This window comes from Mauremys reevesii, linkage group 12, assembly GCF_016161935.1.
Source record: "Mauremys reevesii isolate NIE-2019 linkage group 12, ASM1616193v1, whole genome shotgun sequence".
NCBI lineage: Eukaryota > Metazoa > Chordata > Testudines > Geoemydidae > Mauremys > Mauremys reevesii.
In genome coordinates this window covers 47,738,466-47,806,221 of record NC_052634.1, presented here as the reverse complement: position 1 = coordinate 47,806,221, position 67,756 = coordinate 47,738,466, and the positions used below count along the sequence as shown (strand labels likewise).

At 54.5% G+C, this 67,756-nt stretch overlaps 1 protein-coding gene and 9 non-coding genes across 10 annotated transcripts; 2 read left to right on the top strand and 8 right to left on the bottom strand.

Moving 5' to 3' along the window:
- Positions 1–6,210: 6,210 nt before the first annotated feature.
- TRNAA-UGC lies at positions 6,211–6,281 on the bottom strand. The gene has a single exon. It is a non-coding gene; the product is annotated as a tRNA-Ala (tRNA).
- Positions 6,282–7,553: 1,272 nt separating this feature from the next.
- Positions 7,554–7,625, bottom strand: TRNAE-UUC. The gene has a single exon. It is a non-coding gene; the product is annotated as a tRNA-Glu (tRNA).
- A 9,947-nt stretch (positions 7,626–17,572) lies between these two features.
- Positions 17,573–17,646, bottom strand: TRNAI-AAU. Its single transcript has one exon. It is a non-coding gene; the product is annotated as a tRNA-Ile (tRNA).
- A 112-nt stretch (positions 17,647–17,758) lies between these two features.
- Positions 17,759–17,831, top strand: TRNAA-CGC. The gene has a single exon. It is a non-coding gene; the product is annotated as a tRNA-Ala (tRNA).
- Positions 17,832–33,308: 15,477 nt separating this feature from the next.
- TRNAK-UUU lies at positions 33,309–33,381 on the bottom strand. Its single transcript has one exon. It is a non-coding gene; the product is annotated as a tRNA-Lys (tRNA).
- A 2,673-nt stretch (positions 33,382–36,054) lies between these two features.
- On the bottom strand, positions 36,055–36,127 carry TRNAK-CUU. The gene has a single exon. It is a non-coding gene; the product is annotated as a tRNA-Lys (tRNA).
- A 32-nt stretch (positions 36,128–36,159) lies between these two features.
- Positions 36,160–36,471, bottom strand: LOC120375736 (histone H4-like). The gene has a single exon (XM_039496603.1). It carries the CDS (start codon positions 36,469–36,471, stop codon positions 36,160–36,162), a length of 312 nt encoding a protein of 103 aa, XP_039352537.1.
- Positions 36,472–37,676: 1,205 nt separating this feature from the next.
- TRNAQ-CUG lies at positions 37,677–37,748 on the bottom strand. Its single transcript has one exon. It is a non-coding gene; the product is annotated as a tRNA-Gln (tRNA).
- A 3,766-nt stretch (positions 37,749–41,514) lies between these two features.
- Positions 41,515–41,596, top strand: TRNAS-AGA. Its single transcript has one exon. It is a non-coding gene; the product is annotated as a tRNA-Ser (tRNA).
- Positions 41,597–66,349: 24,753 nt separating this feature from the next.
- On the bottom strand, positions 66,350–66,418 carry TRNAA-GGC. Its single transcript has one exon. It is a non-coding gene; the product is annotated as a tRNA-Ala (tRNA).
- Between the last annotated feature and the right edge of the window lie 1,338 nt (positions 66,419–67,756).

The window sequence follows — 67,756 nt, the reverse complement described above, 5'->3', positions numbered from 1 at the left end:
CCCCCACTGCACTCTCTGGTCAGGTGTCCTAGCGCCGGAAGCCTCCTGTTTAGATCCTAAAATAGCATTTTTGCATTGGGGGGGCTGAAATTTTGGACTGGACATTGTAGCTCCCCCGTTATTTTATTGAACTGCTTCAAAACAGCAAGTCAAGAAAGTCTCCTAAGGGCCAGGCTCTCTGCCATGGAAACAGCTGCCCCTGCTCCCCAGGAGTCTGTGCGTTCCACCCAACAAAGTACAAACCTCTGCACTGAAGGGGGGGTCAGACAGTGACGGTAACACAAATCTTCTGACTATTAACCCAAAGTCCCTTCCTTTCTTTAACCCAGGACGTGCCAGTCAACTGTTAGCCATGGTGTTTATCTTCATCTTAAAATACCTCTCAGGACATTTAACAGAGGACGTGAAACCCTCTCCCCCGAATGGCTCCCTGTTGAGGCGTTGTACCGTACCTGCCCCTGGAGACTGTCTGGTTTTATATCCTTAGAGCTTTTTCTCTTCAAACCCCTTATTCTAATCTCTGGGCCACCTCCGCATTTCAGAGTTTAGAATTTACTCTCATCACCCTGGTATGGCACTTTCCATGTGAATTAGACAAAGTGAGTGGGGGAAGCTCCATGGCTAATGAAAACCGATGCTCTGGGTGAGGCCTGAACTCATAACCCCAGCAGTGCGCCTCCCTCACTAGCCAGGTGTGCCCCTGTAGGTGCTTCATAGACAAACTTGGGAAGTAGGGTAGTTACCTGTGTCTGTGATTAACCACTTTGGTGACCTAATTGAGAGGCTGATGGTCCAAACCCAGGTGAAGATAGAGGTAGGTTTTTTTTTTTAGTGATGAGACTCCAGTACATTTTAACAGGCAGTAAAACGCCTCAATTCTGGTCTAGCCTCATTGGGCAAGCATAAGTGGTGTTTTTGCCAGATGCATTGGTGGTACAGTGGTGAGCGTAGCTGCTTTTCAAGCAGTTGACCTGGCTTCAATTCACAGCGAATGCAGGAATGTGATGTTTCCTCTGCTGGGAATTGGTTTAATTTCAGTCACATTGTATCAGTTTATCAATGAAACGAGAGAATCAATGTGCTGCAGGTCATTAAACACCCAGTGGAGGAAGAAAGGGGCAGGACTATACAATGAGCAGATGGAGTCATCCTGGTATTACAATGTTTGGTTTATTTTTTATTTTTTTCCCTTTACTTCTCTCTCCCTTTTAGACTCAGAGCCCTTAAGGTCAGAAGGGACCAATGTGATCATCTAGTCCAACCTGCTGCACCTTGCAGGCCAAAAGACCCCACCCACCAACTCCTGTAATAGACCCAGGAGGGGAGGCAGCTCTGTGCACTGCCCCTACCCCAGGCAGCACATGGGGCCCTCTGCTCCCCTCCCCCCATGGGTGTGCAGAGATGTGCCAGCAGCACTAAGGTGGCTCCCTGCCCACTCTGCCTCCGTCCCTCCGTGCCACTCCCAGAAATGTCCGGCATGTCCCAGCATCCCCTGGGGCGGGGGGAGTGTCTCCATGCGCTGCCCCTGCCCCGAGTACCAACTCCGCAGCACCCATTGGCCAGGAACTTCAGCCAATGGGAGCTCTGGGGGCAGCACCTGCAGCAGTGGCACACGGAGACCCCCTGGCCCCGCCCACCTAGGAGCTGCTGCCAGAGGGTTGTGTGTACCGGTCACTTTGGGAGCTGCAGTGCCCGGGGGAAGCGCCACCCTCCTGCACCCCAACCCCCTCCCCCAGCACAGAGCCCGCACCCCGCACCCAAACTTCCTCCCAGAGCTTTGCTTGTCTTCCTTTCACCCAGAACCATCCTTCTCCTGGGCTGCAAGTAGCCATCCCTGGGAAGCCAAGAGGCAGGCACAGGATTCTACCTCCCAGCAGCCAACCGCACCTCCCCAGGCTTTGCAGAATGACTGGTGGTGCTCTACTAACCCCACTTAGCCGTACTGAGGCACTTAGCGTCTGCCCTGTCTTCCTCAGCTCGACTTTCCTCTTTTGCCCCATTCCCGCCTCACTTCCTCCTTTGGCAAGTCACACAGAAGAGCCGGCCGCCATAGGCCAATCTCCAAGGGCAGAGGAGACCAAGCCACAATGCTTCAAAAGGTGCCTGGCCCAGATCCTCTAGCTTTCCCCTGCTGATGCTAAGGCTTTTTCTCAGCTCATTTCACTACCCTCTGCCATGCAGGGGTTGGGGTTATCGCAGGTGTTACCCGAAATTGGGCCAGCTAGTCAGCGTAGGAAGCACTAATGACCCACCAGAGTTTGGCAGAAAGCAGCACGTTTATTATATTGATAGCTAAGCTCAAACGAAGGGGGGCAGGGTGACACACTCACGCTCCCAGGACAGGCACAGCACTGGAGATGTCAGGATTCTGCAAGGTAAGTGTCCCACAGCGCCGTGATGGATGGTGCGACGAAGGTAAGTCTTCCTGAGGCACAATGAAATACAACGCAGAGAACCACTGGCCAGGCGGTCTGGGCGAAGGGCATTCACTGGAGGTACACGCTTGTGAGTGCTCTCCTGAGCACATGGCCCCTTCCCCTTTTAAGGGCCTGCACCTCATGGCCTGCGACTAGAGATGACTTGGCTGCATCTGGTTGGTCACACTCCACCTTGGGCAGTGTCCATGCTCTGGATGTGTGATCGCTGCCTAATTAGCGTCCCAGACACCTTGTCTACCTGGGAGCTCTTCTGCTCTTCAACCAGCCCATTCATCCCAGGAGCATTCCAGGGGGGCGGGGGAAGGGAAAAGCCACTTCACAGGCATTCAGAGAGGGACAGGAGACAAAAGTGGGAGCAGGGGAAGTATAACAGACCTTTTGAGCATACAAATCACTGCTGCTCCTACAACCGCAGGGAATAGGCCAGTAGGAGCTGGGAAAATTAAGCCAGCATATTTCTGCCTGGTTTTGAACCAGGGAGCTTTTACGTGTTAGGCAAATGTGATAACCACTACACTACAGAAACTCTATCCTAGTACATTGCTCCTCCCTTCATAAGACCATAAGAATGGCCATATTGGGTCAGACCAAAGGTCCATCCAACCCCGCATCCTATCTGCCAACAGTGGCCAATGCCAGGTGCCCCAGAGGGACTGAACCTAACAGGTAATGAGCAAGTGATTTCTCTCCTGACATCCATCTCCACCCTCTAACAAACAGAGGTTAGGGATCCCATTCCTTACCCATCCTGGCTAATAGCCATTCATGGACTTAACCTCCATTCATTTATCTGCAAAAAGAACAAGGAGTACTTGTGGCACCTTAGAAACTAACAAATTTATTTGAGCATAAGCTTTCCTGGGCTAAAACCAACTTCATTGGATGCATGCAGCGGAAAATACAGCAGGAAGATATAGATTATCTATCTATCTATATACATACATACACACACAGAAGATGAAAAATTGGGTGTTGCCATACACACTATAATGAGAGTGATCAGTTAAGGTGAGCTATTATCAGCAGGAGAAAGAACCCTTTTGTAGTGGCTTTCATGGCCTTTGAGAAAGCAAGACAGAGCCTTGGAAGACCCAGCAGGGTTTGTGGCACAGGAATTGTTCTCAGATTCCACTGAGACTTCAACTCAGATTGCAGGATTCAAAGTCCTGAGTGCTGGCCCTTACACCATGGGATCAGCAGAGCACCTGTTGATTACTGTAGACTTCCAGCAGGGAGGACTCTGTGGGCAGGTGCGGCTCTAGGCATTTTGCCGCCCCAAGCACAGCAGGCAGGTTGCCTTTGGTGGCTTGCCTGTGGGAGGTCCGCCGAAGTCACAGGACCAGCCGACCCTTCGCAGGCATGCCGCCGAAGGCAGCCTTCCTGCCGCCCTCGCGGTGACCGGCAGAGCACCCCCCGCGGCTTGCTGTCCCAAGCATGTGCTTGGTGTGCTGGGGCCTGGAGCCGCCCCTGTCTGTGGGGACAATTTTTTCTGGCAGGGAGGACTCAGTGGGAAGATGCCTCTCTGGCCAGCCCTGCATTTACTCAAAAAGTCAGCGCACGGCACTTTGCTGCAGCCCCAGAGGCCTTTCTTCCTCCAGACTGTGAGGCCAGTGGACAGGTGAGGCAGTAGCACCTTCAGTCCCAGGCAGTAAAGGGCCCTTCCTAGGAAAGGCCATGTCCTGAAAAGGAAAAACTAAAGTCAAGGAGAGTCCTTCTAAAACTCTTTGGGGATGTCACAGGTGGAAAGTGTTTCTTTGTCTAACCAGGAACTTGAACTCTGGACCCTCAGATTAAAAGTCTGATGTTCTGCCAACTGAGCTAGTCAGGCTCACATTGAAAAAGAGGAAATTTCGTGCAGAAGAGAAACTAATCATGAAAATGAGGGCAGGAAACTATACAGAAAATCTGCTACTCTCGCTCTCTTAGCAGTCCTAGCCCCAGCCTGCTCCTCCATCTGGTGGCTTGAGGCCGTATTCTTTTTTTCATTAAACATCAAATCCAGGAGAAAACACAGTTATACAAAGCAAAACAAAATCACAAAAAGAAATGTCATTGGAAATACAAAAATAAAAAGGGAAAATGCAATTCCCATCACTTTATCATGTCTGGGCCATTCCTGTATCGAGAGCACCCGCGAAGGTCCCTGTGTGCTTACGAGAAACCTGGAGGAACTCATACCACAGCCTGAACATGAAACTCAACTGCTCCCAGGTGCCGCAGTAAAACCCTTTCCCTGCTGTGACGTTGCACTCCATAGGATTTTATGAATATATGCTAATGAGTGTGAATATAAAGTGACTGGACTATGCTTCATGCAAAAGGTCTCTTGTAAGGTATCATTACAAAGCTTATAATCTACGGTGTGTGTTCATCCTATTTGTATGTGTCATAGGTTTCCCCCCCACTTGGAACTGTTGGGCTCCAATGTGGGGACCCGCATCTATTCCCCCACCCTAAGATCCTAGGGTAGGTCTCCTTGTCACTGCCACCACCTCGGTCAATTTACGTGGGCCGGGACACCCCTGATTTCCCTGGGGAAACACAGATCAACTCACAGAGGGAGAAGCCTCTCCTTCCCCCCCCTCCCTTCTCTGCCCGGAGATAAGCCTGTCTCACCACCAAGAGAGTGTCTCTTAGCTCCCCCCCCCCGTATCCACAGTAGAAGGGACTTAATCAAATCTTTATAGAAGAATTTATTAAAAGAAAAACAAGAAAATACAGAATCTCTATGAGCCCAAGCTGGACACTCATAGGGTATAACCTTGCTAAGTTCTGGAGAGAATCCTCTCTCCTTCTCAGTACAACAGTACAGGCAGAATTAAGAATAATCAATAACAAACACACAGAATTGCAAACATAGGATTATTAGATGAGGACACAAAGTACCTTTCTAATACTCACTATCCTGACTAGAAGAAATTAGTTCAGAAAGGTGGAAACTGGTAGAAGACTTGATTAAAGCATCTGGACTCTTGTAATTCCAAACAGCTAAGAACAACACACACACAAACAGAGGGAAAAAGTTCCCTCCTAGGAATTTCAAATTCTCTTCCCTGATTGGTCCTCAGGTCAGGTGCCCACCAGGTACTATGTTTTAACCCTTTACTAACTATTCATGACAGTATGAACCGATCATTCTTGGATCTGAAACTAGAAATATGAACTATAACTCTGAGGTCCTGTTGTAATGATGCAAAGTATGGGCCATTTACAGTGGTTTGGACTCTTGATGGCTCCCATTAACCAAGACAATTGACTGGCGATGGCTCTGTCCTGCACCATCCCTGAGTTAGGCCAGGAAGAATGAAGGCTTGGGGTCTCACGGGACATGTGACCATGTCACCTGGTACAGGAATCCATCTTAAACCTGGGGCTTTTCCCCAGGAGAGAGACAAAAAATTCCTGCCTTGTACCAAAGCTGTATAAGGGGGTGGAACTGAACAAACATGGCTGCAGTCATGAGACATCCCCTAGCTACCACCTGAGCTGGAACAAGGACTATACCAGGAGAAAAGATTGTGCCCAGACTAGAAATAAGTCTAGTCTTTGCCTCTCAGTCTGTGCAGATGGGACCTTTCCCTCCAGTGCTGGAGAATTCTCCCTTCTCATCTACCCTTGTCCCAAGCAGCACAGCAGGTGGGAATCTTAAATGTGCAGAGGAGACTTAGGAGCAGAAACCCCCCAGACCTTCCATGCAATTGGCACTAGCCCCTCACTGAGCAGGATTGAAACTCCTGCAGGGCATGAGCAAAGCAGCAGGGTGAAAAGAACTTGGAGATGCTAGGATTGAACCAAGGACCTCATACATGCAAAGCATGTGCTCTACCACTGAGCTACATCCCCAGATGGGCCATTTGTGCTATAGGTTACACTCAGAGCCCTCCTGTTTCCAGAGCACCTAGTGGCCTAAAAGCAGCATGAGGGACACATTCCCTGCTCTGAGGCCAAATCTGCTGTCCTGGAGGCTGCTGCTTCTTAGGGTCACTTTGCAGCAGGGCCAGATTCGATGTGTGGGGCAGAGAGAGTGGGTGCCCTGGACTCAGGGGGCAGAGATACACTCAGCCCTCTCCCCTGCATTGGGTGGGGGGTGCTGCCACCCCCTGCTGGAAGGTAATGTGTCGGGGGGGGGTGGGCACTGTGAGTCGCTCAACACCTGCCCCTGGTGGCAGAAGTGCTGTGGGGAGCTCCAGGTGTTTCTAGGATCTGCTCTTTCTACCTGCCTGTGAAGTCCAGCTTTCCCTAGCACATTCACTGCGGTGCAATGGGGTCACTGTTTCCATGGCTGAGCAGCAAAGAATCACTCCCAGTTTCCCTTCTATCTGCGGCAGGATTAGCCTGTGTCAGTGGTTAATGAGGTGGCTCTTCTTGTAAATTGTTATTCATTCCCCACCTTGACAATTCACACAGTCCCTTTCCCATGCAGATTCCCAGCACCTCAGTGATCCTGGTAGCAGGAGTTGGGGCCTGAGACTTTCAGGGTCCTTTTTCCCCTCCACCTGGAGTGAACTCAGCTTTTCCCCCATCCCAGCCAATCGATGAAATAACAACAGGGGCATAAAGAAAGAGGGGAGGGAACATCTCACGGCCAGGGCTGGATGTGCCCAGGGCCCCCTGCTTGTCCATTGTTTCCATGGAATTTGGCCCCCTGCTTTGCACAAGGGACAGAGAAAGATCTTGCTGTTCCTGTGTCTGTGCAAGGAAAATTGTGCTTCCCTAGGAAAGAGAGGTGGGAAATGGCCCCATGGTGGGACAATATCCTCAGGATTAAGACCTAAGGATTTAGGCTGAGAACTGATAGAACTGCACTTATCTGGGATTTAACAAATTATCTTCCATGGAGCAGGGCCAGATCCAGTGTTTTTGCCGCCCCCAGTGGAAAAAAAAATAAAAAAGCTGCAGCTCTACCTCTGCTGCAGTTGGCCTCAAGTCCTTCCCTCTGAGAGGGATGAATTGCTGCTGAAGCCTCCCCTTTTCATTGACCGCCCCACTGTGCTGGGGCCTGGAGCCAGCCCTGCCATGGAGACACTGGGAAGATGGGAGAATCAGGAAAAAAAAGTGGATTTATTTACATTGCAAGTGAAGAATAACAGAAGCAGTTTTGGTTTAAAGTCACTTTTCCCTGACTGGGAATTGAACCCAGGCCATGGCAGTGAAAATGCCAAATCCTAACCACTAGACCACCAGAGAGGTGATGATGGTGTTTTTCTTCTCACTTATGTTACACTTTCTTAGGCTACTTTCTAGCCAATCTCTGAAGCTGCTCCATTGTCCATTCCCTGAGGGGCTAAGAGCAGAGAACCCCTGTGCTCAGGGTCACAACCTCAGCCCAACCCAAGCCACTGAAAAAAACTCAAATGATGCTTCAGCTTCCTCCAGCAGGATCACAGAGCAACACAAAGAAAACCCAGCAGGAACAATCCTCCTCTGCCTTCATTTACCCCATTGCAACCCTCTCAGCAGCCCACTCTTGCGGGAAGGACACTGAGCTGATAGGAGCCCTGACATAGAGCCCAAGGGAGGGGTGTTGCTCCCCCTGGGTGTGAGCTGATCACATTCTGACTCCGTGTAACGGGGCTCTGAGCTTTGCCATCTTGTGAGTTCTGTGTCCTCAATAAGCAACCACAGTGCTGACCCCTCCAGATCCTTCTGCTGGGAGCATGGGGATTACACAACAGCTGCCAGCCCTTTTCCCGTCTCCTTGTCCTCCTCGGCTTCCCCAGACCTTCCCCACAAATGGTTCTATCAGGCGCTGGAGGGATCTAAGGACCTGCAGGTTTCCCGAACCCACCTCTTAAGGAAAACAGTGATTCCCTTCCCTGACACTCCTGGGCCTGGGCTTCTTTTGAGTTTTTCCCGAGGGGGCCTGATTCCCTGTTAAAATGTGTGTGTGGCACCAGCTTGTCTGCCCTGTCTCTGGGAGCTGAGAAACTTTTTCAGACTCTCCCCCACTAGAGGAGTCCAACAGCACCTCCCCTTGGTGGGAGAATCCTAAATTCCACCCTTTCACCCTGGTTACTCTGACCAGCTGATGGCGACATCATGCTAAATCAACCCCAGCTCTCTGGTCTAAAAAGCAGCATTTAACCAGCCTTGTGACAGCTCCGGTTTGCTCACTGGAGACATAACGAACCAGGAAAGAAGGCAAATGTCAGACAGGGAACCTCAGCTCACAAATAAACACACTCAGGCTCCTTCTACACTGCGACTATTTGAATCTCCACCATATCATTGCAATAGCAGGGGTCAGGATTTCTCTGGGGCACTGAAATGTTTCAGGGGATTGGTGTGTGAGCTCAGCCTTGCATTCCATCCCTGATGTTTCATGGACTAACAACAGCAGCAGAAAGAAAGAGCTGAGCCAATATCTCACTGTCAGAGGTGAAGGTGGCCATGTCCCCTCTGTCTGACCATCGCCATTGCAGGAGAGAAGGTTTCAATACAATTGAATGCCCTGGCTCAGACAAGAGACACAGGGAGGTTTTGCTGTTCATGGATCTGTGCAAAGGAAATTGTGTCTCTGTGTGAAATTTAAGCGGGAAATGAAACGTCCACATGGTGGCCCAATGCCCTAAGGAATGTGGGTGATGGACTCTGGCTGAGAAATGATTTAACAGGAATTTGTATCAATGTATTGCCCTGATTAAAATCTATGGCTGTAAGGTGCCACTGTTGTTAGTACTTGAACCTGCGTGGAGACACCCAGTAGGTGTCAAGTCCATTACCTTAACGAGGGTAGTTGAATATTTTGTCAAGATCCAAATTTCTTGGTCAAGGTCTAGTCAATGTCTAGATGCCAGAGAAAATAATACACTGATGATAATAAGAAGAATATAGAAAGATTTTGCAGTCACTATAGGCATAATTATGATGATTGTTTTGTGTTTCACTCTTTATATCTGACACCATCACTGCCTTTCCCTTTAGTCTTGTAGTTTACCAAGGGTAAAACTAAACATCTCTTCAGATATAAGGGAGTGTTTGTGTTCATTCCTGTGAGCTACACAGGGGCTTGATGTAGCTGCTTTCAATCCTCCAGCTCCGCCGGGATAAGTAGCATTTCAGGCTGCCACTGAACAGAAGAAGGGAGATCATTTTTTGATAGATTATGCCTCCTCTTAAAGGTGTTTGTCTGGCTGGCAGTCCTGGTTCCCAGGTCTCTCCTGAGGGAAGAAAGTTTCTGTGCAAAATACTAAAACTTTTAAGAAGAGAGGAGGGAAAGGCCATGGCCACATGATGGGGCCAGTATGTACCACAATATGGTTCTTTTATGTGGGATGGCTCTGAACACTGACTGATCTCCACTCCCTTGTGTTTGAAGAGATGTTTAGTTGTGCACTTAGGAGGCTGAAGCAATTTTATGGATGGTGACACTACGATTGAAGGGTTATTTCATGTTGTAGAAATTGTTAAAAACTCTTAGCTTAAACTGGAACTGCCTGTTATTAAAGGCTGGTTTCCCCATGTCAGTTCCATAAGCTCTGCTAGAAACACCCTGGATTCTCTCCTGCCTCGGTGGGAACTGGAGGGAATCGTCCCCTGCTGCCCTTGGCTCCAGGCTGGTTTTTCTGGGGAGGGGGCGTGGAATTGATTTGTTTGCTGTTGAGAAGGGAGCCAGGCCAGTTCTCAGGGAACGAGAACTCCCAGCATCTTCCCAGCCCAGCCCAGGCTGCTGCCCTGTCCCAGCCTCTGTTCCCCTGGGGGCCCTGTGTGTTTGACTCTAGAGCAGGCCGGGAGCAGCAGCTGAGGCAGAGGACAGCCTGGGCCGGGCAGATGCTAGGAGCAGAGCACCAGAGGCCTCTACTGGCTCCCTCCTCAGCAGGAAACAATCAGTCCCCACCCGCACCCCGGGACAGCAGGCTGGAGCCAAGGGCAGTGCCCAGTGGGGGTTTCTCTTTTTCCTCTTCCTGGGGTGAGCAGGGACCTGGGGGTGTTTCTAGCAGGGCAGTTGGAAGAACTGAATTGGGGAACCAGCTTTTAATAACAGGCAGCTCAAGTTCAGACTAATTTTGTTACAATTTTCTTTATAATGTAAAATAATTCAAAAGTAAACAGGCAGGAATGATTGTAACTCTTTTCTCCTGGACATAGAAAGAAATGGCTTTTTGGCTTTTCATGATACGGGAGTCAGGTTCATTCACTGTTTAGAAACAATGTGCTCAGAAGCCTGTTGTGTTTCATTTCTTAGGTTCTGCTGCCATCGTGTGGCTATTTCCTTCCCTTCCTTTCTGTCCAAAGGGCAGAGCCCAGTCCCTCCAGGGAGAGAAGGACATCTTTCTAAGTGGCCCCTGCAAAGATTGAACTCACAATCGTGGGTTTAGGAGAGTAATGCTCAAACCACTGAACTATGCATCCCCCACCACTGAGCTATGTATCCCCTTTCTTTGCTATATGTCCATCTTTCTTCTTTCCTTCCTCAACAGCCCCCTTCCTTGGGGAGCCCTTTCCTGGGGTCTGGGTGGGGAACAGCCGTTTCTGAGGATTAATTTCACACCATATTTGGTGTTGATATATAGATTTTACAGACAGATTAGATCATTAGGTACCTCTGCTCTGACCTGATTCAGAACAGAGTCCAGAGAATTTTATCCAGTGACTCCTACAACCACCCCAAGATCTTCTGGCTGAATGAGGAGGGTTCATTCAGAAAGTCATCGTGTTTGGATGTAAAGGTGTGAAATGATGGGGAAATTGGCCCCTCTTTCAAGTTTAAATGTTGTAACTTCTACATCTAGACCGGGGTGGCCAACCTGAGCCTGAGAAGGAGCCAGAATTTCCCAATGTAACTGCCAAACGTGCACCTTTGTATGCAACTACTGAGTCAGTTGTGACCCTTCCCATCATTATCATTATCCCTTCGAAATGATGATGGTGATGGACACTCTGTATTGTGCCTGAGTCTTGTACAGCTATGAAAGTCTGATAGATGCCAATATTTTCCCATCTTTTTAACCTGCACTAATACCAGGCCAGGCCAGGGCTGGGAAGAGAGAGAGAGCAGCAGGTTTCCCCTATTGTGGCCATCTCGCTTTTTCTTGACTAGCTTCACCTCTGCACCAACCTGCACTTTTCCTATGTGAGCCTGGCTAGCTCAGTTGGCAGAGCATCAGACTTTTAATCCAAGGGTCCAGGGTTCAAGTCCCTGGTCAGGTGATAAACTTCTCACTATGATTGTAAAAATCTGACTTTCTGGAGTCTTCTTTGGTGTTACTCTTTCTACTCAGGATTTTCCTTTCCTAAGAAGGGCCTTTGTGTGGGGGGGATTGAAGGAGCAACTCATTGACATCCCCTCTGTCCTTGCAGCCTGGAGGAATAAAGGCCTCTGGGCATAGAGCATGTTCCTCCCCTGCACACACAAACACACAGAATATCCCTAAGGAATTAGAATCACCTGCTGCCTTCCCCTGTCCTGCTGGATCCCCAAATGAAGATGCTCTTCAGCCCAAACCCATGTCCCCTCTACTCCCAGTGCCCCTCAGACCCAACCCTCAGTCCCTCCTATGCTCACTGCTCCTCACTCCCAACTGGAGCCTTCTCCTCAATCCCAACCCACAGCCCCCTCCTATTCCCAGTGCCCCTCAATCCCAACCCACAGGCCCCTCCTCCTCACACTGCTCCTCAATCCCAACCCACAGCTCCCTCCTTCCCTCCAGCAGCAGGTGCTTCAGACCCCCTCAGGAAGATTTTCTTGCAAGGTTTCATGTATAAGTCTGCATGTGGATTTTACAGTATGTTGGAAATAGGTTGGGTTGCTTGCCGAAATGATCACTTGTGGCTGGTGTTGGATTCCCAGTCTCCTTGTTATTGGGGCAGGAGAAACAAAGGGTTGTTATCCTTGATGTGTGAATCAAGGACTCAACCCTGGGTGCAAACTAAATGAGCTGCCCACAGATTCTGGCAGCCACAATGAGCATTTGGTGCAAGAGCTCAGACCTGTCCCTGTCCCAGAGAGAGGGGGTCATCCGCGAGGGGCTTGGACCACTGACCTATCAGCTCTTAACTCCCAAACTTTCAGTAACTCTATTATCAGTGCCTGTGAGTGTAATTTAAACCATAAGAAAAACCACACTGGGCTAGATCAAAGGTCCATCTAGCTCTGTATTTGTCTTCTGACAGTAGCCAATACCAGGTGCTGTAAAAGCATCTTAACAAGGCACCACTGGGAGTTGAACCCAGCATCTCCTGTTTACAAAACAGGTACTTTAACCAGCTAAACCAGGGTGCCTGCCTGTGGCTAAAGTAGAGTGTCTGCTCACACCTGACTCCCTGCATCCCCACCTGGGCCCCACAAAGCAGAGGAGCAGGTGTGTGTGTGTGTGTGAGAGAGAGAGAGAGAGAATCTTTGGCCAGGTCTGCACTACAAAGTTATTTCAGCAGAATTATATTGCTCAGGTGTGTGAAAAACACACTATGCTCCCTCGGTTGGCACTGCAATGCCACATCTGGTGACAAAACTGCCCTGTTTTGGTGACCAAATAAAACCACGTCGATGAGCTTTTTGCAGCAAACTTAAAGTGACAGAGTGTCAGTGTAGACGCTGCTTTTCATTATATCACCATAACTGGCCTCCTCCAGTATCCCACTATGCCCTCTGTGAACTCGCCTGCCCTGCATTCCTGCTACAGAGCCATGGGCCCCTCCCCTTTCATCGCTCTGGGAAGTTCTGACAGCTGAGCCTGCTGCTCTGCTCCGGCAGCCAGGAGCAAATCACTGCCGTGGATGCTGCTCTCTCCCGCCCTGCGAACACAGAGCAGGGTGGCGGGAACTTCCTTACATGGGGGGGCACCGGCATCCAAACTATGACACCCCCATGACACCCCTTCCCTCGAGGAGGCTCTTACCTTCTAAACAGGGACTTCTGTTTTCTAGTAAAATCACTAAAAGGGAAGGAGAAAACTCGAAAGAGGTTCCTCCTGGCGCTCACGTACCTGAACCCGAATACTCTCTCAGTCCTCAAAGAGAGACCTGGAGAAGGAGACTTGCTGAAGCAAAGCCACAGGGGTCTCTGAGGTTTCCCTGGCCCCTCGCCCCTGTCCTGCCTGGCTGATGTCAGCATCTCTCTGTGAGGTCACCACCTCCCCACCACCTTTGACCAATAGTCTGAGGTCCTGCAAAAGGCCTTTGTGATGTCACTGCCTGTCACGGACTCACAGATCCTGCCCACTCTTGGCCCCGTGCGGTCCATGGGGGGTGCCCCTTTCAGTGCGACAGCCCTTCGCGGGGGTCCACTCTCTCTCGGGGTCAGGCCCCTCCACCTGGAGCCGCACCTCTCTGAGCCTTAGCACGTCTGTCTCTCGCCGTGGGCCCCCTCAGGGAGTCCACGCGCTCTGGACCCCCTGGGCCTCCTCATCCCCGAAGGGGTTGATGCAACCCTGTTCGCTAGCCCGGAGCGACTCTCAGCCAGCATAAAACAGGAGGGTTTATTGAGAGTTGAACACAGCACAGGAAACTCTCAGGGCCTCAGGCCTGGCCTCCCTCAGCACAGCACATCCCAGCCCCCTGCAGCCAGATGGGCTCTGCCTGCTTCCCCTCGCCAGCCCCAGCCCCCCTGCTCCCCAGCTGGGCCTCCGATATCCCCGGCCCCAGGCCCCACCTCTGTCCATTGTCTTTTCTCCAGGTAAACAGGGTTGCCTGGGCCTCCTCCCCTCTCCGCCCTCCTCTGGCCGGAACAGGTTGGTCACGGGGTCCTCTCCCCGCAGCCCATTGTCCTCCCACTGGCCAGAACTGGCTGTGACTCCTGAGCTGGGTCACCAGGTCACCAGTCGCTGGGGTCTCCATCCTCCAGGCCATCAGCCGGGGTCCCAAGTCCCTCTCCGGTCCTCTGTAACAACAAACTCCCTTTCCCCTCACCTCGTTAAACCAGTAACACCCGGGGACACTGAGTCCCACTCCCTGTGCATGCAAACCACTGGAAAACACAGAAAACCCTAAGAAAATCCCCCACTTCGTCACAGAGCCCAGCACCTCTCCTCCTCTGGGCACCTAGAGCAGAGGCGGCTGGTGCTGACGGCTCCAAGGGAAGGCTTAAAAGCCACAGAGCAGCCGAGGGCAGGGCAAGAGGAGGGCAGGACCATGCCTATGTGTGGCCTTCAGACAGGCACAAAAACACCCAGCCAGGCTGCTCCCTGCCAGGCCAAACACCCACTGAAGGCCACCCGCAGACCAGCATGTGGGGAGGCTGCTGATGCTCTGTGGCCATTATCGAAGACGGTAGGAAAGCAGGGCCAGCCCCCCTGGTGGGGCCTCTTACTGTTCCCACTCTCCATGCTCACTTTGGCAGTGGGACAGGAGATTTTTCCCCAGCTGGCGAGAAGCAGAGAAACACCCAGGCTTCATGTAGCAAACCCCCTCAAGCACAGGGACAGGTGCACATTTGGAAGAGGGAAACTGCTCCACACTCTAGCCCGGGCAGCCGCCCATTTTCTTTGGCAAGTGAGGAAGGGCAAAGGCGAGACTGGAAGCACCTGGGGCTCATGCCCCAGCCTTTGTGATACCCAACCCCCAACTCCTTCCCGGGGCTCTAGCTGAAGCCAGAGCAGCTAAGAAGAGGTTCCAGCCCTGAAGGGAGCAGGACTTTCAGCCCAAAGGTAGAACTGCACAAGCACAACCACGAAGGGACTTGAACTCTCAATCACCTGATCCGAAGTCAGACGCCTTATCCATTAGGCCACATGGTCACACAGAAAAAGGCCCTCCAGGCACTTCTTTGGAAAAGGCGACACTGACGCATCCGATGAAGTGGGGATTCACCCACGAAAGCTCATGCTCCAATACGTCTGTTAGTCTATAAGGTGCCACACGACTCTTTGCTGCTTTTGCAGACACTGTGTTTCTCAGGTCAGCTACTGAGGGGGGCCGAGACTCTCTGGGCACAAGAAGTCGAGTTCCCAGTGAGATGTGAGACTTAATTCTCTGGAGCCAGGTGCAGGGCTTTGGCAGGGTGTCATAAAATTCACCCAAGCCCCAGCTGCTTAGATCTAGGAAGCCTCCCTCTCCCATCCCCCCTGTGGCGGGTGGGTTGGTGGGTGCTGGGGGAGGGGGCATTGCCTTCCCATGTGGCTTCCTGCCTCCCCTGTGCAGCCTGCAGCGCCTCACTGGGGGTAGGGGATGGGGCTTTCCCGTCCCCCGCGTGGGGCAGGAGTGGGGGGGGGGCTGCAGGGTGGTGGCTGGGGGGGGGACAGGGAGAGCAAGTTGTCACAAAATACACCCAAGCCCCAGCTGCTCAGGTAGGCCTATGAACCCCCTCCCCCATCTCCCCTGTGGTGGGGAGGGGCACTGCCTTCACATGTGGCTTCCTGCCTCCCTGACCCCTGCTGCAGCCTGCTGCCCCTCACCACAGCCTCACTGGGGGACGGTGGGAGGGGATGGGGCTGCCCCCCCTTCCCCAGCGTTGGGGCAGGAGTGGGGGCTGGGGCTGGGGCTGGGGCAGGGGGGGAATCATAGGGTCAAACACTCACGGAAGCCCCAGCAGCTGCTAAGGTGAGTGATGTCCGTCTCCTGGCCAGAAGTCCCCTTCGCGTCTCCTCCAGGTAGGGGCAGGGGAGGGGAGGGCTGCCAAGCACGGCACGGCCCCCTCCACTCCCCTCCCGCTCCTGAGGTGCTACAGCACCAGCAGCTTGCACTGCTGTTATGCTGTAGCCCTTAGGCGCGGCAGCAGCAGCAGCAAGGGAGAGACGCGCTGCGCACTCTTTACGTTCAGGCAGGGAAGCTCCAGGGCGGGGAGTGGGGGGAAGCTCCAGCCCTGGCGGCGGCGGCGGTGGGGGGGGGGAAATGAGAGGCGGGGGGGCGCTCCAAGCAGGGGAGAAACCTAGCTCCAAATATTGGTGGAGCAGAACCCCTGACTGTGCATATTCCTGGGGCTTTAGCCCCAGGAGCCCATATAAGTTGGTGCCCATGGCCTCCACGAGTGCCACACTCTGACCAGCTGAACCAGGCAAGCCACGGGAAGCTTCTCAAGGTCTTCCCCTGGTGTGGGCTTGGATGCGAAAAGCACCTGGCCGTTAATCAGCTGTTGCAAGAAGTGTGCAGAGAAAGAGTAGCGATGGGGCTGTAGCTTTCCACAGCATCTCAATTTGGGCAGCTTTCCAGTCCCCTTTTCTGTGTAATGTCCCTCCCACGGGTTTCACTTGCGGAGCTGTACGACTCTGGCAGGGTGGCCATTTAGAAATCTTTTCCTTGCTTTTCTTTTTCGCCTGGCCCCAGTGTTAGGACCGTTTGGGTGTTTCAGTGTGTGTGTTTTCCCATTTGGAGGCATTTGGAAGTTTGGAAGGGGAGCCGAAAGAGGCGTCTTTTTCACAAGCAAGTTGGCTTTCTGCACAGGTAGGGCCCTTGGCCGTAAAGCTTAGCTCCGTCAGTGCGTCTGCATGGGGTTCCTCCAGTGCCTCAAGAGCCCGTGCTAAACTCTCGATGTGGGCGTTTGGCTTGTGCCAGTCAGAGTGCCGTGACTGCATCTTCCCAGGGCCAGCTCCCGTGAGGCGCGCATAACTTCGGAAGAAAGGGGTAGAAGAGGAAGCAAGTGAAGCTGACTTTGAGTGGTGGTGCCCCTGGGCGGAGTGGTCCTCCTGCTCCTTCCTGTCGGAGGTGTGGGCTCGAGTGTGGGCTTGGGGGGTCTGGCTGTGGGCGGTGGGAGGATGGTGTCCAGGGAAGTCCCAAAGGTCACCCTGTGCCGGCGGAGTGTGAAGCCTCTCCCCTAGGTTGGGGTGCCGAGGATTAAGCCTTCCTCTGTGGCTTGGGCTGGGGAGCATGATCCGGCATCGGGTCCATTTGGGTGGAGCTGGCGGCCGGCAAGAATTCGGGCCATCAGGTCAACCCTCTGTGGAAATAGGGGTGAGTCGGCAGGCCTGCGATTTTGGCTTCGCGGGCGGGCAGCTCAAGCCTGGCCTCCTATGAGCCTGGAAGGCAGCCGGCCGGGCTCACCCGTCTCCTCCCCGGGGCCCAAGTTCCTTTCAGGCAGCAGGTGGAGCGAGGAGCCCAGGGAGGGGAGACCAAGGAGGTGTCCGGAGCCTCCTCCTGCCCGGCGCCTGCACCAGCACCCAGCAGGGCTCTTGCCCGCTCCCAGCCCACCTGGTTTTGGCCTCTGCCACCCCTAGCAGTCAGCCAAAAGACCAGAAGCCACCGTCTCCCTCCTGCACCCCGAGTGGCCAGCATGGGGCTTGAACCCATGACCTTTGCGTTATTAGCACCACACTTTAACCACCTGAGCTAGCCAGCCTACGGGGTGCCCTTTCTTGCCTGACCCTTTTGGAAGGAGTCACCGGCTGGCGCGGGGAACGATGTGGCCTCCGTTATCGAATGAATGGATCAAGACAGCACTTGCCAAAACAGGGGAATTAGCTCAAGTGGTAGAGCGCTCGCTTCGCATGCGAGAGGCAGCGGGATCAATGCCCGCATTCTCCAGCGGCAAGGCAGCCACGGGACCTTCTCTTGCCCTTCTTTTAGAAGCCATGGACAGTCAGCCGGCTCAGCTCCTCCAGTGGCCTCCATCCCTCTCCCCGCTTGGCCTCCCAAAAAGCCAGCCCTTGCGGAGCACAAAGCTCTTCCACCCCGGCCCTTCTCCCCCTTGCGCTGACTGGGAGGCTGGCGACAGCTGGGGGAAGTTAGCTCAAATGGAAGAGCATGGGAGAAGTAGTCAGACCCAGACACACATTCTCCAGCCTGCGCTGCTCTGCTGTGCTGGGCTCTAGTGGGGGACCTGCACCTTTCTTTCTGAGCTCTCACTGGAGCACAATCCCTTTCCTCCTCCCTCCCTGCTAGTCTACGCCAAGCTCATTGGCCGGGAGGGAGAGCCACTCAAATACAGAATTACTCACATCCCAGGGGTCCATGAAGAGAATGAGGAGATGGGTGGGGTGGCACGCGATACCAGCTCAGCTGAGACCGTGAGACCTCGCAGCCTCCTGATCTCAGGCAGCATGGCAGCCGTGGAGCAGAGCAGAGCACGCAGACAGCTTGGAGACAGCCAAAGCGGGGAAGGGCTGCGTTGGTCTGGAAGAGGGAGTCGGTGGCTGTCTATCCTGGTGGAGGCAGGGTCGTTTTGCTGTATGCTGGGCCAGGGGCCAGGGAGCCTGCTAGAGTTGCTGAGCTGGGCCTGCTCCTGGCTTTGCTTGGGTTAGAGGAAAGTGGTGAAGATAAGAACGGCCCTCCTGGGTGAGACCGATGATCCATCTAGGCCACTATCACGTCTTCTGACAGTAACCGATGCCAGGCGCTTCAGAGGCAATGGCCAGAGCAGGCAATCGTCGAGTGATCTATCCCTGCGTTGTCTTCTGAAGTTTGGTGCTTGTTTCAGGGGCTAACACTCAGCCCAGACACACTCCAGGTAGGGAGCGTTGGTGTTTGTGCCGAGGAGCGTGGCTGGGACTCGGACCCCCTTCCCCAGCTCTGGGTAGCGCCCCCCTTCCCATTTCAGGCTGTGTTCTGCTTTAGGCCACAGAGCCCTTGCCTTTTTTTGCCCGGTGCCTGAGAGTCAGGCCAGCTGTGGGGATTTAGCTCAAGCGGCAGAGCGCTCGCGTTGCATGCAAGAGGTAGTGGGGGACGCTGCCCGCATTATCCGAGCCTGTCGACTAAGGGCTCCTGATGAGCGTGGTGGAAGGGAGAGCCGGCCATCTGACTTTTGGCCTTGCTGCCCGTAGCGGTCAGGCCGAAAAATCAAAAGCCATCCTCCCCAGGCCCACAGCCACCCAGGGGCTCCTCTGCACCAGGGCCGGCTTTAGGAAGTGCAGGGCTTGTACTCACCGGGTGGTGCTCCGAGTCTTCGGCGGCAGGTCCTTCACTCACTCCAGGTCTTTGGTGGCACTGAAGGACCCGCCACCGAAGTGCCGCCGAAGACCCAGAGCGCCGCCAGGTGAGTAAAAATTAAAAAGGCGCCTCTAGCCAGGGAAGGGATTCTCACTGGACGTGGGGCCCTCTAAGGCGCGGGGCCTGATTCAGAGGAATTGGTGGAATAGGCCTAAAGCCGGCCCTGCTCTGCACCATCTTGCCTGAGCGAGTGGAAGTGGAGCCTGGAACTGAGCTGAGACACTGAGGGTTATTTGCTCTGCGCGCTTCACACGGAGGTAAAAACACGGGGCACAGATCTTTGAGCACAACCCTTGTCCTGAGGAATGGAGGGGGCTGCACAAAGAGAGACCGGCTCTCCCTGGCGGGGCTGCAGCGGCTCTTCACAAGGTCAGTCCCACTGGCAATTCGTACCAGAGTTTTGAAAGCCTCCTTTTCTGGCCTGGTTCCCCTCTCTTTAGGGAGACTGGCGGCCCCAAACTTCCCAGAAACCATCATAGCGAGGCCAACCTGAGCACAGACACCTGCTCAGCACCCCAGGGTGCAGCCCTGAACTCCGGCAATCAGCTACGCTCAGCTGCCCACCCAACAAGCGTTACACGCAGGAGCCTTCGTGCCCCGCGTGTTCAGGTCCCTCCCAGCGCCAGCTTTAAACTCCGCGGCTCAGTTCTAAGCTTTGGCCACACGGGGGCAGCCCGGAGCTCAGCCAATGCCTCCCGTTGCTGGTTGCGTTTCCCGCTCCTCGTGGCAGGTTCACACCCCGCAGGCAGATCTCTGAATCGGAGCCGAACCGTTCCCCAAATCCAGCGCTTTAGCAGCAGCTTTGCTAGGAAAGCGCTGACGTCCCCAAGTAACGTAAGAGCCAGAGCGCTGTGTGCGGGATCTTCTATCGGGCCCCTCACCGTGGTGTCTGTCAGGCACAAGGGGAAACCAGGGAAATGTTTTCATGGCGTTTAAGGGCAGAAGGGGCCATTAGCTCAGCTAGTCTGACCCCGAATAACACAGAATTACACCATGACACATATTGATCCCACAGACCTTAGATAGATCAAAGCGTTTCAGCCCTCGGGAAGGAGGCTAAACTGGGTGCCAGAGGCAGCGAACAAGGGGCCCCCAAGGCAATGGCAGGGAGCTGACGAGGTGAAATATGCCCCGATGATCCCAGCAGGCGACCCACCCCCATGCTGCAGACGTGGGAGTCCCTGTTCCTCCTGCCCTTAAGAATCTCTGGTGGTAAGTGGGTACCCCCAGTTCCCCAGATAAGAGTCCTCCATGTGATTTCCCTGGCTTCACCTCCAGATAAGAACATTGTGTGGAGGGGGTGGGAGGAAGGTTGTCTGGCAGATATGTAAAGGGGACTGTGTCTCCATGTCTGGCCCAGGCTCCTGGGAGGAAGTGATCTCAGTGTGTCTGGCTATCTCCATTCCTCCCACCCATAAGAATCCCTGGTGTGGGGGTGCACCCTAGACCATTAAGGATCTCGGGTTGGTGGTGTCTCTCTCCCCCTAGTCAGGACCTCTGGGACGTGCCTGTATAAAAAGAGACTTTGACTCACCCAGGATGGGCTGCCATCATGGAACAGACCAGGTCCTTCTGTGGAGGGTTTGCGTTCCTCCAAGGACGTGATCTCAGTGTGTGTGGGTGTCCCTGTCCCTTCAACCCTTAACAATCCCTGGTGCGTGGGTGTGCTGGGCCCCATTACAATCCCCTCTGTCTTACCCCCCATGAGGGATCCGGTGGATGTGGGTGTTCTCCACGCTACTGGGGGTGTCTGGTGCCCCTGTCCCTCCTGGTTAATAGTGGAGTGTGTGGGTGTCCCCCCGCCCATTAAGGATCCGTGTTGTGCGGATGCCCCCGTTCTTCTCATTAAGAATGGTGCAACGGAGCATATGGGTGTGTCCCCCACCCCATGAACTAGCTCCCATGTATGGTTCCCCTGCTCCCATCCAGGCTCTGTGGGTGTCACTGTTCTGCTTTTCAAGACCCGTGTTGCAGGGTGCGTCCCTCCCCCCAAGTCAGAATCCCCAGCGTGTGGGTGCTCCCATCCCCCCCTGCAGTCTCTGTGGTGTGGGTGTCTCTGTTCCCCTTTTCAAGATCCGTGTGCAGGGGGGCGTCCCTCCCCCCAAGTCAGATTCCCCAGCATGTGGGTGCTCCCATCCCCCCTCCAGGCTCTGCGGGGGGGGGGGGGGCGTTCTTAAAAGAGACTGTGTCTCACTGTCTTGCCCAGGCTACGCTGCAGGGGCTACTCACAGGGACAATCCCACTACTGATCGGCACAGGAGTTTTGACCTGCTCTGTTTCCGACCTGGGCCGGTTCACCCCTCCTTAGGCAACCTGGGGACCCCAAGCTTCCCCGGGATCACCATATTGATGCCAAACTTAGTGCAGACACCTGATCGGCACAGCCCCCTGCAGCCCAGAACTCCTGAGCTCAAGCGATCCGCCAGCCTCAGCCTCCCCAGGTGCTGGGATCAAAGGCACTAGCCAGGGAGCCCAGCTTATTTTGCTGTCTGGCAGCTGGAGCTTTAAACTCTGCTTGTGAGCTCTGTGCCTTGGTCAGATGGGGACAGCCTGGAACTGGGAAATGCTCCTGGTTCTCCCACCCCCGTCTCATGTCGAGCTGCAGGCGCCGCTGTCCTGCCAGGTAAGATCCCGGATGTTTCGGTGCCCCCCATCCCCCATCCAGGAGCCCAGGTGTCCGGGTACCTCTGCCCCCCATGCAGAATCCTGGATGTGTGGGTGTCCATCCCTCTGCAGAGGATCCCGGAGTGTGGATGCCCTTGTCCCTCTCTAGAAGATCCTGGGTGTGTGGGTGCCACTCTCCCCCCCAGTAGATCTCTGGTGGGTGGGTCCCCAGGGTGTGAGTGCTCCCATCCCCCGATACAGGCTGAGGGAGGAGGGGGGTATAACTGGCTCTCCCTGTCCTGCCCAGGCGGTGCTACAGCAGCTGTTCACAGGGGCAGCAACCCCACTGTCACCCTGCAGCTTTAACCTGCTCCAGGGGTGACCTGCTTCACCCTCCTGTGGGAGCCTGGGGACCCCGAACTTCCCAGAATCACCTGATTGATGCCGAGCTTAGCACAGACACCGGCTCAGCATGGCAGGGAGCTGCCCTGAGCCCTGACAATCAGCTTCCCTCCGCCTCCTGCTGCACAGCGAGGGTCCCACGCGAGAGGCTTCGTGCCCCACGTGTCCAGCCAGGTCCCTCCCAGCTCCAGCTTTCAACTGTGCTTGTGAGCTCCCATCTCCGGCCACACGGGGGCAGCACTAACGGCCTCATCTAAATTTGACCCTTCAGACCGCAGATTATAACCCAGCGGGCAGATTATAGCCCAGGAAGCCAAATCCTTCCCCAAACTGACAGCTGAAGCAGAAGATCCCCTTGGAAAGATCAGGAATTTTGCCTTTAAAAACAAGGAAAATGTGCATTGGTCTCTTCTGTCTACAGCGAGAGATTGAAGAAACTCAATTGATTTCATTGACTGGAGGTTAAGAGGGGATTTAGTCACTGATTTTAAATACACAGTTTTAAAAATTCCCAGAGGGGGGAATATCTGATTTGAAAGGGTTCTTTAATTCACCAGACAAAGGTTGAACATGACCCCCTTGGTTTGCAGTCAATGTCACAAAACGCCAACTGGAAATTACCATTTTTTAACCGTGAGGCTAATTATCTAGTGGAACAAGTTCTGCGCAGGAATTGGTTAAATCCCCATCACTGCCCTGTGTAAATCAAGACTGCAGCTCTTGCTGCAAGACACCTGGTGTGTGAGTGTCCCTGTTCCCCCTTCAGAACCTCTGGTACATGGTGCTTCCCTCCTCCCAGTTCAAGATCCCCATCATGTGAGTGCTCCCATCCAGGATCTCTGGTGGGTGTCTCTGTCCCCCACCCCATGAACTAGCTCCCATGTCTGGTTTCCCCTGCCTGCCCCCATCCAGGATCTGTGGGTGTCTCTGTTCCCCTTTTCAAGATCCGTGTTGCTTGGGTGCGTCCCTCACCCCAAGTCAGAATCCCCAGCGTGTGGGTGCTCCCGTCCCCCCCTCCAGGCTCTGCGGGGGGTGTCTGTATAAAAAGAGACCGTGTCTCACTGTCTTGCCCAGGCTATGCTACGGGGGCTATTCACAGGTGTGATCCCACTACTGATCAGCACAGGAGTTTTGACCTGCTCTGTTTCCGATCTGGGCCGGTTCACCCTTTCTTAGGCAACCCGGGGACCCCAAGCTTCCCCGGGATCACCATATTGATGCTGAACTTAGTGTGGACACCCGATCGGCACAGCCCCCTGCAGCCCAGAACTCCTGAGCTCAAGCGATCCACCAGCCTCAGCCTCCCCAGGCGCTGGGATCACAGGCACCAGCCACAGGGTCCGGCTTGTGTTAGAGCCTGGCAGCTCGAGCTTTAAACTCTGCTTGTGAGCTCTGTGCCTTGGCCAGACGGGGACAGCCTGGAACTGGGAAATGCTCCTGCTTCCCCCGCCCCCCGTCTCATATCGAGCTGCTGGCGCCGCTGTCGTCCCAGGAAAGATCCCGGATGTTTCGGTGCCCCCATCCCCCGTCCAGGTGTCCGGGTACCTCTGCCCCCCATACAGAATCCTGGGTGTGGGGGTGTCCGTCCCTCTGCAGAGGATCCCGGAGTGTGGATGCCCTTGTCCCCCGCTACAAGATCCTCAGTGTGTGGGTGCCACTCTCCCCCCCTAGAAGATCTCGGGTGCGTGGGTGGGTGCCCCTGTTCGCCCTTACAGCATCCCTGGTGCACGGTGGCCTCCCTCCGTCCCAACTCAGGGGCCCCAGGGTGTGAGCGCTCCCATCCCCCGATACAGGCTGGGGCGGGGGAGGGGTATAACTGGCTCTCCCTGTCCTGCCCAGGCGGTGCTACAGCAGCTGTTCACAGGGGCAGCAACCCCACTGTCACCCTGCAGCTTTAACCTGCTCCTGGGGTGACCCATGCGGGTCGGGAGTGAGGGGCACCAGCAGAGCTGAGAGTCTGGAGGTCAGGACTGGGATAGCAGGGGCTGCGGGTCGGGAGTGAGGGGCACCGTCAGAGCTGGTTGACGCCTAAGGGGCTGCGGGTCGGGAGTGAGGGGCACCAGCAGCACAGTAACTGGGGAGCTCAGCGAGGAATCGAGGGGGCTGCGGGTCGGGAGTGAGGGGCACCGTCAGAGCTGGAGGGAGCGCAGGGGGCTGCGGGTCAGGAGTGAGGGGCACCAGCAGAGCTGAGAGTCTGGAGGTCAGGACTGGGATAGCAGGGGCTGCGGGTCGGGAGTGAGGGGCACCGTCAGAGCTGGTTGACGCCTAAGGGGCTGCGGGTCGGGAGTGAGGGGCACCAGCAGCGCAGTAACTGGGGAGCTCAGCGGGGAATCGAGGGGGCTGCGGGTCGGGAGTGAGGGGCACCAGCAGAGCTGTGAGGCTGGAGGTCAGGACTGGGATAGTAGGGGCTGCGGGTCGGGAGTGAGGGGCACTGGCAGCGCAGTAACTGGGGAGCTCAGCGGGAAATCCAGGGGGCTGCGGGTCGGGAGTGAGGGGCACCAGCAGAGCTCTTGGTGTGGAGATCAGGATTGGGATAGGAGGGCTGCGGGTCGGGAGTGAGGGGCAGCAGCAGAACTGTGAGTCTGGAGGTCAGGACTGGGATAGCAGGGGCTGCGGGTCAGGAGTGAGGGGCACCACTAGAGCTGAAGGAAGCCCAGGGGTCTGTGGGTCAGGAGTGAGGGGCACCGGCAGCACAGTGACTGGGGAGCTCTGCGGGAAGCCCAGTCGCTGCAAGTCGGGAGTGAGGGGCACCAGCAGAGCTGTGGATCTGGAGATCAGGATTGGGATAGGAGGGGCTGCAGGTCGGGAGTGAGGGGCAGCAGCAGAGCAGGAGGGAGACCAGGGGGCTGCGGGTCGGGAGTGAGGGGCACCGTCAGAGCTGGTGGACGCCTAAGGCTCCGGGTCGGGAGTAGGGGCAGCAGCAGAACTGTGAGTCTGGAGTCAGGACTGGGATAGCAGGGGCTGCGGGTCGGGAATGAGGGGCACCGGCAGAGCTGGAGGGAGACTAGGGGGCTGCGGGTCGGGAGTGAGGGGCACCAGCAGAGCTGTGAGGGTGGAGGTCAGGTCTGGGATAGTAGGGGCTGCGGGTCGGGAGTGAGGGGCACCGGCAAAGCTGTGGGTCTGGAGGTCAGGACTAGGATAGCAGGGGCTGCGGGTCGGGAGTGAGGGGCACCGTCAGTGCTGGGGGGAACCAAGGGGCTGCGGGTCAGGAGTGAGGGGCACCAGCAGAGCTGTGGGGCTGGAGGTCAGCACTGGGATACCATCCAGCCTGATGGTAAGTGATGCCCAGCTGAGCCCATGGCCAGTACGTCCTGCTCCACCCACAGCCAGGCTGGGAGTCAGGACTCCTGGTTCTTCTCCCCAGCTGTGGGAGGGCAGTGCAGGCTAGTGGTTAGAGTGGGGGTTGGGAGCCAGGGTATCCGGGTCCCACCGCTGGCTCTGGGAAGGGAGTGGGGGCCAGTCTTGTGCACCCCCTGGCTTGAAGTGGTTTCCATCCTGTGCAGGGTTTACAGGTTTGTTCACTGGCTCTCAGCACCTCCCACTATACAAATTGTCCCAGTGCCGCTGGGTCTAGTGGTTAGAGCCGGGGAGGCCGGGAGCCAGGCAGGGGCGGTGGGTATAAGGGGCCCGGGGAGGCACCTGGCCCGTGCTCCACCCAGAGGCCCTGCTCCCACTCGTCCTCTCCCCCGCAAGGCCCCATCCTCACTTCGCCCTTTCCCAAGCTCCATCCGGCCACATGGGGCCGTGGGGGGAGAGGCCGGGGGTGCAAACGGCAGAGAGGCAGGCGGGGGGGGGCGGGGGGGGGGGGCGAAGCGGCACAGGGGGCTGGGCCGCCGGGGAAGTGCCGTGTGTGGGGGGCTGGGGGGGTCAGGGGCGTGGAACAAAGGGGTCCTGAGGGGGGCGTGTGGGCGGGGCTGAAGGGGCGTGTGGGCGGGGCTGAAGGGGGAGTGTGGGCGGGGCTTTGGCAGGAGGAGGCTGAGTGGCAGCAGGCCTTGGGGCAGGGCCACAGTCCGGGCCCGCCCAGCCTCCCCAAGTGGAGGAGTCCCAAGCTGCCCATGGAGCCAGGACTCCTGGGTTCTATTCCTGGCTCTCCCACAGACTCCCAATCTGAGCTGGTGCAGCCCATCTCGCCCTCCCTGGTGCCTCAGTTTCCCCCGTGTGAGACGGGTCCCAGTGTGAACGGCTGCAGCGCCGTGGAGAATCTCGTCCCTTCTCCTGGCGGCTCCTTGGTAGCCCTGGGGAAGCAGCCAACTGCTGCAGCCCCTGGCTCCCGTCTGGGGAGCCCGGGGTGGGGGTGGGATCTGGGCAATGGGAAGAAGGAATCCCCCCTTCCCCCACCCCACCCCGGGGACATGGGGAGGCTGGTGCTGGGGGCAGGAGTCTTGCAGCCCTCGCAGGAGGAGAAGGGCAGGTTCCGGGTTGGGGTGCTTTTGGGGGGGGGGTGGGGGGCACTGCTGGACTGGGGGCTCCCCCCTGCGGGGTGGAGATGGAGCACGGCCTGCTGGGAGCGGACGTCTCCTCTGGATGGGGGAGGGTGACACTGGCCAAATTGTGGGAGCCCCTGTCCCCCCCCCCCGACAAGGGAGGGGCCTCTCAGCCTTGCCGGCTCGTCTCTCTTTCACCAGGATCGGCCCAGCACCTGGCCTGGCCCAGACCCCCCTTCCTCAGCGCCAGCAGCTGCCCATTGTGGGGAGTGGAGCGGCCGGGGGGTGGGGGCCTCTCAAGCCCCCCGGGGAGCAGGGCCGGGGCACTGGGGGGCAGGGGCTGCGATGGGGAGGTGGGTTGGAGAGAGGTCCGGGGGGGACGCGGGGCCTCAGGGGGGGAATGGGGCAGGCTGCAGGGAGGAAGTGTGGGGGGGCCACCGGAGGGGAGCTGGGGGGCTGGGAAGCTGAGGGGGGGACACAGCCGGGGGGGGTAGTGGTGACACCGCAGGGGGGGCTGCTCAAGAGGCAGTGGGCTGGGGGCAGGGCGGGAGCTCGGACAGGGGTGGGGGTCAGGCTGTGCGGGTCTCCTGTGAATGGCACCAGACTGCAGGGAACCCCACGGCCGGCAGCGCCCTGCTGGGGTCTGGTCAGTGCAGACCCCCGATGCACCCTGCTGGGGTCTAGTCACTGCAGCCCCCGATGCACCCTGCTAGGGGTCTGGTCAGTGCAGACCCCTGCTGCACCCTGCTGGGGGCTCTGGTCACTGCAGCCCCGATGCACCCTGCTGGGGGTCTCGTCAGTGCAGACCCCCGCTGCACCCTGCTGGGGGTCTGGTCACTGCAGACCCCGCTGCACCCTGCTGGGGCTCTGGTCACTGCAGGCCCCCGATGCACACTGCTGGGGACTCTGGTCACTGCAGCCCCGATGCACCTTGCTGGGGGCTCTGGTCACTGCAGTCCCCCGATGCACCCTGCTGGGGCTCTGGTCACTGCAGCCCCGATGCACCCTGCTGGGGCTGTGGTCACTGCAGCCCCGATGCACACTGCTGGGGCTCTGGTCACTGCAGCCCCGATGCACACTGCTGGGGCTCTGGTAGCTGCAGCCCCCGATGGACCCTGCTGGGGCTGTGGTCGCTGCAGCCCCGATGCACCCTACTGAGGCTCTGGTCACTGCAGCCCCGCTGTACACTGCTGGGGCTCTGGTCACTGCAGCCCCCGATGCACCCTGCTGGGGCTCTGGTCACTGCAGCTCCCCGATGCTCCCTGCTGGGGCTCTGGTCACTGCAGCCCCTGATGCACACTGTTGGGGGCTCTGGTCACTGCAGCTCCCCCCCCCCCGATGCACACTGCTGGGGGCTCTGGTCACTGCAGCCCCCCCCGATGCACACTGCTGGGGGCTCTGGTCACTGCAGCCCCCCCCCCGATGCACACTGCTGGGGGCTCTGGTCACTGCAGCCCCCCCCCATGCACCCTGCTGGGGGCTCTGGTCACTGCAGCCCCGATGCACACTGCTGGGGGCTCTGGTCACTGCAGCCCCACCCGATGCACCCTGCTGGGGCTCTGGTCACTGCAGCCCCACCCCGATGCACCCTGCTGGGGTCTGGTCAGTGCAGACCCCCCCCCGCTGCACCCTGCTGGGGGCTCTGGTCACTGCAGCCCCCCCGATGCACCCTGCTGGGGACTCTGGTCACTGCAGCCCCCCCGATGCACCCTGCTGGGGGCTCTGGTCACTGCAGCCCCCAACCTCACACTGGAACTGGGCGGGGGGGGGAAGGTTTCTTCTCGCGCTCCCATTGGTCAGGGCTCTGCCTCCTCTTCCTATTGGCTGTCTCGGGAGAGGCGGAGTTTCCGAGAGGGCGTCACGTGGCCTTGAAGCGTTCGCGAGGCGGCTCCTGAGCAGCCCAACCCCCCCCCGAGCTCCCCCTCCCCCAGTGCCGCCCATCCCCCTCTTCTGCCCCCGCCCCCAACATCCCCCGAGCTCCCCCTCCCCCACTGCCGCCCATCCCCTCTCTGCCCCGCCCCCAACCCCGCCTGAGCTCCCCTCCCCACTGCCGCCCATCTCCTCTCTGCCCCGCCCCCAAACACCCCCTGAGCTCCTCCCCAGTGCCGCCCATCCCCTCTCTGCCCCGCCCCCAACACCCCTGAGCTCCCCTCCCCAGTGCCACCCATCCCCTCTCTGCCCCGCCCCAACACCCCCTGAGCTCCCCTCCCCAGTGCCGCCCCTCCCCTCTCTGACCCCGCCCAAACACCCCTGAGCTCCCCACAGCCACTGCCACCCCTCCCCTCCTCCCCACCCCAACACCCCTGAGCTCCCCTCCCCACTGCCGCCCATCCCCTCTCTGCCCCGCCCCCAAACCCCCTGAGCTCCCCTCCCCAGTGCCGCCCATCCCCTCTCTGACCCCGCCCCCAACCCCTGAGCTCCCCTTCCCAGTGCCGCCCATCCCCTCTCTGCCCCTGCCCCCAACACCCCCGGGCTCCCTCCCAATGCCGCCCATCCCCTCTCTGCTCCGCCGCAAATACACCCTGAGCTCCCCCTCCCCATTTCCGCCCATCCCCTCTGCCCCGCCCCCAACACCCCTGAGCTCCCCTCCCCAATGCCGCCCATTCCCCTCTCTGCCCCCGCCCCAACCACCTCCCTGAGCTCCCCCTCCCCAATGCCGCCCATCCCCACTCTGCCCCGCCCCCAACCCCGAACTCCCCTCCCCAATGCCACCCATCCCCTCTCTTCCCCGCCCCCAAACACCCCCTGAGCTCCTCCCCAGCGCCGCCCATCCCCTCTGCCCCTGTCCCAAACACCCCCTGAGCTCCCCTCCTGCTGCCGCCCATCCCCTCTCTGCCCCTGTCCCAAACACCCCTGAGCTCCTCCCCAGTGCCGCCCATCCCCTCTTCTGCCCCGCCCCAACAACCCCTGAGCTCCTCCCCAGTGCCGCCCATCCCCTCTTCTGCCCCCACCCCAAACACCCCTGAGCTCCTCCCCAATGCCGCCCATCCCCTCTCTGCCCCCGCCCCAACCCCTGAGCTCCTCCCCACTGCGGCCCATCCCCTCTCTGCCCCGCCCCCAAACACCCCTGAGCTCCCCTCCCCAATGCCGCCCATACCCTCTCTGCCCTGCCCCACACACCCCCCGCGAGCTCCCCTCCCCAATGCCGCCCATCCCCTCTCTGCCCCGCCCCCAATCCCCCTGAGCTCCTCCCCACTGCCGCCCATCCCCTCTCTGCCCCCGCCCCAAACACCCCCTGAGGCCCCCGCCCCAGTGCCGCCCATCCCCTCTGCCCCGCCCCAACCACCCACCGAGCTCCCCTCCCCCACTGCCGCCCATCCCCTCTTCTGCCCCTGCCCCAACACCCCTGAGCTCCCCTCCCCAGTGCCGCCCATCCCCTCTCTACCCCGCCCCCCAAACACAGCCCTGAGCTCCCCTCCCCAGTGCCACCCATCCACCTCTTCTGCCCCAGCCCCAAACACCCCTGAGCTCCCTCCCCAGTGCCGCCCATCCCCGAGCTCCCCTCCCCAGTGCCGCCTCCCCTCTCTGACCCCGCCCCAACCCCCTGAGCTCCCCTCCCCGCTGCCGCCCATCCCCTCTCTACCCCCGCCCCAAACACCCCCGAGCTCCCCCTCCCCCACTGCCGCCCATCTCCCTCTCTGCCCCCGTGCCCATACCGCACCCGAGCTCCTCCCCAATGCCACCCATCCCCTCTTCTGCCCCTGACCCCAACACCCCCAAGCTCCCCCTCCCCAGTGCCGCCCATCCCCTCTGCCCTGCCCCCAACCACCCCGAGCTCCCCTCCCCAGTGCCGCCCATCCCCTCTCTACCCCGCCCCCAAACACCCTCGAGCTCCCCCTCCCCAGTGCCGCCCATCCCTCTCTGCCCCGTGCCCAAACCCCACCCGAGCACCCCTCCCCGATGCCACCCATCCCCTCTTCTGCCCCGCCCCAACACCCCCCAAGCTCCCCCTCCCCCAGTGCTGCCCATCCCCCTCTTTGCCCCTGCCCCAAACACACCCCGACACCATGGGTGGCCAGTTTGTAAAAATTTTGGTGGGGCCCAGAACCCGCCCCCAACTCCGCCCCCCCCAACTCTGCCCCCACCTGCCTAAGGCTCTGGGAGGGGGCTCAGCGGGGGAGGTCTGGGGTGCAGATCCTGGGCCGGGGATTAGGGTGCAGGATGGGTGCTGGGTGCAGGCTCTGGGCTGGGGCTGGGGGTGGGTGTGCAGGAGGAGGTGAAGGGTGCAGGCTTTGGGATGGAGTTTGGGGTTGGGAAGGGGTGTGTGGGAAGGGGGAGGGAGTTTGGGGATAGGAGGGAGTGCAGGGTGAGGACTGTGGGGCTGAGGATGAGGGGTACATGATGCAGGAGGGGGCTCAGGGCTAGGGAAGAGGGTTGGGCTGGGGGTGCGGGCTGTGGATGCGGGGTTCATGCGGTGGGGGCGCTCAGGGCTGGGGCAGAGGATTAGGGTGCAGGGGGATGAGGGCTCTGGCTGGGGCAGAGGATTAGGGTGCAGGGGGATGAGGGGTTCATGCTGCGCGGGGGCGCTCAGGGCTGGGGCAGAGGATTAGGTGTGGGGATGAGGGCTCTGGCTGGGGCAGAGGATTAGGTGCGGGGATGAGGGGTTCATGATGTGGGGCGCTCAGGCTGGGGCAGAGAATTAGGGTGTGGGGGGATGAGGGCTCTGGCTGGGGCTGAGGATTAGGGTGCAGGGGGATGAGGGCTCTGGCTGGGGCTGAGGATTAGGGTGCAGGGGGATGAGGGGTTCATGCTGCGGGGGCGCTCAGGGCTGGGGCTGAGGATTAGGGTGCGGGGGGAATGAGGGCTCTGGCTGGGGCTGAGGGTTTGGGGTTGGAGAGGCTCAGGGTAAGGGCAGCCTGCCTTGCCAGTAATGGCGGAGGGCAGGCACTAGGACCCTGCGGCAGCAGACAGCAAATCTGCTGGGAGCCCTCCGGGCAGCAGGCAGGGGAGAGGCGCGCTGCGTTCTGTCAGGCAGGGACGCAACACAACGCGGCGGAGGGGGGGGAACACGCGGAGGGGGGGTGGCAGGCGGGGGCTGGGACCTGCTCCAGGCAGGGTCGCGGCGGCGGGGGGAGACCTGCGGTGGCCGGGGCCGATCCAGGCAGGACCGGGGGGCGGGAAGAGACCCAGCTCCAACTATTGCTGGAGCAGGGCGCCCAGCCCTGAATATTGCTGGGGCCCGGGCCCCACACAAATATATAACCTGCCGCCCATGCCTGACACTGCTCCTGGTTTTGGGAGAGGAACAGGTGAAAGGACAAAAGAAGCAAGAGACGAAGAGAAAGGAGGGAGGGATGGATGGAGGAAAAGGTGAAACAAAAAGAACAAACCCTAATGTCCCCAGTGATTTTAAGGGACAAAATCCCAGGTACGGAATAAAATTCTGCCTCCTTAAGGTCGTGTTTTCCATGCCTAGAATTCAACTGTCACCAGATGGATGAGACTGAACAGGATTCAAACCTCGAGGAGGCTCTTACCTTCTAAACAGGGACGTCTGTTTTCTAGTAAAATCACTAAAAGGGAAGGAGAAAACTCGAAAGAGGTTCCTCCTGGTGCTCACGTCCGTGAACCCAAATACTCCCTCAGTCCTCAGAGAGAGACCTGGAGAAGGAGACTTGCTGAAGCAAAGCCACAGGGGTCTCTGAGGTTTCCCTGGCCCCTCGCCCCTGTCCTGCCTGGCTGATGTCAGCATCTCTCTGTGAGGTCACCACCTCCCCACCACCTTTGACCAATAGTCTGAGGTCCTGCAAAAGGCCTTTGTGATGTCACTGCCACACCCCTCCCTTCCTGTGCTAACGTCCTGCCCCTGGCCAGGCACTTTGGAGGTTTGAGCTACTCCCTGTGGATCACCCCACTCAAGGAGCGTTCGTTCTAGGAAGCAAGCCGGCTAGACAGAAAAACATCAGATGCTGCTCCCAATGCTACACTCAGTTTTTCAGAAATTAGTCAACTTTATGGCCAGAAGAGACCACTAGAGCATCTTATTTGACCCCCTGCATATTACAGGCCTCCTGTAAGACACAATAGCTACTTTTGGGCAAACACATTCCAGAAAGGCATCTAGTCTTCATTAAATGACATCAAGAGATGGAGAATCCACCACTTTCCCTAGAAGACATTTTTCTCCAGCCCTCAGAACATTTGGTGGCTCTTTGCTATTGAACGAGCTCAACCTGTTTAGCTTATCAAAAGAAGATTGAAAGGTGATTTCACTGAAGTGTTGAAGGGCCTTAATGGAGAGAAAAGATTGGGTATTAAAGGGCTCTTTAATCAAGCAGAGAAAGGCATAACAAGACCCAATGGCTGGAAGGTGAAAAGAGACAAATTCATATTACAACTAAGGCACAAATATTCAACAGCGAGGATGATTCACGACAGGAACAAGCTCCCAAGGAAAGTGGTGGATTCTAATTCTAATTCCTTATGAATATTCTGTGTGTTTGTGTCTGCAGGGGAGGAACATGCTCTATTCCCAGAGGACTTTATTCCTCCAGCCTGCAAGGACAGAGGGGATGAAAACGAGTTGCTCCTTCAATCCTCCCCACAGAAAGGCCCTTCTTAGGAAAGGCAAAATCCTAGAAAGAAAGAGTAACACTGAACAAGACTCCAGAAAGACAGATTTTTATAATCACAGCGAGAAGTTTTTCACCTGGCCAGGGACTTGAACCCTGGACCCTCAGATTAAAAGTCTGATGCTCTACCAACTGAGCTAGCCAGGCTCACATGTGAAAAGTGCAAGTTGGTGCAGAGGTGAAGCTAGTCAAGAAAAAGCGAGATGGCCACAATAGGGGAAACCTGCTGCTCTCTCTCTCTTCCCAGCCCTGGCCTGGCTGGGTATTAGTTCTGGTTAAAAAGACGGGAAAATATCGGCATCTTCCAGCCATTCATAGCTGTACAAGACTCAGGCACAATACAGAGGTGCCCATCTGTAAGTGCCAAATGGTTGGATTGGCTAATGCAGCCTGTAGATGTCCAGGGCACTCTGGGATATAGAGCCAAGTGTCCATCACCATCATCATTTCAAAGGGATAATGATAATGGTAGCAAGGTTCACAACTGACTCAGCAGTTGCATACAAAGGTGCACGTTTGGCAGTTACGTTGGCTCAGGTTGGCCACCCCAGTCTAGATGTAGAAGTTACAACATTTAAACTTGAAAGAGGGGCCAATTTCCCCATCATTTCTCACCTTTACAGCCAAACACGATGAAGGTAGCAGATAGAGCCAGAGCAGGTTGTCTATGGGACCAAGTATATGCAGACTATCCTCGACAGAGGTTTGTTCAACCTGTTCTTAAAAACCTCTGAGGACAGAGACACCACAGATGCCTTTGGGAGCCTATTCGAGACCTTGACTACACTCAGAGTCTGACATTGGTGAAGTAGGAGGCTGAGAAAAACAACACTGGCTGTCAGAAAAAAACAGCCCTCCCTGGTGCTTTAAGCAATAAGTTCTGGTGTTTTAGCAGCCATGGCCTGGGTTCAATTCCCCCTAAAAACCAGAAGTTTTTCAATGAAAATCTCCATTCATTTTGCATTTGAAATAGAAAGGAAAAGAGGGCTTCTTGTCCTTATCAACAAGGCAAAGAATGGCTTTTTTCTCAGTAAATATTTTTAAAAGGCGCTGACTCGACCTGAAGATCGCATTTCATTTGTATTTACAATGGAATGATTCTCTCTAGGATAGACAGAAATTCTTCAGCTAGACTCGGATTCCACGGGAATACGAGAAGCGATTGTGTCTAACACCTGCTTTTTTTTGGACAACAGTGATGTCCAAGTTTTCCATGGACATTTCCCTTCCAGCACTTCAGGCCCCATCCAACAATACAAGAAACTGAAATGCACAGAAAGTTTCTCACCATAGGATTCAGTGACCAGGCCGGGGGGAAAGTTTTGCCATTTGAAGATGTTTGAATTCCCTCCAACTTCTCTCATACAAATGCTAAATAGTTGGTGGTGTAATGTTACAGGAGAGGTTGAAATTAGGCTATGTCATCAGATAGAAGACAGTGATGGTGTCAGACGTGGGATGTGAATGGAGCCTAGAGCAACAAATGACAGTATTAGAGGGCTTATTCCTTCACCCTCTCACTTCCCTGGTCCTTCTCGCGTGAACAGAGAGCAACAATACCCAAAGTCCAAAGGCGCAAACAATTCAATGTTTATTGGGGTGAATGTCCAGCAAGCATGATTCCAGTTTCCTTCCTCAGTGTCCCCCTTCCCAGCTCTGACACCACAGAACCTTGCCTGTATCCCTGTTTCTGTTCCCATCCCTGTTCCCATTTTCCCCTTTAGAAAAACATGATCCCAATTCCCCCATCCCCAGTCCCTGGTCCCATTTCCCCACTCCCCCCAACCGTCCTGATTGACTGCAGACTATATAGTAAAACCTGAGTTTTGCTTAGCTATTCCTTAACCAATCATTTTACTGAAATGTAACTAACCAATCCTAACATACTGTAACATGATTATCTAACCAATTATATTCCACCACCTTCATTGGTTTACACCCAACAAAATCAACTATAACAGCAGACAGAAACAATCACAGAACCAGACAGAGACCATGCAAATAAACATACAAAACAATACAGAAGGGAGGATTTCACAACTACATCTATACAGACATAAGGGTTTTCCAGCTGTGTCTATTGATAAGTGAGTTCTTGCCAGACAGGATGATGCTACCAAACTAAGTTTCCCTTTCTCTGGAGGTGATGGAATATCAGGGCAGGATTGTATTCCTAACAGCCCAATAGCACCTTATTTCAGTGTGACTAGTTGGGAATGTGAGGATGTGACCATACACTTCCCAGCTTATGGCTGCCTTTGCTGCTTAGCCGAAGAACCAGGCCTCAGACTGTCACAGTAAGAGAAGGCCATTACACAAACAGACAGTGATTTTCTATTCTTTCTTTTATACCTGTATAACTAGCTAAGTGATAAAAATACACCTAAATTCTTAAAGTACAGGCCTTTGCAGACTGGCCTGAATCTCTGTATCCTAACAGTCCTCAAGGTCAGGCAGCCTCTGGGTAAGGGGGTGGGGACTCAGATCTTTCCACTGGCCAATTCCACCAGGGTTGTATATAAAGCAGGGAAGTTCCCCACAATATCCAGACCAGATGCCCCCTGTACACACTTGTGCTCTGTCCTCATTGCTTCTCTGTCTCTCTTCCCCTCATCTCTGCTGCTCCCCCTCTGAGCTTTCTCAGCACCTGGCCCCACAGCGCTTCCTGCCAGCCAGAGACTGCGCTATCTGCACCTGCGGCCTCTCTCCTGCTTGCTAAGGAAAGGAACCTTCCCAGGAAATGGCCACAGCTTCTGGGAATCTGCACATGGCTGTGAACAGAGTTTGGCTCCTGGCACACAGGGCAACTTAAAAGCTGAGCACCCAGACAGGGGCTTGAACCCTGGACCCTCAGATTAAGAGCCTGATGCTCTACCAACTGAGCTACCTGGGCTTGTTGTTGTTGAAGAGAATTACTGGCACAGTTTAGCCTCCAAATCCGTACAGAGTCCGACCCTGGCGCTTCAATGCATAAACAACGTCCATAGCAGTCACAGTCTTCCGCTTCGCATGCTCGGTGTAAGTAACAGCATCTCGGATCACGTTCTCCAGAAACACTTTCAGCACCCCGCGAGTCTCCTCGTAAATGAGGCCTGAAATACGCTTCACTCCCCCACGACGAGCCAAACGGCGAATAGCGGGTTTCGTAATACCCTGGATGTTATCCCTCAACACCTTCCTATGGCGCTTAGCGCCTCCTTTCCCAAGACCCTTGCCTCCCTTACCATGCCCAGACATATTCGCTGTTGAAAAGCATCTTCACCGTTCACCTCAAGAGTGAGCAGGCAGGCAAAAGAGAGGCAAAAAAAGTCCCAGCAACCCCTCCTCTTTTTCTGCACAGCCACTGCCTGTCAGCAGGATTCCTCCTCCTCCTCCCTCCTGTGCCTCAGTGCGACTGAATCTCCGCAACTAGACAGCTGGTCCGTCCGCTGCACCCCAATCCCCCATGCCCGAGCCTCCCTGCCAAAGTCCTGCACCTGGCCCCATACAATTAAGTCTCACATCTCGCTGGGAACTCGACTTCTTGTGCCCAGAGCGTCTCGGCCCCCTCAGCAGATGACCTGAGAAACACAGTGTCCAGCTTTTCCAAAGAAGAGCTTAGACCCCTTCATCATGTGGCCTAAAGGATAAGGCATCTCCCTGTGGATCAGATGATTCAGGATTTGAGTCCCCTCATGGTTGTGCTCAATTTGTGCTGCAAGTCCTGCTCCCTTCAGGGCTGGAACCTCTTCTTGGCTGCTCAGGCCAATGCTCTGGCTTCAGCTAGAGCCCTGGGAAGGAGTTGGGGGTTGGGTGTCACAAAGGCTGGGGCATGAGCCCCAGGGGCTTCCAGTCTCGCCTTTGCCCTTCCTGACTTGCCAAAGAAAATGGGCGGCTCCACTGCCAAAGTCAGCACCTGGAGTGGGAACCGTCAGAGGCCCCACCAGGGGGCCTGGTCCTGCTTTCCTACCCTCTTCTGATGTTGGCCACAAAGCATCAGCAGCCACCCTGAGGGTGGCCTTCAGTGGGGGTTCGGCATTGCAGGGAGCAGGGAGCAGCCTGGCTGGGTGTCTCTGTGGCTGTCTGCTGGACAACACATAGGCATGGTTCTCCCCACCTCTTGCCCTGCCCTCTGTTGCCCTGCAGCTTTTAAGCCTTCCCTTGTAGCTGTCAGCACCAGCTGACTCTGCTCTAGGTGCCCAGAGGAGGAGAAGTGGTGGGCTCCTGCCTGCCCAGCCCTCTTCAAGAGCCAGGTAGGCAAGAGGAGAAGCACAGCAGCACCAGACTTGTGGGCACCATGTGAAGCTATTGGAATCCCAACCCTCAGGCACCATTACCCAGCTATAGAGCCCTGACCCCCCACAGCACCTGAATCACCCAGCAGGAGAGGAAAGACTTATTCTTGTCCAACAGGAGACAGGGAAGTGGAGCAGTGTGAGCTCTAGGGCTTCACCACAAACCAAAGGTCCCACTGAGATTTGAACTCAGATTGCAGGATTCAGAGTCCTGAGTGCTGCCTATTACACCATGGGACCAGCTTGTGCTGCTTTCTCTGCACAATGGTAACCCTCACAGGCCCAGCTTGTGTAAGGGACTGTTGGCCCTTTACTAAAACTGAGTGGGGTTTTTGGTTGGCTCGTTCCCAGTCCCAATAGAAGCGGGAAGGGCCAATGGGAAATCAGGACCCTGAGACTGACAGGCCCCTGGGGCAATGGTCACCAACTGGTAGGGAACAAGTGAGAATTTGTTAATGGAGAAAAATTCCTGGTGAAAATTGGCAAAGCTGTGGAGAGTTTGAAAAGTTCCAGTGAATTTACACATGAAGATACAAACAGAGAGACAAACCCACACAGAGAGAATGAGAAAATCACACACTGCACAGACCCACACAGACATAAACAAAAACCAAACCCGCACAGCACACAGAGCCATATACACAAAAAGGAAAACCACACAAAATATAGAAAGAACAAATCCACACCAAAAAATACAGCAAAAGCCCACAACAGGAAACACAAAACCCACATACCAAAAGAATACTAAGCAAAAAACAATCTGCATGCAAAAATCATACACACACCCACGCACACAAAACTATGCCAGGCATCCACCAAAATCACACAGGACCCACATGCACATCAACACAACAGCTGAAAACCACACCGACATACAGAAAGCCAGGCAGGGTTTGAGTCTCACAGCGAAGAGGGTGAGCACACAGGTGGTTTGGGGAGCAAAGACTGAGGGGGAGTCGGGGGCAGTGCTCTGGGCTCTGCTCGACCCCTCCTGACACAGGCGGCTGGTGGAGAGCAGAGCCTGGTAGATCTGTGGACTCTGCTCTGCCCTGCTCTCTGTAAAGCAAGGGGACCCCGGTGTCTTCTGAGCTGCAATTGTATTTTCTGCAGGGCAAAATGATTGGCAGAAGCCATTTGCTTAAAGAAAACTAGTGCTCCAGGTGAGCTCACAACTTCAACATCACTCCACTCAGCACTACTATTATGAGTTCTGTGTACTAACCCACTGCACCTCTGGTGCCTGATTAAGAGTTTTTTCTCCTTGATTCATGGATGAATTAGGGGTTGAGGGGGTTGCATTAGCTAAAACAAATCCATATTAAAGGCTGCAGGATGGCAGCAGCAGAGGTGGGGAGCCTCCTTCCATGTGATAGATCTGGTTCCCCCTTCTGTTGCTGAGGGGAAGGTTGGTGCTTTGAGCCCACCCGGTGCTGGAACGTCCCATGGGTGAGATTAACAAGACTCTTGAGAAGAGAAGGGAGGGGAAGAGAAGGGAGGGGAAGTCTTTTCTATCCCTGCCTAGCTCCATTGGTCTCCTGTGGCCCTTTCGGCTCTCTGCCCCTCCGTTGGGGAGATGCAGAGACAAGCCCCCATCTGGGTGAGTCACCAAGAGGCTGTGTCCCATGGCGTGTGTGGGGGAGAGGGGTAGGGGTGGGATGGGGCTCAAGGGGAGAAGGTTGTGTGTGACAGTGCGTGGGGGGGGGGTCTGTTCCTTAGGATAGAAATGATGGAAAACACAGGGGCAGTGACAGTGAAGCCCCGTGTCTGAGTGTTATGACCCTGTGTGGTGCTGCCGTTCACCTTCCCCTCCTATGGGCTCAGCTTTCATTGAATCCAGCATTTTTTCACCTGTCCTCACCACAGAGGTGTCCCACATGCCTCAGCTACCGAGTGTCCCTCTTAGAGATGCCGAGGACTGGAACTGATTTCAGCTGCTGGACAGTTCTGCTAGGTCTTTATTCATTTGCACAGGAAAATGCTGAGTGTTTAAATTCATTTCAAGCCCCCTGCCCCCATTCAGCGAACTCCTGAACATACTGGAGATGGGTCTGGAAATTGATTTTCATTCGAAAAAGTTTTTAAAGGGAATTACTTGGATTGGAACTAGGAAGCCATTACCCTGCAGGGAAACATTGAACGACTGATCTATACTCACAGCAAGGAGTGTCCTGTATAGCCCAGAGCATGAACAGTTTTTTAACCTGGGGGTTAGTAAACTTTCTCTCTATACAAACACCACAGCTTACAAACTCCCCACCCCCGCTCTGTGTCACCAGAGCACAACAACAACTCTCCTTGGAGCACACGCAGCTCCCCAGCTCCCTGCCCGTCAGTCTCTCCAGCATTGCTCCAATCCCTTAAAGCAGGGTCTCAACCTCAATTTACCTTAGGGCCAGGGCCAGTCCTCCAGTCCTCCCAGTGGGCCAATAATGTCACTCATACCGCCCAGACCCCGCCCCCCAAAACTCCGCCCCTCACCTGCCTAAGGGTCTGGGAGGGAGTTTGGGTGGGGGGAGGAGGTCTAGGGTGCAGTCCCCGCACAGACCCAGACCCGTTGTTGGGGGAGGTGTCAGGTTGACCCAGGGACCCACCCTTAGCTGGGCTGGAGAGGACGGAGGCGCCCCGGGGCAGGCTGGGAGTTGTAGTTCCTGGCTCCTCTCAGAGCGGAAGTGACGAGCAGGTTGCTCAGACAACGCGCCCCCTCCCGGTGCACACTGGGAAGCGTAGTTCTCCCTCTCTCACACGCGGCCTCTATTGGAGGAGGGGCCATAACTCGTCACTTCGCCGCACCCCTCCCCGCTCCCTGATTGGCGGAGAGAGGGCGGGACAGAGACTCGGCGCGTGGGGGGAGGCCCCGGTTCCCTCGCCCCGAGGCTTCGCTGCCCCCCCCCACCTCCGGGCACGCGCTGCGGCCGTTGGGATTCGAATCCCGCGTGGGATCCGGGCTGGGGGGGGCACAGGGCAGAGGCAGTGCGGAGTGAAAGGGCTTCACCCCCCCCCCCCGCTGGGCCTGGGGGGCAGCAGTGGGGGGGGGCTGAGCTGCCTGGGAGCAGCCCCACAAGCGGCAGCCTGGGGCCGCGGGGCTCCTCAGCCCCCCCCCCAACCTGCCCCCGCAGTGTCTCCCCCCCCGTGACTCTCCCTCCAGCCCTGCCCCCGGCGTCCCCTCCCCACCCTGTCCGCTCCTCCCGGCCTTTCCCTTCGCCCCCGCCCTGCTCGTCCCCCCATCCCTGTCCTCAGCACCCCACCCCCCCTTCCTCCTCCTCCCCCCATCCCTGTCCTCACCACTCCACCCCCCTGCTGGGGATTGGGGTGCAGGCTCTGGGGGGAGTTTGGGTGCAGAAGGGGTGAGAGGCTGGTCTCTGGGAGGGAGTTTGGGTGGGGGAGGGGTTCTGGGGGGCAGGCTCTGGGATGGAGTTTGCAGCGCCGTAACATGGGCGAGGCGAGTGAGGCACTTGCCTCGGGCGCGCAAAGTGGAGGCGCACAAACCTCCCTGTGTCTCTGGTCTGAGCCAGGGCATTCAATGCCAGTGAACCTTTTTCTCCTGCAATGGCAACGGTCAGACAGAGGAGTCATGGCACCTGCATCCCTGCCAGGGAGATATTGGCTCCGCTCTTTCTTTCTGCTGCTGTTGTTAGTCCATGAAACATCAAGGGTGGAATGCAAGGCTGAGTTCACGCACCAGCCCTCTGAAAAATTTCAGTGCGCCAGAGAAATCCTGCCCCCTGCTATTGGAACGATGTGCTGGAGATTTGACTAGGAAAGGGACTGTCTGAATTGTCAGAGTGGGGAATGAACAACAATCTACAGCAATGTCGTTCACACAAACACACTCTCATGCTGCTCCAGCCGGAAGGGAAATGGGCAGGAATTCTCGCTGTTCACCCACGGACACACTTACACTGATGCGCAGCCGTGAGTGTGCTGGGGAAGCTGGTCTGAGCAAACAATTTGAAGTGACAATTCAGTGAGAACAAAATCATCATGCAGTGAAATGGATGTATATCAAGTAGTTGTGGCTGAGTGGTTAAGGCGCTGGACTAGAAATCCATTGGGGTCTCCCTGCGCAGGTTCAAATCCTGCCAACTACGCAAGCACTGTGCTGTTGTTGTTATTATTGTAGTCTTAGTGCCTGAGCATCCATAGTGCAAACTGGAGATAAATCTAGCTTCACTCTGTCTACACTTAAAACGCTGCTGTGGCACTGCTATAGCACTTTGGAGTAGACAGTGACTGGAGGGATTTTCCCATCCCTGTAATAGCTGCATGGACAGAACAATTCTTCCTTTTCTTTAGCACTATCTAACCCGGGCTTAGGTCACCTTAACTATATGGGTTTGTGGGGGGGTCACACCCTGGGAAACATCGCTTTGCCAGTTCAGTACCCAGCGTACACCAGCCCTTAGATCCCTCTTGGTATTTCATAAGAACATAAGAACATAAGAAAGGCCGTACCAGGTCAGACCAAAGGTCCATCTAGCCCAGTATCTGTCTACCGACAGTGGCCAATGCCAGGTGCCCCTGAGGGAGTGAACCTAACAGGCAATGATCAAATGATCTCTCTCCTGCCATCCATCTCCATCCTCTGACGAACAGAGGCTAGGGACACCATTCTTACCCATCCTGGCTAATAGCCATTTATGGACTTAGCCACCATGAATTTATCCAGTCCCCTTTTAAACATTGTTATAGTCCTAGCCTTCACAACCTCCTCAGGTAAGGAGTTCCACAAGTTGACTGTGCGCTGCGTGAAGAAGAACTTCCTTTTATTTGTTTTAAACCTGCTGCCTATTAATTTCATTTGGTGACCCCTAGTTCTTGTATTATGTGAATAAGTAAATAACTTTTCCTTATCCACTTTCTCAACATCACTCATGATTTTATATACCTCTATCATGTCCCCCCTTAGTCTTCTCTTTTCCAAACTGAAGAGTCCTAGCCTCTTTAATCTTTCCTCATATGGGACCTTCTCTAAACCCCTAATCATTTTAGTTGCTCTTTTCTGAACCTTTTCTAGTGCTAGAATATCTTTTTTGAGGTGAGGAGACCACATCTGTACACAGTATTCAAGATGCGGGCGTACCATGGATTTATATAAGGGCAATAATATATTCTCAGTCTTATTCTCTATCCCCTTTTTAATGATTCCTAACATCCTGTTTGCTTTTTTGACCGCCTCTGCACACTGCGTGGACATCTTCAGAGAACTATCCACGATAACTCCAAGATCTTTTTCCTGACTCGTTGTAGCTAAATTAGCCCCCATCATGTTGTATGTATAGTTGGGGTTATTTTTTCCAATGTGCATTACTTTACATTTATCCACATTAAATTTCATTTGCCATTTTGTTGCCCAATCACTTAGTTTTGTGAGATCTTTTTGAAGTTCTTCACAATCTGCTTTGGTCTTAACTATCTTGAGTAGTTTAGTATCATCTGCAAACTTTGCCACCTCACTGTTTACCCCTTTCTCCAGATCATTTGTGAATAAATTGAATAGGATTGGTCCTAGGACTGACCCTTGGGGAACACTACTAGTTACCCCTCTCCATTCTGAGAATTTACCATTAATTCCTACCCTTTGTTCCCTGTCCTTTAACCAGTTCTCAATCCATGAAAGGACCTTTCCTTTTATCCCATGACAGCTTAATTTACGTAAGAGCCTTTGGTGAGGACCTTGTCAAAGGCTTTCTGGAAATCTAAGTACACTAGGTCCACCGGATCCCCCGTGTCCACATGTTTGTTGACCCCTTCAAAGAACTCTAATAGATTAGTAAAACACGATTTCCCTTTACAGAAACCATGTTGACTATTGCTCAAGAGTTTATGTTTTTCTATGTGTCTGACAATTTTATTCTTTACTATTGTTTCAACTAATTTGCCCGGTACCGACGTTAGACTTACCGGTCTGTAATTGCCGGGATCACCCCTAGAGCCCTTTTTAAATATTGGCGTTACATTAGCTAACTTCCAGTCATTGGATACCGCCGATTTAAAGGACAGGTTACAAACCTTAGTTAATAGTTCCGAACTTCACATTTGAGTTCTTTCAGAACTCTTGGGTGAATGCCATCTGGTCCCGTGACTTGTTAATGTTGAGTTTATCAATTAATTCCAAAACCTCCTCTAGTGACACTTCAATCTGTGACAGTTCCTCAGATTTGTCACCTACAAAAGCCAGCTCAGGTTTGGGAATCTCCTAACATCCTCAGCCGTGAAGACTGAGGCAAAGAATCCATTTAGTTTCTCCGCAATGACTTTATCATCTTTAAGCGCTCCTTTTGTATTTTCATCGTCAAGGGCCCCACTGGTTGTTTAGCAGGCTTCCTGCTTCTGATGTACTTAAAAAACATTTTGTTATTACCTTTGGAGTTTTTGGCTAGCCGTTCTTCAAACTCCTCTTTGGCTTTTCTTATTACACTCTTGCACTTAAGTTGGCAGCGTTTGTGCTCCTTTCTATTTGCCTCACTAGGATTTGACTTCCACTTTTAAAGGAAGTCTTTTATCTTTCACTGCTTCTTTTACATGGTGGTTAAGCCACGGTGGCTCTTTTTTAGTTCTTTTACAGTTTTTCTTAATTTGGGGTATACATTGAAGTTGGGCCTCTATTATGGTGTCTTTAAAAAGCGCCCACGCAACTTGCAGGGATTTCACTTTAGTCAATGTACCTTTTAACTTTTGTCTAACTAACCCCCTCATTTTTGTATAGTTCCCCCTTGAAATTAAAGGCCACAGTGTTGGGCAGTTGGGATGTTCTTCCCACCACAGGGATGTTGAATGCTATTGTATTATGGTCACTATTTCCAAGCGGTCCTGCTATAGTTACCTCTTGGACCAGCTCCTGCACTCCACTCAGGATTAAATCTAGAGTCGCCTCGCCCCTTGTGGGTTCCCGTACCAGCTGCTCCATGAAACAGTCATTTAAAGTATCGAGAAATTTTATCTCTGCATTTCATCCTGAAGTGAAATGTTCCCAGTCAATATGGGGATAATTGAAATCCCCCACTATTATTGGGTTCTTAATTTTGATAGCCTCTCTAATTTCCCTTAGCATTTCATCATCACTATTACTGTCCTGGTCAGGTGGTCGATAATAGATCCCTAATGTTATATTTTTACTAGAGCATGAAAGAAATGTAAGAACTGTAAGAAATGCCTTGATTAGGGCTGGCCAAAGATTTGTTTTTTTAAAAAATCACATTTGCTAATTCCAATATAGTGATCTTTGCACCATCTTTACCGTGGTCTCTCAGCTCCCCTAGATGAGTTGCCTGCTTCTGCCTTTTGCAGCTCACACCACTTTGGGGTCAGTCCTGTGATCTTTTCTATCAACTCCTTTCCTTTTGACTCGTAGGAGTGTGTCTCCCTCCAGCCAGGAATGTTCATCAGCTCCAGGTGTGGGAGAGGTTTGATTCCCAACAAGCAACACTGAGGGAAAAGCTACCTCTGCCTTCCATCCACTAGGGCTGCACATGGTGTTGGCTGCTCAAGTTAGTGATCTTGGTGTAAAAAGACAGTTATAGTTGTAGAGCAGGTGCAGCCCAGGGGCAGTGGTTGGCATTAGCTTTCCCCTGGACCTGACCTAAACTCCATCACTTTTCCTAGTCTAAACAAACCCTGAGCAGCACGGTTATACTGTTCCCCCATTTCAAAGCCATTGTTAGTCATCAAGTCCCCCCCCCCCCCCGGAACAAATTGTTTCATTCCCTGTTGCTTCAGGTTTTGCTGGGGAGCAGATATTTTTCCTACCATTTTCCTCACTTAAAATATATTGAACTATAACGAAGAGCAGGAACAGGGCAGGGATAGGGAGAAATGTCATTTCACTGGCTATAAGAACAGAAGAAGATAGGGTAAGTCAGAGGGATTCCCTTATTTCCCATCAGCATCCCAATCCCCCTGTTGTTCAGTTGGTTAGGTCAGTATTTTTTCTAAAGGGCTGGGAAGATGAGTCCCTAGTAAATGGCTTGGAACGAAGCACGATACCCCTGCATTTGGCCCCCAAAGCAGTTGTGGCCTGGGCCCTGCAGGAGGTGACTCCTGAAGATATCGCCTTCCTAATCAGGTGTGTGTTGCCTATTATTTGGGAAATGCAATTCCTAGCTAGGTAGGGAGGGGGGAAAATGGAAGTGATGTTTCTGTTCAGCTCATGAAATCCGTGTTGAATGTGATATAGCTGCAGAAAGAGACCTATTTTCCATACCTACCTGACATTTGGTGTTTTACAAGGATTCTAAGCCACACCTGAATTTAGTCCCTAATTTAAATCTGTGCCACCAGATTAAAGAAATGAAAGGGCATAGTTGGGGGAGTTGTACCTCACTATCACTATTGATACGTTGTGTGGTTGGTGAAGAATTCTATACCAGAGATGTGTAAAATTACTCCAAGAAAGTTCAAAGATTCGACAAGAACTCGGGGAGAAACTGCAGATATTTATTTTCACCCTAGAGATGGAAGCTATGGTGACCTGTGGCCCAGGTAAACTATTTTTAGAACGCTGCTCCCTAGTTAAGTGGCATTGGTCACTCCTAAAGGATGCCATGATTAAATTCAGCACAACTGTCTTTTACCATTTGGATCCAAAGTTTCATGAAGCACAGAGAGAAACAGCTGATTCCTTCAGAGCCATTCCATGCCTATGGGTCCCAATCTGGCTGCCTTGTTGGACAAGAAGCACTTCCATACTGGGCAAATGATGGTAGCCAATGAGGGAATGTATCAGATTCCAAGTTCAGACCGCAGGATTCATGAATGCTGAGTCCTGGCTCTGTGGTTTGGTCTCTTAGTTTTGCTATTAAGTCTTAAGCATTTGTATCACTTCTCCACCTCCTGCTACTTTGAAAGATTAGAAGGTGTGGAAATAGAGCACAGGTGGTTTTCTCATGATGCAGCCTACTCACTAGCATGAGAGCCCTTCTACCCACACTTTTGGGAGAAGACCCAGGGTGAAATGAACTCACAGAAATGGAAGGCTCCTAGGTTATTGCAGAATGTGACCTCACACAAAGCTCACTGGGTGGAAATGGGAATTAAGAGAAAACTGCCCTATAGGTTTATATTTTATAATCTTTGAATAAATTGTTACCAGCGACAATGAAATTAAACATGAAGTTAATTAGTGTAAAGTAAGAGGCTGATTATGTGATAACTTTCAGTGTTACAATATAATTCAGGTTTTCTTCTAGTTCTCTCGCTGCTCCTCCTCCTATATCGGAAATGGTGGCTAATCTTGAAAAGTAAAACCTCACTCCAAAGGAATTAGAGTGGGGGAACATGGGAGAGAAATAGCATGTATGAAAATAGAGCCCCAGTGTAGACTGTAAATATTTCTATTTCAAATGGAATTTATTTTGATAAACTTTAAAATAAATATTCTGTGAAGAGGAAAATTGCTTGAGTCAAGATGTGTAACCTTCTCCTGAGTTAGAGGGTAACAGCCACAGAGTTCCCCAGTTCACTTGTTTGCTAAACAAAGACACATCGGGCAGGAGAGGTCAGAATTTAAAGTGGTGATGGATGCAGGATGATTGATTTTTGCAACCAGTTATTTTTATGGGTGCTGAGGTCCCTTTTCCTTTTGAGGAGGCAGCTGTTAGAGCCCAGCTGCTTAACCCTCAGGCCTGGCCATGGAAACCTCCCCGTAATTGGCCTTATGTGTCTTTCATGTTTGATACCTTTGGGTTCGCACGTCCACACTACATGCGGTTTACAACAGCAGATACTTTGAGAAAACTGCCGGGCTCAGTCGGGCTGTTCCAAACTGACGTTGGCCAAAACTCTGCCTCACTTCGTCTAGAGTGGGTCATGTGACGAAGTCTCCATGGCAACTAATGGCCAGGCCCGTCCCCTCTGCAGGGGGATGCTAAAGGTGTGGGAGAACAAAGAGATCAGGTGACCTCCTGGCCTGGGAAGGAGACAGAGCCCAGAGAGGAGGAGCTGGAGAGGGGTTGGCAGTTTTCTGGCTGGGAAATGGAGGGGAGCCCCCATGGGGCTTGGGCCTCCCAATGAGCCTGTGGCCTCCCTGGGGCCCCAGATGGACCTAACTAAAGGGTGTCCTGTTGTCTGTACTGGCAAGACCTATTTTGGACGGTGTTCCTGTCATCTAAATAAACCTCTGTGTTACTGGCTGGCTGAGAGTCAAATCTGACTGCGAAGTGGGGGGGCAGGACCCTCTGGCCCCCCCAGGACCCCACCTGGGCGGACTCGCTGTGGGAAGTGCACGGAGGGGCAGAGGATGCTGAATGCTCCAAGGAGAGACCCAGGAGGTGAAGCCGTGTGAGCTTTTTCCCCTGAAGACAGTCTGCTCCAACGGAGAGGATGCTCCCCAGAGTCCTGCGTGGCTTTGTGGGGAGCAGTTCCAGAGCATCGCCCAGGGACTCCGTGACACCCCTCACTCCCGACCCGCAGCCCCTGCTATCCCAGTCCTGACCTCCAGACCCACAGCTCTGATGGTGCCCCTCACTCCCAACCCGCAGCCCCTGCTATCCCAGTCCTGACCTCCAGACTCACAGCTCTGCTGGTGCCCCTCACTCCCGACCTGCAGCCCCCTGCGCTCCCCCCAGCTCTAGTGGTGCCCCTCATTCCCGACCCGCAGCCCCTGCTATCCAGTCCTGACCTCCAGACTCACAGCTCTGATGGTGCCCCTCACTCCCGACCTGCAGCCCCCTGGGTTCCCCCCTGCTCTAGTGGTGCCCCTCACTCCCGACCCGCAGCCCCTGCGATCCCAGTCCTGACGTCCAGACCCACAGCTCGTATGGTGCCCCTCTCTCCCAACCCGCAGCCCCTGCTATCCCAGTCCGGACCTCCAGACTCACAGCTCTGCTGGTGCCCCTCACCCCGACCTGCAGCCCCTGCGCTCCCCCCAGCTCTAGTGGTGCCCCTCATTCCCGACCCGCAGCCCCTGCTATCCCGTCCTGACCTCCAGACTCACAGCTCTGATGGTGCCCCTCACTCCCGACCTGCAGCCCCCTGGGTTCCCCCCTGCTCTAGTGGTGCCCCTCACTCCCGACCCGCAGCCCCTGCTATCCCAGTCCTGACCTCCAGACTCACAGCTCTGCTGGTGCCCCTCACTCCCAACCCGCAGCCCCCTGCACTCCCTTCAGCTCTGACGGTGCCCCTCACTCCCGACCCACAGCCCCTGCTATCCCAGTCCTGACCTCCACACTCACAGCTCTGCTGGTGCCGCTCACTCCTGACCCGCAGCTCCCTGCGCTCACTCCAGCTCTGATGGTGCCCCTCACTCCCGACCTGCAGCCCCTGCTATCCCAGTCCTGACCTCCAGACTCACAGCTCTGCTGGTGCCCCTCACTCCCGACCTGCAGCCCCCATGGTTCCCCCCAGCTCTAGTGGTGCCCCTCACTCCCGACCCGCAGCCCCTGCTATCCCAGTCCTGACCTCCAGATTCACAGCTCTGATGGTGCCCCTCACTCCTGACCCGCAGCCCCTGCCATCCCAGTCCTGACCTCCAGACTCACAGCTCTGCTGGTGCCCCTCACTCCCGACCCGCAGCCCCTGCTATCCCAGTCCTGATCTCCAGACTCACAGCTCTGAGGGTGCCCCTCACTCCCGACCCGCAGCCCCTGCTATCCCAGTCCTGACCTCTACATTCACAGCTCTGCTGGTGCCCCTCACTCCCGACCCGCAGCTCCCTGCGCTCCCTCCAGCTCTGACGGTGCCCCTCACTCCCGACCCGCAGCCCCCTGTGCTCCCTCCAGCTCTGACGGTGCCCCGCACTCCCGACCCGCAGCCCCTGCCATCCCAGTCCTGACCTCCAGACTCACAGCTCTGCTGGTGCCCCTCACTCCCAACCCGCAGCCCCCTGCTCTCCCTCCAGTTCTGACAGTGCCCCTCACTCCTGATCTGCAGCCCCTGCCATCCCAGTCCTGACCTCCCCTGACGTTATGAGTGTAATATAGTATTTCATTGAAAGGTGACAGGGCCAGAAAGTGTTAATTAACTCACCTCACCCACTGACCTGACCCATGGGTGAACCTTAAGAACTCTGTAAATGAATAGAGCTTTGAAATGCAAGTCTGCATTGTTAGAGGTAGAAGGGGAGATGTTTGCTCAGGGCTTGTGATGTCAGCAAACAAGTCTTGTCTATTGCTGTAGTTTTAATTCAAAGATCAAAAAAAGGAATATTAACATTTATGATGATACTTGAGTAAAATAGTATTATTGTCTCTGTGTCTCTTTGAAGGTTGTGCTAACCTGGATCGGAACTGTTGAATGGGTAAATTACCCTGTGCTAATTGCCAGGATGTTTGGGAGAAGAAGTTAAGCCTGTTGTTTTCTCAGGCTGAAAGGCTGCTGGAAATATATAAGAAGCCTGGGACATGATCTTGCTTCATCTCAGATCTGCTTTGGGTTTCAAGATGGGGAAATCTTAAGCCATAAGGATTGAGATCCCGAGTCACTGACTGGAACCACCCTGAATATGGACATTGGACTATAACCTCTGGACTATTTCTAAAAGGACTTTTGGCAACTACAAGCTCACGTCTGCTATGCATCTGAACCTCAAGAATTGAATTCAAGTCTGTCTGTATATTGATCTTTTAACCAACACTCACTCTCTTTTCTTTTTTAATAAATTTTAGCTTAGTTAATAAGAATTGGCTGTAGCGTGTATTTTGGGTAAGATCTAAGTTATAATTGAACCTGGGTGTGTGGCTGATCCTTTGGGATTGGAAGAACCTTTTCTTTTATATGATGTGATCAGATTTTCAGGAATCATCATCATATCTGACGTGTGTGTCTGGACGGAGGCCTGAGGCTGGGCACTTTAAGGGAACTGCGTTGTTTGGAATTCTGAGTAACCAGTGAGGTGCTACAGAAGCTGTTTTGTGCTGGTTGGTAAATCTAAGTATTGGAATAACCACCAGCATTTGGGGTTTGTCTGCTCCGTTTTGTTTGCAGTTCACCCTTATTGAGTGACCTCAGCTGGCTCCCACGGGCAGCACTGTCACACTGCTCCTTTCTAGTCACACTTTCTACACATCTAACATTAGTATATAATGTAATACAGATCTATCCCAACACCTGCCGGAGGGCCTCTGGTAAGGTGGATTCGGCGGCATGCCTGCGGGAGGACCTCTGGTAAGGTGGATTCGGCGGCATGCCTGCGGGAGGACCTCTGGTAAGGTGGATTCGGCGGCATGCCTGCGGGAGGTCTGCCGATCCCGTGCCTTCATCGGACCCGCCGCTGAATTGCCGTTGAAGCAGCAGGACTGGCAGAGCTCCCGCAGGCATGCCGCCTAATCCACATTACCAGAGGACCTCCTTCAAGCATGCTGCCAAATGCAGCCTGACTGCCACCCTCACAGCAACCAGCAGACCACCCCCCGTGGCTTGCCGCCCCAGGCACGCGCTTGCTGCGCTGGTGCCTGGAGCTGCCCCTGTCCCTGACCCAGGGCAGAGGATACTGGAAGCTGAACATCCAGAGCTTGCAAGATAAAGGAGCAGGGGGGCAAAGCCTGGTGGTGTTGGCAGAACGGGAAAGCATCAGAGGGTTCTATGGCAACCAGGGGATTGGTGGGAGTCGGTGAGGGAGGAGTTGGTGGCTTTGTTCCGGCGGCTGGGGAAACACCACAACATTAAAGAAACCAACGGTGCCAAGTCCTGCAGTGTCGCCTGTGGGATTTCCACAAGAGCATCCAGGCTGGGGAGCCAGTCAGTGTGTGACTACGACCGGATCAAGCGCCAGCTGCCCGAGTTCCAGGAGATGAGGCTGCAGTTGGCTGATATGAGCGGGAGCACCGAGTGAAGGGAGGGGCGGCCTCCCCTGACATTTTTGCAGCCTGCAGGGAATGGAGACAAAGCAGGGGGATGCAGGGACTCAGGGAAGGACCCGCGGATCTGGTAGTGCAGGACCACAGTTGCTGGAGGAGGAGAGAGAGTCCTGCAAGAGGAAGCCGCTGGTGAGAAGCAATAAGTGCAGAGTGGAAGCCACCCAGCTGAGAGTCACAGGGGTCTAGAAAGCAAAACAGTAGCAGGTCCCATGGTGTAATGGGCAGCACTCAGGACTTTGAATCCTGGTATCTGAGGTCAAATCTCAGAGGGACCTCTGGTGGGTCTGTTGATTTGCTGCAAGCCCTTAGAGCTCAACGTGCTTGGTTACTCTCTCCCTGGCTGAACTAGAGTGGATGTTTTTTTCTCCTCCTCCTGGGTCACTGGTGCCCATTGGAGATGGGTCTCTGGTCCAGCTGGGCCGCTAGAGGGTGGGGTCCTAGAACTTAACCGTCTGGCTAGAGATTCCTGCGGGTTGACCTGATGGTGGGTTTCTTGCTGCTTCACCTGATGCCCACAACTTTGGTCCCTGTAGCTGCAGCTCTTCCTCTTGCCCACATGGCATTTAAAGGAAGCAGGGCCAGGGCCAGGCTTCCAGGCTGGAGCCCAGCACCTCTCCTCCTCTGGGCACCTAGAGCAGAGGCGGCTGGTGCTGACGGCTCCAAGGGAAGGCTTAAAAGCCACAGAGCAACTGAGGGCAGGGCCAGAGGAGGGCAGGACCATGTCTATGTGTGGCCTTCAGACAGGCACAAAAACACCCAGCCAGCCTGCTCGCTGCCATGCCAAACCCCCACTGAAGGCCACCCACTGACCAGCATGCGGGGCGGCTGCTGATGCTCTGTGGCCAGCATCAGAAGACGGTAGGAAAGCAGGGCCAGCCCCCTGGTGGGGCCTCTTACCGTTCCCACTCAAGGTGCTGGCTTTGGCAGTGGGGCAGGAGATTTTACCCCAAGAGGCTTTTCCCCAGCTGGCGAGAAGCAGAGAAACACCCAGGTTCCATGTAGCAAGTACCCTCCAGCACAGGGACAGGCGCACACTTGGAAGAGGGAAACTGCTCCACACGCTAGCCCGGGCAGCCGCCCGTTTTCTCTGGCAAGTCAGGAAGGGCAAAGGCGAGACTGGAAGCACCTGGGGCTCATGCCCCAGCCTTTGTGACACCCAAACCTCAACTCCTTCCCGGGGCTCTAGCTGAAGCCAGAGCATTGGCCTGAGCAGCCAAGAAGAGGTTCCAGCCCTGAAGGTTCAGGCCCTAAAGGGAGCAGAACGTTCAGCACAACAGTAAAGCTGCACAAGCACAACCACGAATGGACTCGAACCCTCAATCTCCTGATCCGAAGTCAGGCGCCTTATCCATTAGGCCACGTGGTCACACAGAAAAAAAGCCCTCCAGGCACTTCTTTGGAAAAGGCCGACACTGACGCCTCCAACGAAGTGGGGATTCACCCACGAAAGCTCATGCTCCAATACGTCTGTTAGTCTATAAGGTGCCACACGACTCTTTGCTGCTTTTGCAGACACTGTGTTTCTCGGGTCAGCTACTGAGGGGGGCCGAGACTCTCTGGGCACAAGAAGTCGAGTTCCCAGCAACACGTGAGACTTAATTCTCTGGAGCCAGGTGCAGGGCTTTGACAGGGAGGCTCAGGCATGGGGGATTGGGGTGCAGCAGATGGACCGGCTGTCTAGGCACAGAGATTTAGTCTCACTGAGGCACAGGAGGGAGGAGGAGGAGGAATCCTGCTGACAGGCAGTGGCTGTGCAGAAAAAGAGGAGGGGTTCTGGGGACTTTTTTTGCTTCTCTTTTGCCTGCCTGCTCACTCTTGTGGTGAACGGTGAAGATAGTCCCAACAAGCCCAGGTAGCTCAATTGGTAGAACATCAGGCTCTTAATCTGAGGGTCCAGAGTTCTAGCCCCTGTCTGGGTGCTCAGCTTTTAAGTTGCCTTGTGTGCCAGGAGCCAAGTTCTGTTCACAGCCACACAGGGATTCCCAGAAGCTGTGGCCATTTCCTGGGAAGGTTCCTTTCCTTAGCAATCAGGAGAGAGGCCACATCCACAGGAGCAGGTGGAGAAAGCGTTCTCTACAATGGTGCTTAGATCGGGATAATCCCCCATGCCTGAGCCTCCCTGCCAAAGCCCTGCACCTGGCTCCAGAGAATTACATCTCACTGGGAACTCGACTTCTTGTGCCCAGCATCTTGCCCCCCCCCTCAATAGGTGACCCAAGAAACACAGTGTCCACCTTTTCCAAAGAAGTGCATGAAGTAGGCATCCACATGGCTTAACAGATAAGGCTTCTGACTTTGAATCAAGAACTTGCGGGGTCAAGTCCCTTTGTGCTTTTGTTGCTGCAGTTTTACCTTTCTCACCCTGTTCCTGCCTGAGTTCCTGGGTTCATCTGGCAGTGGAAGGGGCTGGAGGCCAGTGGCACAGGGAGGAAGTTGAGCTGGACCCTGAGCTAGACTAGACCCTGGCGGTGAGAGTCTGGCCACCACTTGCCGCTCCATCCTGGTGTCCCCCAATGGGAATCATTTTGGGAGGGAAGTGGGGCTTCAGCCTCCCCTCCCCGATTTTAGCTGCTTCCCCTGCTCCCCCCCAGCTATGCTACTGAGTGGAAGTGTCCTGTGCCCATAATCAAAACCCTCTTCTGCCAGCACCAGGCCTCCTTCTTCTTACACTGGGCCTGCAAGCGAGGGGGCGGCTGGCACAGCACCAAGAGTCTAACCTGTGAGGCAGGAGGCGGCTGACGCCCGCAGCCTGCTGGGGAGCTCCCAGAAGTTATTAAGGGACAGAGACTCCTCAATGCCCTTAGTAACAAGGGTTTGGGGGTCACTAAGGCCAGTAAGGGGGTCACTGTGTCAGCCCTATAACCCTGGGTGTCAGGTCACTGCCCAGCTTTGATCTAGAGCTTGGATCCCAACAACCGACCAGCAGCCCACAGCCTCCCCCTGGGTCTGCCCCACCTGGTTCCTCCTTACAGGCCGACCTTACCCCCCTTCCAGCCCCGGATTCACCCCCTAATCATCCTACTGCCACTCAGAGCCACAGCCGTGGAGGTGCTGAAGGAGGGAGGGGTGACTCTAGGGTGGGGTTCTTCTCTAACGATGGCTGGCAGAAAGGTGGTGCTCAGCTCTGTCAGCGACCTGCCCAGTTGCCTCGCTGCCAGGGGATGCAGACATTTCTGTAAGGCCATTAAATGGGGTATTTGGCTTCTGAATGAATGTGAGGAATGTGCAATCATGAGAGGAAATTTCCATCCCTCTTTCATGCACAATTAAGAGCCCCAGTGGCCTAATGGGTAAAGCATTGGCTTCCTCTGCCAGAGATTGTGGGTTCAAGTCCCATCTGGGATGAAAAACTCTTTTCTTCTTGTATATTGCAAAGAAGCCTTGGTGTTATTTTCACCCAGGAAGCTGGGAGACGTTTGAACCCAAAGTACTGGATCTTGGGAGCAATCCCCCAGAAATGGCATCTTCCACTTGACAAATGTTTTCTAGATCCATCAGTAGCAAACACTTAATACTAGTGTTTGTCTGAGAATAGAAGGAAGGGGAGTGTTTACTCCGACATCTCAGAGAGTGAAACAGACAGAAAGAGCAAGGCTGTCCTGAAAGAGAATGGATCTGTCTGGAGACAAAGCAGACCCTGAGAATGAGCAACAGTGTGAAAAAAAGAACTTCAAATGGGTGTTAGGTGTTAGATAGGTTGGTCTGACAAATTTCAAGAAAATACCAATGCTCGTAGACTGATGCGGACACTGGCTGCTACTGACCTTTTACTGAGAATTCATTGAGAAATATTGTCCTTAACTATGTTATGGAATATTAGGTGGGCTATGAAGGCACCATTCCTCCTGCTTTTGCCCTTCGAGACAACATGGCTACATGGCATGCAGCCAGTGCTCACCTTCCAGTCAACTGCTAGAGAAGACAACACAGACAGGGATGGCAGCAGGGCAGACTGGAGCTCCATGGAGATGGTGGGACCAGGTCTCATCAACGGGGAGGTGGCCACCCCACCATGCACAAGGCTGAGCCAGCAAGTGTGGTGTGTGCTTCACCGTGCCCCTACTCACTGCACGTGGTGGTGGAGGGCAGTTACTGAGTTTGGTTCGTCTGGCAAATGTAGGGCTTGGCTACACTTGCAGAGATAGAGCACTGGGAGTTAAACCACAGCAAGGAAACCGCTGCCGTGTGTTCACACTGACAGCTGCAAGCGCACTGGAGTGGCCACATTAGCAGCTCTGGCAATGCCACAGAGAGCAGTGCAGTGTGTTAGCTATCCCAGTGTGCAAGTGGCTGCAACGTGCTTTTCAAATGGGGGATGGGGATGGAGTGTGACAGGGAGTGTGTTGTGTGTACGTGGGGGGAGCGGCAGTGTGTGTGGGGGGCTGAGAGTGTGTCAGCATGCTGTCTTGTGTGTTCGGACAGCAGCAGACCCCCCTCTCTCACACACATTCACAACAGCAGCATTCCACACTAATGGTTGCTTTGTCCCGGAGCAGATAAGCAGCCGGCTGTCAGAAACGGAGCTTTGAAAGGGGATATCCGCATGCCTGCAGCCGATTTCAAAACAATGACCAGAGTGGGCACTTGACTTCAGGGGATTATGGGACATTTCCTGATGCCAAACATAGTGCAGTGATGCAACACGTCGTCCACACTGATGCCCGGGTATTTCAGCAGGGCTCAGCGAGCTTTATGCTTCTCATGGAGGTGGATTACCCAGAGTGCTCCACCTGCAGAGCCCAGGTGCTCCATGTGCCTTGCGAGTGTGGACACCTCAGGAGTTAGGGCACCCGGGGCTGCTTTAATGGGCTCTAACTTGCAAGTGTAGCCAAGCCCCTAGACTATGTCACTTGTGTGACTTACTTGTGCTATTGTAATAAATACAATAGACGTGCAATGGTCAGAAATTGCACCAGCAGAAAAGTATATTGCAGGGAAACCATAAGGAAATTAAGAGTTTAAATTATCCTCCACAAGTCCCGCGTCCCACTAAAATGAATCCAACCCACAGGGCACGTGGGCAGAAGTATCGGTGTCAGGATGCTACATTGTTAGCACAGTAAATGAAGCTGCAAAATAAATGATGTTTAAATGACCTCACTCTGTTGTTTACAATCCTGTGTTAAGAGGTAATAGATACAGATGGACACCAGGCAGGGTCGCTTGGAGGACGAAGCCTTTATGCTTCCATCCCCCACCACTGTCAAGTTTTAGCCAATTAGGACAAGTCAGCAAATAAGAACAACCTCAGGTCTCAGTAACTGCTGCAGGTAGCAAAGTCCTACAGGGAGCAGTTTCTGGCACTACATCCCACTACTGATCAGCACAGGAGTTTTGACCTGTGCCGGTTCACCCCTCCTTAGGCAACCTGGGGACCCCAAGCTTGCCCAGGATCACCATATCGATGCCAAACTTAGTGCAGACACCCAATTGGCACAGCCCCCTGCAGCCCAGAACTCCTGAGCTCAAGCAATCCACCGGCCTCAGCCTCCGGGATCACAGGCACCAGCCACAGGGCCTGGCTGGTTACAGGGTCTCCCACTTCCAACTTCAGGCTCAGCCTGGGAGCTCTGCGCTCTGAGCAGGTGGAAGTGGAGCCTGGAGCTGAGCTGATGCACTGAGGGTTATTTGCACTGTGCGCTTCACATGGAGGTGAAAACACGGGGCACAGATCTTTGAGCACAACCCTCGTCCTGAGGAATGGGGGAGGGGCTGCATAAAGAGAGACCGGCTCTCCCTGGCGGGGCTGCAGCAGCTCTTCACAGGGGCAGTCCCACTGCCAATTGGTACCAGAGTTTTGAAAGCCTTCTTTCCTGGGCTGACCTGTGTCCCCTCTCCCTAGGGGGACTGGCGACCCCAAACTTCCCAGAAACCAGCATAGCGAGGCCAACCTGAGCACAGACACCTGCTCAGCACCCCGGGGTGCAGCCCTGAACTCCGGCTATCAGCTACGCTCAGCTGACCACCCAACAAGCGTCACACGCAGGAGCCTTTGTGCCCACGTGTTCAGGTCCCTCCCAGCGCCAGCTTTAAACTCCGCTGCTCAGTTCTAAGCTTTGGCCACACGGGGGCAGCCTGGAGCTCAGCCAACGCCTCCCCTTGCTGGTTGCGTTTCCAGCTCCTCCTGGCAGGTTCACACCCCGCAGGCAGATCTCTGAATCGGAGCCGAACCGTTCCCCAAATCCAGCGCTTTAGCAGCAGCTTTGCTAGGAAAGCGCTGACGTCCCCAAGTAAAGTAAGAGCCAGAGCGCTGTGTCCAGGATCTTCTATTGGGCCCCTCACCGTGGTGTCTGTCAGGCGCAAGGAGAAACCAGGGAAATGTTTTCATGGCATTTAAGGGCAGAAGGGGCCATTAGCTCAGCTAGTCTGACCCCCGAATAACACAGAATTACACCATGACACACACTGATCCCACAGACCTTAGACAGACCAAAGCGTTTCAGACCTCAGGAAGGAGGCTAAACTGGGTACCAGAGGCAGCGAACAAGGGGCCCCCAAGGCAATGGCAGGGAACTGACAAGGTGAAATGTGCCCCGATGATCCCAGCAGGCGACCCACCCCCATGCTACAGAGGTGGGAGTCCCTGTTCCTCCTGCCCTTAAGAATCTCTGGTGGTAAGTGGGTCCCCCCAGTTCCCCAGATAAGAATCCTCCATGGGATTTCCCTGGCTTCACCTCCAGATAAGAACATTGTGTGGAGGGAGTGGGAGGAAGGTTGTCTGGCAGATATGTGAAGGGGGACTGTGTCTCCCTGTCTGGCCCAGGCTCCTGGGAGGAAGTGATCTCAGTGTGTCTGGCTATCTCCATTCCTCCCACCCATAAGAATCCCTGGTGTGTGGGTGCACCCTAGATCATTAAGGATCTCTGGTGGGTGGGTGTCGCTCTCGCCCTAGTCAGGATCTCTGGGGTGTGGCTGTATAAAAAGAGACTTTGACTCACCCAGGCTGGGCTGCCATCATGGAACAGACCAGGTCCTTCTGTGGAGGTTTTGCGTTCCTCCAAGGCCGTGATCTCAGTGTGTGTGGGTGTCCCTGTCCCTTCAACCCTTAACAATCCCCGGTGTGTGGGTGCGCTGGGCCCCATTATAATCCCCTCTGTTTTACCCCCCATGAGAGATCCGGTGGATGTGGGGGTTCTCCATGCTACTGGGGGTGTCTGTTGCCCCTGTCCCTCCTGGTTAATAGTGGAGTGTGTGGGTGTCCCCCCGCCCGTTAAGGATCCGTGTTGTGTGGATGCCCCCGTTCTTCTCATTAAGAATGGTGCAATGGAGCATATGGGTGTGTCCCCCACCCCATGAACTAGCTGCCGTCTGTGGTTCCCCTGCCCCCATCCAGGCTCTGTGGTGTGTGGGTGTCGCTGTTCCTCTTTTCAAGATCCGTGTGGCAGGGGGCATCCCTCCCCCCACGTCAGAATCCCCAGCATGTGGGTGCTCCCATTCCCCCCTCCAGGCTCTGCGGGGGGTGTCTGTATAAAAAGAGACTGTGTCTCACTGTCTTGCCCAGGCTACACTGCAGGGGCTATTCACAGGTGTGATCCCACTATTGATCAGCATGGGAATTTTGACCTGCTCCATTTCTGACCTGGGCCAGTTCACCCCTCCTTAGACAACCTGGGTACCCCAAGCTTCCCCAGGATCACCATATTGATGCTGAATGTAGTGTGGACACCTGATCAGCACAGCCCCCTGAAGCCTAGAACTCCTGAGCTCAAGCGATCCACCAGCCTCAGTCTCCCCAGGCGCTGGGAATCACAGGCACCAGCCACAGGGCCCGGCTTACTTTGCAGCTTGGCAGCTGGAGCTTTAAACTCTGCTTGTGAGCTCTGTGCCTTGGCCAGACGGGGACAGCCTGGAACTGGGAAATGCTTCTGCTCCCCCTGCCCCCATCTCATGTCAAGCTGCAGGCGCCGCTGTCCTCCCAGGTAAGATCCCGGATGTTTCGGTGCCCCCTTCCCCCGCCCAGGTGTCCGGGTACCTCTGCCCCCCATACAGAATCCTGGCTGTGTGGGTGTCCGTCCCTCTGCAGAGGATCCCAGAGTGTGGATGCCCTTGTCCCCCCCTACAAGATCCTGGGTGTGTGGGTGCCACTCTCCCCCCCCCGTAGATCTCTGGTGGGTGGGTCCCCAGGGTGTGAGTGCTCCCATCCCCCTATACAGGCTGGGGGGGAGGGGGTATAACTGGCTCTCCCTGTCCTGCCCAGGCGGTGCTACAGCAGCTGTTCACAGGGGCAGCAACCCCACTGTCAACCTGCAGCTTTAACCTGCTCCAGGGGTGACCTGCTTCCCCCTCCTGTGGGAGCCCGGGGACCCCGAACTTCCCAGAATCACCTGACTGATGCCGAGCTTAGCACAGACACCGGCTCAGCCTGGCAGAGAGTTGCCCTGAGCCCTGACAATCAGCTTCCCTCCGCCTCCTGCTGCACAGCGAGGGTCCCACGCGAGAGGCTTTGTGCCCAGTTTGTTCAGGAGCGTCCCAGGCTCCAGCTGTAAACTCTGCTGGTCAGTTCTAGTCTTTGGCCACACGGGGGCGGCACTAACGGTCCCATCTAAACGCTGTTTGCGTTCGGTCCTTCGGATCGCAGATTGTAACCCGCGGGCAGATCTCTGAGTGCAGCCAGATCCCTCCCCAAACTAAACATTGAAGCAGCAGCTCCCATTGGAAAGATCAGGATTTTTGCCTTTAAAAACAAGGGAAATGTCTCCAGCGAGAGACTGAAGAAGCTCAATTGATTCCATTGACTCCATGAATGTTCCTCTGTGTCCCCCTAGGAGTCATGCCCCACTTTTTGGGGACTACTGAACCCTACTCGCTAATCAGGGGCTAGTGATGCCAAAGCCCAGGGAAAGGGAGAACAAGTGCAGGGCCCCCAGCACTGGAACCATGTGAAGGGGCTGCAGGAGAGGGGCAATGACTGGTGGCCCAGGGAGTTAAGGGCAAAGGGGGCACAGGAGGGGGCAGGAGTTAGGGGTGAAGGAGGTGCAAGGGCTGGGAGTGCAGGAGCTAGCAGTAAAGGGGGGAGTGGGGATCGTCCAGGGGCAATGGGGAAGTGCCAAAGTACAAGCTTTGCCCAGGGCACCATTTCCCCTAATGCTGGTCTGAGCAAACAATTGGAAATGACCCTTCAGTGAGACCAGAACCATCATGTAGAAAAGCCCCTTTGTTAAGTGGTGGTGGCTGAGGGAGATGGGTTAGAAAGCAACAGGCATTTGTCTGTGGAGGTTTGATTCTTGCCTGCTAGGCAAGGCTGGCATGTGGTGTCTCCATGGCTGCACTTTCAGTGTCTGATCTGCCACAGGGAGCCAAGTCTAGACATATTCAGAGGCTCTATGCCAGGGTTTCTCAAACTTCCTTTCACTGCAACCCCTTTCTACCAAAAAAAACCCAACTTACTACCTGACCCTAGAAAGACGCACCAAGCCCCTCTACACTGAGCACAGGCAGAGGAGACAAAGCCTGAGCTCTGCCCCAGTTGGGGGAGGGCAAAACCAGAGCTTGAGGGATTCAGCCCTGGGTGGTGGGGCTCAGACTTTTGGTTTCAGCCCCAGGCACCAACAAGTCTAATGCCAGCCCTGGCGACCCCATTAAAACAGGGTCACATCCCACTTTGGGGTCCTGACCCACAGCTTGAGAACCACTGCTCTATGCTGAGGGGAGAGAGTTTTCCTGTGGGTGCAGTTAATCCACTTCCCAAGAGGTGGCAGCTATGTCAGTGGGAGAAGCTATAGCGGTGGGTGCGCAAGCTGTGGTGTTTGCCACATTTAAGAAGTTTAATCAAACCCCATTTTTAAAACCACCTGTGGTCTGGGAATGGCAAAGGAGCTCGATGAAGCAGGGTCTGTCCTTCAAAGTGCTGGACATCACAATTCCATAGCCCTGTTGTCATGGGGATATTGCTCAGTGTTAGAGTGCTTGACTGCAGTTCAAGTAGTTCTCAGTTCAACCCCCCCTGTTCTCTTATAACCTTCTTTCTTTTTTTTAAAAAAAAAAGGAAAACATTTTCATTTCCATTCTCCATTATGTTCAGGGGCTCCTCTATACAGGAGTGCTTGATATCAATGTAAACACTCAACATTTCTCTGTCCAAATGCATAAAAACCTAGCGAAGCTGTCCATCCGCTGAAATCAGTTCCAGTCTTCTAAGTGTCAATTTATGTTTTCATCAGTTAAACAAAGGTATCATATGAATGTACATTTGCAGATCCCTCTTCTCCAGGAGCTGTGTTGTGCAGAAGAAGAAGAACCACATCCAGCTGCAGTTCAGGAGTCTGATGACCAAAGAGCCACGAAGTGTTCTGAGAGCTGGAGAAAAATGCCTTCTATTGAGCTATTGAACGAGCTCAACCTGTTTAGCTTATCAAAAGAAGATTGAAAGGTGACTTCACTGAAGTGTTGAAGGGCCTTAATGGAGACAAAAGATTGAGTATTAAAGGGCTTTTTAGTCTAGCAGAGAAAGGCACAACAAGACCCAATGGCTGGAAGGTGAAAAGAGACAAATTCATATTAGAAATGACACAAATATTCACCAGTGAGGATGATTCACCACAGGAACAAGCTACCAAGGAAAGTGGTGGATTCTCCATCTCTTGATGTCATTTAATGAAGACTACATGCCTTTCTGGAATGCGTTTGCCCCCAAAGAAGCTCTTGTGTCATACAGGAGGCCTGTGATATGCTGGGGGTCAGATTAGATGCTCTAATGGTCTCTTCTGGCCATAAAGTCGACTAATTTCTGAAAAACTGAGTGTAGCATTGGAAACTGTGTCCGATGTTTTCCTGTCTAGCCGGCTTGCTGCCTAGAACGAACGCTCCTTGAGTGGGGTGATCCACAGGGAGTAGCTAAAACCTCCAAAGTGCCTGGCCAGGGGCAGGACATTAGCACAGCAAGGGAGGGGTGTGGCAGTGACATCACAAAGGCTTTTTGCAGGACCTCAGACTATTGGTCAAAGGTGGTGGTGAGGTGGTGACCTCACAGAGAGATGCTGACATCAGCCAGGCAGGACAGGGGCGAGAGGCCAGAGAAACCTCAGAGACCCCTGTGGCTTTGCTTCAGCAAGTCTCCTTCTCCAGGTCTCTCTTTGAGGACTGAGAGAGTATTCGGGTCCACGTATGTGAGTGCCAGGAGGAACCTCTTTCGAGTTTTCTCCTTCCCTTTTCCTGATTTTACTAGAAAACAGCCGTCCCTGTTTAGAAGGTAAGAGCCTCCTCGAGGTTTGAAACCTGTTCAGTCTGATCCATCTGGTGACCGTTGAATTCTAGGCATGGAAAACATGAGCTTAAGGAGGCAGAATTTTATTGCGCACCTGGGATTTTGTCCCTTAGAATCACTGGGGTCATTAGGGTTTGTCCTTTTGGTTTCACCTTTTCCTCCATCCATCCATCCCTTCCTCCTTTCTCTTTGTCTCTTGCTTCTTTTGTCCTTTCTCCTGTTCCCCTCCCAACACCAGGAGGGGTGTGTGTATGTGTCTCAGGGGAGTGCTCGGCAGCTCCCACTGTGGGAGGTCCACCCGAAAATGTGGGGCTGAAATAGTGCTCAGGCAGTGATCCCCACCGGTGACCTGGGCCATCCTTTGGGCGAGAGCCCTCAGCCTGACGTCCTCAGTCTCTACCCTGATTGGCTGAGCAGGGGGTTATTGACAGGGAGGAGACTCAGGTCCTTGTTGTTCTCTTTTAAGCCCAAGGAAATAAGTCAGAACCTGTTATATGTTTGATGAATTTTGCTGCTCCTCTGCATTAATGGTCTCTGAGCAGTTCATGATTCTCTCTAACATTGCAGTTCTCCTCAAATACTTGCTGAATATTTATTGTGCACTGTTGTTGGTCTGGAGCTCATCTGAGAGCACTTTATTCAGGTCATTCAGTGTCTGAAATTCAAGATCCGATGGTTAGTTTAAAAATCAGGGCTCTTGGGTCCTATTCCCAACTCTGCCACTGGCTGGCTGTGTGACCTAAGACAAGTCAATTCTCCTTTCTCAGCCTTAGCTTCTCCCTCTTTCAAGTAGGGATAATAATGATCCGCTCCTACCTACCTCATGGTGGGTGGGGATCCATTGGAGAGTGTCACTAGGAGTAGTGCATAATATGCAGTGTCCTATCACATTTACTCAGAGCAGATTATGACATAATAGAATAGCTGAAATAGTCTATTTTCTTTGTATTTTTTATTTTGAAATTGTTAAGAGCAGCAACTACTTAGCTCAGACTGAAGCATCTTATCTAATGTTTGAGATCTAAGTGTCTCCTCCTTGTGTGCGACGAGACAATTTAACACACTCTGACAAACAGGAGATGCTTTTGTTTTGCAACAAAATATTTTTGCAAAGAACTTTCATCTCACTTGTTTTGATTTCGAGAAACAAACTGGTTTAGTCTGAAGGGGATTTTCTGACAGAGAAAGGGATAGAGCCCAGGAATCGAGATGGTGGGGAAATTTCATTGAAACCATTTCTGTTTTTTTTTTTTTGTCCATTAGAACAGGAGTCAGGACTGTTGGCTTCTCTTTCTGGCTCTGCCACCAGCTTGCTGTGTAGGCCCTTTGGAAGGTCGCTTCCCTTCTTTGTACTTCAGGCGTCTCCCCATCTGTCCAATGAGAACAGGGACAGTTCTCGAACTCTGGGCAGTCATTTTCAGCCGGGGCCCGGCAGGGATAACTAAAAATTTATATAGATATATATATGTATATATAAAAAAGACTTTCATTCCTTAGGAACCGGTTCCCTATAAAAAGTTCTGATTTAAGGGATGTGCCACAGTATGTATTTTTTGTACCAATAGCGTTACCATGCGTCCGTATTTTCCCAGGAGGAATTTTTAAATTTTTAAACGTTAAAAGTTCCTCCCAGACAGTGATTTAAGAACCAAAAAGCCTGACATGTCCAGGAAAATACGGGTGTATGTTAACCCTACCTAAAGTTCTTTTTTAAAAAGATGGGCCTGAACTAGAAACGAGCTCCGTTTTACATGTGTGGGTCCCTGCCACTCCCTGGGGCTGTGCTAGGGTGACCAGATGTCCTGATTTTATAGGGACAGTCCCAATTTTTGGGACTTTTTCTTATATAGGATCCTAATAACCCCCACCCCCTGTCCCGATTTTTCACACTTGCTGTCTGGTCACCCTACGGTGTGCACATGTGTGGGTTCCAGCTGCTCCCTGCCCCCCTCATTGAAGCAGGTGTGCAGGGTTACTGCCCTGGGAACTGCAGGCACCAGAGGACATGGGGCTGGCTGGAGGCAGGGCAGGGGCTGACTGGAGGTAGGGTCTGGCTGCAGGCAGGGCAAGGAGTGTGGGGCCGGCTGGAGATGGGGTGTGCGGGACTGGCTGGCTTCAGGCAGGGGGTGCAGCAGGGGTTGGCTGCAGGCAGGGCAGGAGTTGCAGGGCCGGTGGTGTAGGGCTGGTGCGGGCAGGGGGGTGTGGGTAGCTGGCTGGCTTCAGGCAGAGCCACAGGGGGTACGACAGGGGTTGGCTGGAGACAGGGCATGGGGTGCAGGGCTGGCTGCAGGGGGTGCGGGGCTGGTGCAGGCAGGGTGTGCAGCAGGGGCTGGCTGTGAGCAGGGGGTGTGGGGCTGGCTGGAGACGGGCTGGCTGTGGGCAGGAGGTGTGGGGCTGGCTGTGGGCAGGGGCTGGAGGCAGGGCAGGGGGTGCGGGGCTGGTGCAGGCAGGGTGTGCAGCAGGGGCTGGCTGTGGGCAGGGGGTGAGGGGCTGGCTGGAGACAGGGGCTGGCTGTGGGCAGGGCAGGGGGTGCAGGGCTGGCTGGAGATGGGCTGGCTGCAGGCAGGGGGTGTGGGGCTGGCTGGAGGCAGGGACTGGTGCAGGCAGGGCAGGGGGTGAGGGGCTGGAGGCAGGGCAGGGGGTGCGGGTACAGAGGGTACAGCCCACCCTGTACGGTAAGTGCCCCCTCCTCCCTCCCTCAGCACCGGGGGAGCAGCAGCAGCCCGGGGCTTGGGGGCTATTTACATGGCCCAGGGCTCCCCTGTTTCCACCGCCCCAGCCCTTTAAATAGCTGTGGGAGCCCTGGGGAAGCGGCGGGGCTCTGGGGGCTATTTAAAGGGCCGGGGCGGTAGAAGCAATGGGAACCCTGGACATTTTAAATAGCCCCCAGCGCCCCACAGCCCTACCCCAGCCCTATCCCAGCCCCTGCTGGGAGCCCCAGGCCCTTTAAATTGCCCCCTGGGGAAGCCGGGCCACCCCAGTGCGGTGAACCGGCTCTTGCTGGTACACGGTACCGGGGCTTGGGCACGGGGCCCTCTTAGGCGTGGGGCCCAATTTAGGGGAATCGGGAGAATCGGCCTAAAGCTGGCCCTGTGTGGGGTGGGGGTGGGGTGGGGTGGGGCAGGACTTGGTCCCATTCTGGGCACCACCAAAAATTACCCAAACCTGCCGACCCGTCCAGCCCAACCTTCTGCTGACGCACCTCAGCCCACACCCGTGCAGGGGTTGAAGCTTTCGTTGCTTAAACTCCAGGACACTGAGGGATTTCAGCTCCCCTTTGCCCACAGGGAGCTTTCACCCCACTCCCAGCCAGGTTCTTGTCCATGGGATCACTGTAGGGGGGCTGGGTCCCACTGGATCTTTTCTCTCTCTGTGACAGGCCAGGGTGCAATAACTGGGGCATCTGAGCACCCAGGACCTTCTGTGGGGCTGTCATTCCCCTTCCCCTTCTGTGGTCTCGTCTGTCATTGACTCCAGCCTTTTTTCTGTCCATCGTCAGCACCATCCCAAGCAAGCTGCACTCACCTCAAAAAGACAGTGTCCCCTGCTGGGTGTAAATCACTGACCTCTCTCCTCTCTGAGCACTGACTGCCCCTCTGTTTCCTGGCCTCTCAGTCTGTGCAGATGGGACCTTTCCCTCCAGTGCTGGAGGATTCACCCTTCTCATCTACCCTTGTCCCAAGCAGCACAGCGGGTGGGAATCTTACATGTACTGAGGTGACTTACAAGCAGAAACCGCCCCCGACCTTCCATGCAGTTGGCACTTGCCCCTCACTGAGCAGGATTGAAACTCCTGCAGGGAGACTGCTGGGCCACATCCCCTCAAGCAGCAGGGTGAAAAAGGAACCTGCAGATGCTGGGGATTGAACCCAGGGCCTCATACATGCCAAGCATGTGCTTTACCACTGAGCTACAGCCCCAGATAGTTTTTGTTTGCTATGGGTTACACCAGGGGTAGGCAACCTATGGCACGTGTGCCAAAGGTGGCACACGAGCTGATTTTCAGTGGCACTCACACTGCCCAGGTCCTGGCCACCAGTCTTGGGGGCTCTGCATTTTAATTTAATTTTAAATGAAGCTTCTTAAACATTTTAAAAAACCTTATTTACTTTACATACAACAATAATTAGTTATATATTATAGACTTATAGAAAGAGACCTTCTAAAAACATTAAAATGTATCACTGGCATGCGGAACCTTGAATTACAGTGAATAAATGAAGACTCGGCACAGCACTTCTGAAAGGTTGCTGACCCCTGGGTTACACTCAGAGCCCTCTTGTTTCCAGAGCATCCAGTGGCCTAAGAGCAGCCTGGGGGACACATTCCCTGCTCTGAGGGCAAACCTGCGGTCCTGGAGGCTGCTGGTTCTTAGGGGTCACTTTGCAGCAGGGCCAGATTGGATGTGTGGGGCAGAGAGAGTGGGTGCCCTGGACTCAGGGTGCAGAGATACAATCAGGCCTCTCCCCAGTATTGGGTGGGGGGTGCTGCCACCCCCTGCTGGAAGGTAATGGGAGGGGAGGGGCGCTGTGAGTCGCTCAACACCTGACCCTGGTGGCAGCAGTGCTGTGGGAAGCTCCAGGTGTTTCTAGGATCTGCTATTGCCACCTGCCTGTGAAGTCCAGCTTTCCCCAGCACATTCACTGCAGTGCAATTGGGTCACTGTTTCCATGGCTGAACAGCAAAGAATCGCTCCCAGTTTCCCTTCTGTCTGCAGCAGGATTAGCCTGTGTCAGTGGTTAATGAGGTGGCTCTAGTTGTAGATTGTTATTCATTCCCCACCTTGACAATTCACACAGTCTCTTTCCTACTCAAATCCCCAGCACCTCGGTGATCCTGGTAGCGGGGGTTGGGTCCTGAGATTTTTGGGGTCCTTTTTCCCCTCCACCTGGAGTGAACTCAGCTTTTCCCCCATCCCAGACAATCCATGAAATAACAACAGGGGCATAAAGAAAGAGGGGAGGGAACATCTCAGGACCAGGGCTGGATGTGCCCAGGGCCCCCTGCTTGTCCATTGTTTCCATGGAATTCGGCCCCCTGCTTTGCACAAGGGACAGAGAAAGATCTTGCTGTTCCTGTGTCTGTGCAAGGAAAATTGTGCTTCTGTATGAAAGAGAGGCAGGAAATGGCCCCATGATGGGACAATATCCTCAGGATTAAGACCTAAGGACTCAGGCTGAGAACTGATAAAACTGCACTCATCTGGGATTTAACAAATTGTCTTCCCTGGAGCAGGGCCAGTTTCAGTGTTTTTG

Bases quoted from the DNA above. Each gene is read 5' to 3' on its own strand.
- LOC120375736 (XM_039496603.1), bottom strand. From the start codon at position 36,471: ATGTCTGGGCATGGTAAGGGAGGCAAGGGTCTTGGGAAAGGAGGCGCT.